The sequence below is a fragment of the Scyliorhinus canicula genome, chromosome 13, assembly GCF_902713615.1.
Source record: "Scyliorhinus canicula chromosome 13, sScyCan1.1, whole genome shotgun sequence".
In the NCBI taxonomy this organism is placed as follows: Eukaryota; Metazoa; Chordata; class Chondrichthyes; order Carcharhiniformes; family Scyliorhinidae; genus Scyliorhinus; species Scyliorhinus canicula.
Window position 1 is genome coordinate 3,800,163 of NC_052158.1, and position 72,089 is coordinate 3,872,251.

The 72,089-nt window shown below is 50.7% G+C and overlaps 1 protein-coding gene and 1 pseudogene across 1 annotated transcript; both read left to right on the plus strand.

The window, feature by feature from the left end:
- Window positions 1-844: 844 nt before the first annotated feature.
- LOC119975843 (E3 ubiquitin-protein ligase TRIM39-like) lies at window positions 845-40,248 on the plus strand. The gene is made up of 4 exons (XM_038815723.1): window positions 845-917; window positions 22,154-22,176; window positions 38,497-38,612; window positions 39,679-40,248. The coding sequence occupies exons 1-4, from the start codon at window positions 879-881 to the stop codon at window positions 40,245-40,247; spliced, it is 747 nt and encodes a 248-aa protein (XP_038671651.1). The 5' UTR covers window positions 845-878; the 3' UTR covers window position 40,248.
- A 19,655-nt stretch (window positions 40,249-59,903) lies between these two features.
- LOC119975838 overlaps window positions 59,904-72,089 on the plus strand; it is a 21,300-nt pseudogene continuing 9,114 nt past the window's right edge.

The following is a 72,089-nucleotide window of genomic DNA, read 5'->3' on the forward strand; positions in this document are numbered from 1 at the left end:
CCAGAGAATGTACGGAAGAGGGGTACGAGACCTGCCTTCACAGACAAGGGCCTTGAGATGACTGAGACTCAGAGAATTGGACTCGTAGCTCAATCGAGTTCATCGGCACGGTAGTATTAGAATCTTGGGCAGTTTATAGTTGGGATAATTTGGGAGAATAACTGTTTTATTGTTTTTGTGAATAAATTTGGGTTGAATTGTGAACCTGTGTTTGTCCTTTGTTCATCTCACAAATAAGGGCATCTGAGTAAAATGTTTGGATAATAAATTTGTTGACATATCTGATAATTTACAAACAACTTCATGTAAACAGACCCTACAGGGTTTCCACTGCTCGTTCACCGCAGTTACAGCCAATTCTGGACACCTCACTTTGGGAAAGATGTCAAGGCTGAAGGGATGGTGCAAGGGGAGATTTCCCAGAATGGGACCAGGGATGAGGGACAGGTCAGGAGGTGCTGGACTATATGTTTCAGTTTGCGTTTCCACAAAGTGAAACACAGTTTGACCATCCATGCCTGGGGCTGCTTTGAGACAGAAGTATATGAAGGAGAGCAGCAGGCTGCCATTCACTCAGAGGACAAAATCCCCACCTCCTCCCATCCTCTCTCCACCCACCCCACCACCAACAGACCTTCACTCTCATCGCCTGGGTTCAATTATCCCCTATTGCTCCCTCTAACCCGGTTTATTCTGAATTCCGCTCCGGGTTTTATCTCCAACTCCCAAAGTAATGGGACCGAGAGCGGCAGATAACAATAATTCCTTGAGGATTGCAGTGAACGTCATGAGGGAGTTACTGAACTGAATGTGTTCAGCAGCAGAGCAAAAACATTGAAACTGAAAGTGGTTTGAATCAGGAAGTGCTGAGTGTGAACATGGCTTCCAGACAGCACAAGCAGAGTTTGTCCGAGAAGGTAATTTGTCCCATTTGTCTTGATTTCTTCACTGATCCGGTTTCACTGGAGTGTGAACACAACTTCTGCCGCTCCTGTATCACCCAGTGTTGGGAAAAGGAGAGAAACTCCTGTCCGGAATGTCGACAGCAGTTTCCAGAAAGAATCCTCAGAGCCAGTCGGGTCTTAGTGACAGTTGATTAGGATTCAGAAAAGTCACATTCCTGAGAGAACGAAGGATAAGTATGGGAAGTTTAGGGAGCCTTGGATAACGAGGGATATTGTGAACCTCGTCAAAAAGAAAAGGAGACTTTTGTATGGTCCAGAAGGGTGGGGACAGTTGAAACCCTTGAGGAGTATAAATAATGTAGGAAGGTAGTGAAGTGGGAAATTAGGAGGGCTAGGAGGGGTCATGAAAAGTCCTTGACAAGTAGGGTTAAGGTGAATCCCAAGGCTTTTTATTGACATGTAAAAAGCAAGAGGGTGGCCAGGGAAAGGATTGGACCACTTCAGGACCGTGGGGGGAATCTATGTGTTGAGCCAGAGGAACTGGGCGAGCTACTAAATGAGTAGCTTGCATCGATGTTCACCAAAGAAAAGGGGTTGGATTCTCCATTATTGAGACTATGTCCCCACGCCGGTGTAGAAACGGTGGAGCTTTACTCCTGAAATTGCTGCAAAACGTTAAACGAATTCATAGCCCTGCAGGGGGCTAGCAAGGATCCGGAGTGACTCTCGCAACTTTTGCTGCAGATATGCGTTCATGCACTTCCGGGTCAGAGGCCGCGTATGCGCACGGCGGTGACCTCCAGCGGCCGCGCCATGCTCCATGGTGGACTCGGACTGTGGAGCCATCCCGATGATGCGCCCGAGCCTCAACCCCCGTACATTAAATCCCCAGCCACCTATAAGGCCCCCCTGGTCTCCGATCTGCCCGTCCCCCGACCAGGTCGACCGCGGACTGAGTCCACATCTGCCACGCGAGCATCCCGACCGGCAATAGGTGGTTAGTTCCACACCGACCAGAACTCAGTTGGTCGTGAGCGGAGGATTTCTGAGCGGGCCTTTGACAATGGCCCCACGGCGGCGTGGTGTACTCCACGATAGTTTTCGGTACCTGGGTATTCAGGTGGCAAGGAGATGGGAGTAGCTACACAAATTAAATCTGGGCCGGATAGTGGAACAAATGAAGGAGGACTTCCAGAGATGGTACATGCTCCGGTTGTCACTGGCAGGGAGGGTAGAGACTGTAAAGTTGACGGTTCTCCCAAGATTTTTGTTTGTTTTTCAGTGTCTCCCTATTTTTATTCCAAAGGCCTTTTTTAAGCGGGTGAACTTGGTTTGTGTGGGCAGGTAAAACCCAGCGAGTAAAGGGGTAAAGGATGCTGGAGCGGAGCCGAGTGGAGGGAGGGCTGGCACTGCTCAACTTTAGGAACTACTACTGGGCGGTGAATTTAGCCATGATTGGGAAGTTGGTAGTTGGTGAGGGGTTGGTGTGGGAGCGGGTAGAGGCGGCATCATGTTGATGGGTTGGGTACTCTGTATCTGTGGAGACTGCGTTTACCTTGGCAGTAACATAGACAGGCTACCAACACTTGTAATAATACAACACTATTTTATTTAACTATGAGCTGTTAAACATACTTGCACTGTGGGTCGACACTATGTTAGATTGACTGAAGACCTATGCCTAATCTGACCAGCCTATACTGCTAGCACATAGTAGATGTTTGTGCTAATGACTGCGGGCTCTGTCTGTCTCAGAGGCTGCATCCCGAATAAGCGGGAAAACTAGTGCCCTCTGGCTTTTTAGTGACTGTGCTGGTGATTGGCTGTGGTGTTGTGAGTGTTGATTGGTCTTGCAGTGTGTCAGTCAGTGTGTGTCTGCACCATTATATACTGATGTGTATATTATGACATCCTCCTTTTAAAAAAAAAAAAATGTGTGTGTACGTGGCAATAAATAATGTCGTGTGTGAATGTTCCTGGCTATGTGGGACATATGAGAGCATATTTACAGGACTATATACATAAACTCTAATATATTTACATAGGAAGGTGTGTAGTGCAGATAGACAGTATGTAACACAAAGCATAACTGGAATAACAGTATGTACAAACCAGTGAGGTAATAAACAGGGTAATGAAACAAGCAGTTCATGAGTTCAAAGAGTCCATGAATTTAGGCAGTTCATAAATTCAGTCTCTGAGGTGGGCGCGAATTCTGGTTGACCGCCTCAAGGGTGGGTCAGGGGCCACCTGCTCTGGGATGGGCGAGACTGTGTCAGTCTCAGAGGGTGGCAGAACAAAAGGGAGATCTGAAACCTCCGTGACGGGCTCGTCCTGAGGGCGAGACAGGACATGATGATCTGGCGGCGAGCGAGAAAGGAGTCATAGTGCCCGCCTATTTTGGCGAAGAAGAGAGCTGTCTTGTAGATGAACCAAAAATGACCTAGGGGCCACTTGTCTGAGTACCACAGCAGTGGCGGACCAACCCCCTGTGGGAATTTGGACACGGACCTTGTCATCAGAAGCCAGAGCATGGGGGATCCGTGGCACGAGCATTGTACGCCGATTTGTGTTGGGCCTGAGACAACTGCATTCGACGAAGGACCGGAAGGTTGTCCAAGTCCGGGACATGAATGGCCAGCACCTTTGTCTGCAACGTGCGGTTCATCAACAGTTGAGCAGGTGACAGGCCAGTGGACAAGGGAGCTGATCTGTAAGCAAGCAGTGCGAGGTAAAAGTCGGATCCCGCATCAGCTGCCTTCCACAGGAGTCGTTTGACAATGTGCTCCCCCTTTTCAGCTTTGCCATTGGACTGGGGGTAATGGGGACTGGATGTGACATGCGTGAAGTTATATCGCTTGGCAAAATTGTACCATTCCTGACTGGCAAAACACGGGCCATTGTCGGACATGACCGTGAACGGGATGCCATGGTGAGCAAAGGTTTCCTTGCTCGCACGGATGACCACTGTCGATGTGAGGTCGTGTAGCCTAACTAGCTCCGGGTAGTTAGAGAAGTAGTCCACTATGAGTACGTAGTCCTGGCCTAGTGCATGGAACAGGTCAATGCTCACCTTGGTCCAGGGGGACGACAGCAGCTCATGGGGCTGCAAGGTCTCCTTTGGCTGAGCAGGCTGGAATCGCTGGCATGTTGGGCAGTTGAGAATGGCGTTGGCAATGTCCTGGTTGATACCAGACCAGTACACTGCCTCATGGGCCCGCTGGCGGCACTACTCCACACCCAGGTCACCCTCATGGAGCTGCTCAAGGACGAGGTCCCGCATGCTGTGCGGAATGATGTTCCTGTCCAACTTTAGTAAAATTCCATCTACCACCGCCCCGTCATCTTTGATGTTGTAGAATTGAGGACATTGGCCCTTGAGCCATCCGTCTGTCAGATGGCGCATGACACGTTGGAGCAGAGGATCGTTGGCTGTCTCACGAAGAATCTGGATGAGTCGATCGGCCATGGCGGGCAGATTAGATGCAGCGAATGCAACCTGAGCGTCAATTTGGCATACGAAGCCCAACGGATCGCAGGGTGTGGTAACAGATTGGGAGAGTGCATCGGCGACGATGAGCTCCTTACCCGCGGCGTAGACAAGTTCGAAGTCGTACCGCCTGAGTTTAAGGAGAATGCGTTGCAGGCGCGGTGTCATGTCATTAAGATCTTTTTGAATAATGTTGACCAGTGGCCTGTGATCTGTCTTGACTGTGAACTTGTGAACTTTGGGAGTCCATAGACATAGACATGGAATTTGATGACTCTGGTCAGAAGGCCCAGGCACTCTTTTTCAATCTGTGCATAGCGTTGTTCGATGGGCGTCATTCTATGCGACGCGTATATGACAGGAGCCCATTAGGAGGCATCGTCATGTTGAAGGAGCACTGCTCCAATGCCGGACTGACTGGCTCCGTGGAGATCTTTGTCTCTTTGGCCGGATCGAAAAATGCCAACACCGGGGCCTTGGTCAGCTTCACCCTGAGTTCTCGCCATTCCTGTTCGTGGGCAGGGGGCCATTGGAACTCGGTCGTCTTCTTAACCAGATTCCGGAGAGCCGTGGTGTGGGAGGCAAGGTTAGAGATTGACTTCCCCAGGAAGTTGACCATGCCCAGGAAGCGGAGGACCGCCTTCTTGTCCTCCCGTGTCTTCATGGCGTTGATCGCCGACACCTTGTCAGCATCCGGCTGCACGCCAAACTGTGAAATGTGGTCTCCGAGGAATTTAATTTCTGTTTGACCAAAGGAGCATTTGGCTCTGTTGAGGCGGAGGCAATGCTCATGGATTTTTCGGAAGACGTGTTGGAGGCAATCAATGTGCTCCTGTGGGGTGGTAGACCAGACGATGATGTTGTCTACATATACGTGAACCCCTTCGATGCCCACCATCACCTGCTCCATTATTCTGTGGAACACCTCCGATGCTGAGGTGATGTCAAACTGCATCCAGTTGTAACAATCCTGGCCAAATGGGGTGTTAAAGGTGCAGAGCTTCCGACTGGATGCGTCGAGTTGGATCTGCCAGAACCCCTTGGATGCGTCTAGCTTGGTGAAAAATTTGGCGCGAGCCATCTCGCAGGTGAGTTCTTTGCGCTTTGGTATGGGGTAGTGTTCCCTCATAATATTGTGGTTGAGGTTGTTGGGATCAATGCATATTCGTAGTTCGTCGGATGGTTTCTTAACACACACCATGGAGCTGACCCAGTCAGTTGATTCTGTCACTTTCAATATTATGCCCTGGTCCTGGAGGTCCTGCAGCTGCTGCTTGAGGCGTCCTTGAAGGGTGCCGGGACCCTGCGAGGTGCATGTACCACAGGCGTGACATTTGGTTTTAACAAGATTTTGTAAGTGTATGGGAGTGTGCCCATGCCCTCGAATACGCCGTGGTATCGGGTGATGATGTCCGGTGATGCTGAAACAACAGTGGGTGACAGGTAGTGAACCATTTGGACAAGGTTTAGGAGTTTCACGTCTGAGCACCAAGCAGGGAAGCTTTAGTGGATCCCACTATCTCGAAGGGCAGGGTGGCCTTTAATGAACGGTGCGACACCACAAGCTGGCATGAGCCACTGGCAGCAATGGCATTGCCATTGTAGTCAAGAAGCTGGCAGGCAGATGGCAGGGTGGTAAGCTTGTGTGGACGCCAGGTATTTCTAATACACCTAATATAGGTAAAAGATAGCTGTTTAAGTGTAAATATTAAGCCACAGTTTTTAAAAATCAAGGATTAAAAAAACACATATTCTGCAAACTCATTGACATAGTTTTAAAGTAACACAGAAGTCGGATAAAACAAACACTTTTCATTACATTTCTCCAAGGTCAAGGGCTGAATCCATGGCAACAAGGTGGCAGGAGTGAAGGTTCTACTGTTCTCACGCCACTCGAGATTAGGATGAATCACATCCCATAACTTATACAAGCTGAAACATTTTAGACTATGTTGCCTTGTTTTTAATAAATGGACAGTTAGAACATCGAATCAAATATACTTGATTCCAACATTCTCAAAACAACAATTTTATAAAAGCAGAATAATTCAATTTACTAGATTGAAATTTATATTTATATTTATATTTTTCAAGTCATTGTCCAGCATGGCATGACGAGATAGCATGAGGTCTCCATTGTTGTAGTAGTCAGGTCAGCATAAAACCAGTTTTTGCTGGCTTTGATAAAGCACAATATCACATTCTTTAACATGCACAAGTAGGCAGATAGGCAACAATTAGAAGTAATGTTACATATTGAAGATGGGCGGCTTACCGTCAGATCAAATGTGTTTGAGTCTAACCCAAACCAATTAGGATTATATTGGGGTGTGATCAGATGATTTAAGACAGATATGAAACAGTATAACTGAAGAGACTTGCCGCATTTTTGTAGAGAAAGAGAGAGAGAGAGAGAGAGAGAGAGGGAGAGAGGCTAGTTTTTTAGGTTTGGGTTTTAGTTTTTAGGTTAGTTTTCGGATAGTTTTTGGGGGAATTCGTTTTTAGTTTTTGAGGATAGTTTTTGGGATAGTGGGGTAGGTAGCTTCAGTTAGTTTTTGGTAGGTTTTGTTGGTAGGTTAGAAGCATCTACACTTTGATCTGAACTATTCACTGTCTCTCTGTATTCATATTTCATTTTAAGACTTTGACTTTTCAAAGTAATGTTTCGAGCTGTTTGCCTAAGAAGATAATTCCTGTGATTCTTTGAAAGCTTCAAATTGTCTACGAATTGCCTTTTAAATGACTTTCAAGTTGTAATCAATAGAAGACAAATAAAACAATTCTTATTTGCACCTGACAAGTTTTAACTGGAATTTCTACTGGGTTCCAGTAATCGCATGTGCAGCTGGTAACCTTGAATTGACGGTTTCAAAATCCCTCAACTGACACAGTCGAAATCCTACAGCTTTGAGGAATTGAACAAATGAATGTGATATAAAATAGGATTATTAGTTAAAATAGTATAGATAATAGGGCTGGTCCGATGGTAGTGAGCTCACAGACAAAGAACAAAGGAATTTAGCAAAGCCTGGCTAGACAAGGGGGAGGGTAGTCTCGTGGAGAGAATGGTGAAAAGGATGCTGGGTAACAAGGGGCCCAGGATTGAGAAATGCAAAGTGACCCAATCAGGATATATGGCCAGGTCAGGAGGTGTATAGAATGACCAATGGGAAGCTTATATGTGAATCTTACTGTGATTTTGAATATATCTGTAGAGACCCTTTGTCCTCGGTCTCTCTTGCTCGGGGCTCCCAGAAGACGGCTGTGTGTGTGTTCTGAGGTCCTACGAGTAAGCCAGCCTTGCAAGTTGCTTATTATTAAATGATACTATACCTACAAATCCATCTCTCATTTTATTGAGCCAGACTACCGGGTGAAGAATTTAACTATCAACAGCTTGACATGGAGGCTTTCGAGGTCAGACCGCACAATGAGGTTGGCGGAAGCACCGGTGTCCAGCCAGAATCGGAAGCGAGATCGGTTGACCGTGAGGCTGGCACACCACTCGTCGTCCGGATCAATGCTGAGTACTGGGAAAGACTTGGCTTTTGTTTTGTGAAGCACCTTGTGTTTGGTGATGATTCCCACCCGAAATGGTGCTTTGGGATCTTCAGTGTCAAGGTCCGGAATCATGTCGGTTTTGAAATCGGTGACCGGTGGCTGAATTGTTCGGATATCCCTGCGTGGCTGGTGGGAGCCACGAGAGGTAGTTGGTTGAGCAGACCTGCATAGGGCTGCATAATGGCCAAGCTTGCCACACTGGAGACAGCGTCGGGATTTTGAAGGACATTGCCGCTTTAAGTGGACGGAGCCACAGTTGTTGCAGGTCGTGACATCAGAATGTTCGGTGCGTCACCGCGCGTGCGCGGTGTGGTCATACGTGGTGCGTGCCTGCGCTGTGCGGTCTTCGGCCTCACCGTCCCCTTGGTCAGTGCGCGCATGCGCGGGAACACATGAAAAGCGCGCAAAATGGCCGCCCTCATCCAAGCTCAGGCCCTGGAGCTGTTTAATGGCTTGCACCCGCTCTGCCTCGTGGGGGCCTTGCCGCGCCGTTTCAGCCACTGGAATAGTGTTGGTTAGTGGCGTGTTCATGCATAACGCAGGTCTCGATGGCTATCGCAAGGGTGAGCTGTTTAACCTCGAGGAGCTGCTGGCGTAGAGGCTCCGATTGCACACCGAAAACGATCTGGTCATGGATCATTGAATCGAAGGTGGAGCCATAATTGTAGAACTGCGCGAGGATGCGAAGATGGGTGAGGAAAGATTGAAAAGGCTCATCCTTACCCTGCAGACGCTGTTGAAAGACATAGCGCTCAAAACTTTCATTTACCTCGATGTCACAGTGACTGTCGAATCTGAGCAGGACTGTCTTGAACTTGGCTTGACCTCACCTTCAGCAAATATGAGGGAGTTGAAGATATGTATGGCGTGGTCCCCGCCCGTGGAAAGGAAGAGAGCAATCTTCCTGGCGTCTGAAGCAGCTTCCAGGTCTGTGCCTTCAAGGTACAGTTGAAATATTTGTTTACAGCTTTTCCAGTTCGCACCGAGGTTGCCGTTGATGCGGAGCGGCGGGGGAGGGCGGACTGAGTCCAGGCTACCGGATGGCTAATCGCTGGTCGAAGGCAGATTACTTGAGGGTAGGTCCATCAAACTCTAACATCACGTACTGGTACCATGATGTGTTGGATACTCTGGATATGTGGAGACTGCGTTTACCTTAGCAGTAACATAGACAGACTACCAATACTTGTAGAAGTACAACTCTATTTTATTTAACTACGAGCTGTTAAACATACTTGCACTGTGGGTCAACACTATGTTAGATTGACTGAAGACCTATGCCTAACCTGACCAGCATATACTGCTAGCACATAGTAGATGTTTGTGCTCCTGACTGCGGGCTCTGTCTGTCTCAGAGGCTGCATCCCGAATGAGTGGGAAAACTAGTGCCCTCTGGCTTTATAGTGATCGTGCCCTAACTAGTGATTGGCTGCTGTGTTGTGTGTGTTGATTGGTCTTGCAGTGTGTCAGTCAGTGTGTGTCCCTGCACCATTATATACTGATGTGTATATTATGACACATGTAAAGGCACAAGTTTGGGGGCATTGTGTTCTCGACGGCACGGTACTCCACAAGCCCAGTAGTAGTTGCGGCCCTGAGTGTCTGGGGGCAATGGCGGAAGCATATGGGAGTAGAGGGAGCATCGGTGTGGGCTCTAATCTGTGGCAACCACCTGTTTGTGCCGGGGATGCTGGATGGGGGGTTTCAGAGGTGGCAGAGAGCGGGTATTGAGAGGCTGGGGGTTCTGTTTATTGATGGGAGTTTTCCCGGTCTGGAGAATCTGGAAGTGAAGTGTGAATTGCCGGAAGGGAATGGGTTCCGATATCTCCAGGTAAGGGATTTTGTGCGAAGGCAGGTTTTTACCTATCCGCTCCTACTGCCACAGGGGATACAGGACAAGATAGTTTCTAGAATGGGGGTGGGGGATGGGAAAGTATCGGAAATTTACAAGGAACCTATGGAGTGGGAGGAACCCTAGATAGGAGAGATGAAGCGTAAATAGGAAGATGAGGTGGGTAAGGAGTTAGAGGCGGGTCTGTGGGCGGATGCTCTGAGCAGAGTCAATACGTCCTCATCATGTGCCAGGCTCAGCCTGATACAATTCATGGTGGTTCACCGGGCACACATGACTGTGGCCCGGATGAGCAGGATTTTGGGGTAGAGGACATGTGTGGGCAATGTGCAGGAGGGCCCGCAAATCATGTCCAGATGTTTTTGGCATGCCCGAAGCTCAGGGGGTTCGGCCGGGATTTGCAGATGTTTTATTTTTTTAAATTGATGTCATGTCCAGGGCGTTAAAGGTGAGGGTGGCACCGAGTCCAGAGGTGGTGATTTTCGGAGCGTTGGAAGACACGGGAGTCCAGGGGGCGAGAGACGCTGAGGTTTTGGACTTTGCCTCCTTGGTAGCCCGGAGACGGATATTGCGAACGTGGAAGGACTCAAAGCCCCTGAAAACAGGGGTATGGGTTAGCGACATGGATGGGTTTCTCAGGCTTGAGAAAATCAAGTTCACCCTGAGAGGATCATCATTAGGATTTGTTCGGAGGTGGCAGCCGTTTGTCGACTTCTTTGGAGAAAATTGAACTGTCAGCAGATTTAATAAAAGGGGTGGGGTTAGGGAGCAAGGGTGGGGGGGTTAGGAGGAGGGAGTTAGACTATGTCGGTCTAGCTTAGGCGAGAACTGTGGGAGACGGAGGGGTGTGTTGGTGTGTTACGCGTTGAACTATATTTATATCTGCACTTGTCGGGAGGCATGTGGTGCAGTGGTTAGCACTGGGACTGCGGCACTGTGACCCGGGTTCGAATCCCGGCCCTGGGTCACTGTCCGTGTGGAGTTTGCACATTCTCCCCGTGTCTGCGTGGGTTTCACCCCCACAACCCAAAGATGTGTAGAGTGGGTGGATTGGACCCGCTAAATTGCCCCTTCATTGGAAAATAAAATAATTGGGTACTCTAAATTTAAAAAAAATATTTGCACTTGTGTCTTTTGTTATTATAAAACTATAAATGCCTCAATAAAATGTTTTATAAAAAACAAAAGGCATCTTGACAAACACATGGACAGGATGCGTATAAAGGGATACGGCACAAGGAAGTGTAAGGGTTTTGGCCAAGGGTGGTATCATGACAGGTACAGGCTTGGAGGGCCGAAGGGCCTGTTCCTGTCCTGTATTGTTCTTTGTTGAATTTGTCTGAGAAAGCTCGCAAATTAAAGCTGAATCAGGAAGAGAAGGAAAGTAAACTTCACTGTGAGGAACATCAGGAAGAACTGAAGCTGTTTTGAGAAACTGACAGTAAATTGATGCGAGATTTCCGGGAACACTTGATTCCTGTCTACATGTCATTCTGTTTCTTTTCCCCTCATGTTCCTATCTAGTTTCTCATTAAATATATCTTTACCCTTCACCCCAAACACACTGTGTGATCCTGAGGTCGACACTGTCATCACTCTCTCAGTAAAGAAGTTTCTCCTGAACTCCCTATTGGATATACTTGTAACTACATTGGGCTGAATTCTCTGTTCGTGAGGCTAAGTGTTGGCGCCGGCGTAGGATTCGTGGAGCTCCACAACAGCAAAGCTGGCGCCACACCTGGACCGATCCCACTACTGTTGAGGGGTTAGCACCGGCGCCACGTGGAACACAATCGATTCCAATGAGAAACGGTGCTGGATTGGCCAGGTCTGAGATTGACACTCAGGAGGCTGACAAGCTGCAGCTACACAGACACACTTCACTCCCCACACACACCATCCCAGCCAACAAGACGGCAGCGAGCGGAGCCGCTCCATGATTAATGGACCCTCCTGGCGCAGTTGGCAGAGCCGGTTAACGCCGTGAGCAACACCATCCAGACCGGCCAGCAGTGGCGAAAAAAATTGCACAACATCCTCAGGGCGGCCAGGGTGAGTAGGCAGCGCTGTGCCCCTGGCACCCAGCCCCCTCCCCCACTTCCCCGCCCCCTGTAAACCACCCCCCCCCTCCACAACCCGGAGGGCGATTGAACCCCAAACCTTTTTTTTTTAATTTTAGAGTACCCAATTAATGTTTTCCAATTAAGGGGCAATTTAGCGTTTTCAATCCACCTACCTTGCACATCTTTGGGTTGTGGGGGCGAAACCCACGCAAACACGGGGAGAATGTGCAAACTCCACACGGACAGTGACCCAGAGCCGCGATCGAACCTGGGACCTCAGCACCGTGAGACTGCAGTGCTAACCACTAGGCCACCGAGCTGCCCTTGAACCCCAAACCTGACTACATGCCGTCTCCCATACCTGTCACCATGGCCGGGTGACCTGGCCACTGAGTCCACCAGCTACCCAGCCCCTGGGCTGCTTGCGTCGTCGGACTGTCCAACACTGTCATTTTCTGTTAACTCCCCCACCAGGAGAAGGCCACCCATAGACGCCAGGAGTGGGAGATAACTGGAGGAGGACCGCCGGATCTGTGGATCCTCACTGTGGCAGAGCAGAGGACCCTGGATGTGGGTGGTGGCCCTTCGGAAAAGGAGGTTTCCGGGGTGGAGTTCGGCCGCGGGCGAGGAACTGAGACCCTGCTGAGTTACGTTTCCCCATGACATGTGTGTCAACAACTCCCCAACACCACCCCCACCCTCACCCCCACACCACCCCCACCACCACACCACCCTCACCCTCACCCCCACCCTCAACCTCACCCCCACCTTCACCCTCACCCCCACCCACCCACACCTCACCCCCACCCTCACCCCACCCCCACCACCCTCACCCTCATTACCACCCCCCAAACCATCTACACCCTCACCCCCATCCGCACCCCCTCACCCCCCAGACTCCCCCTCACCCTCACTCCCATCCACATCCCCTCACCCCCACCCTCACCCCCACCACCCCACTCCCCCTGGCCCGTGGGCTAATCAGGCATTTTGTCTTGTGTCTTGCAGGACCTGCTGGAGGTGGGGTGGGTTCACCACTGTCACCCAGTGTCCGCACCCCCCCCACCCCCCAGACAGTATCCCCACCCCCCACCTGCCCCCAGCGTGTCCCCAGTGTCCCCGCCCCCAGCCAGTGTCCCCAGTGTCCCCGCCCCCCAGCCAGTGTCTCTACCCCCAGCCAGTGTCCCCCCCAGAGTGCCCCCACCCCAACCAGTGTCCCCACCCCCAGCCAGTGTCCCCTTCCCCAGCCAGTGTCCCCGCCCCCAGCCAGTGTCCCCACCCCCAGCCAGTGCCCCCACCCCCAGCCAGTGTCCCCGCCCCCAGCCAGTGTCCCCAGTGTCCCCGCCCCCAGCCAGTGTCCCCGCCCCCAGCCAATGCCCCCACCCCCAGCCAGTGTCCCCGCCCCCAGCCAGTGTCCCCGCCCCCAGCCAGTGTCCCCACCCCCAGCCAGTGTCCCCCCCAGCCAGTATTCCCCCCAGCCAGTGTCCCCGCCCCCAGCCAGTGTCCCCTCCTCCAGCCAGTGTCTCCGCCCCCAGCCAGTGTCCCCTCCCCCAGCCAGTGTCCCCTCCCCCAGCCAGTGTCCCTGCCCCCAGCCAGTGCCCCCACCCCCAGCCAGTGTCCCCGCCCCAAGCCATTGTCCCCGCACCCAGCCAGTGTCCCCACCCCCAGCCAGTGTCCCCCCAGCCAGTATTCCCCCCAGCCAGTGTCCCCCCCAGCCAGTGCCCCCAGTGTCCCCGCCCCCAGCCAGTGTCCCCGCCCCAGCCAGTGTCCCCGCCCCCAGCCAGTGTCCCCGCCCCCAGCCAGTGCCCCCACCCCCAGCCAGTGTCCCCGCCCCCAGCCAGTGTCCCCACCCCCAGCCAGTGTCCCCGCCCCCAGCCAGTGTCCCCCCAGCCAGTGTCCCCACCCCAAGCCAGTGCCCCCAGTGTCCCCACCCCCAGCCAGTGTCCCCGCCCCCCGCACCCAGCCAGAGTCCCCACCCCCAGCCAGTGTCCCCGCCCCCAGCTAGTGTCCCCGCCCCCTCGCCCCCAACCAGTGCCACAGCCAGAGCCCCCCCCCCCGCCATGAGCTAAACAGGGATGAGGAGAGAAGCCGAGGGGCCAGCCGTCCGCCCCAGACTCAGGAGACCCCAGAGCTCGTGTCGGAAGATGACAGTGATTTTCCGTCACAGCGTCTCCTTCACCCTTCACAATCCCAGAGACACTCAGCCCGGTTGGGCATGTTGGTGAAGGGACTCCTGGGACACTATCTGGTGCGCACCACACAGTCGACTCGGTACAGCAGGTGGAGGTAGGAGGTCCCGAGGGGCTGATGGTCGGAGGGCAGGCTGATCCCAGGGACTAGCTGCCCTCCAGATGGGTTTCGGGTCTCTGGAACGGACCATCCCATCGATTGAGGAGGTGCAGCCGCAGAGCCAGGGACTAGCAGGAGGTGGTGCCGTCCAGGCCAACACCACATGGGTAATGTCCGCGGTGGAGGCATTGGGGGCGACGGTTTCGGCCATGGATCAGCATGTCAAAGGCCTGGGGCATTCTGTGCAGGGTCTGGCCGAGGCCCAGGACAGGGCGGCCCTCTCACAGGCAACCGTGTGCCAGAGCCATCTGGTAATTACAGCGGCGCTCCTCAGCGTGGTCCAGTCACAGCAGGGTGATGTGACCCTCAATTCACAGGAGACACAATTGGAAATAAACTGTGGTTTTAATAGTCTTACAACTGAGCCAGCCTGCGACCAGAGGAACTGAGAGCAGGCTCACGGCTGCAGCACTTTATACTTCCGGTAGTGGGAGGGGCCATGGGCAGAGCCATGGGTGGAGCCCTGTACAAGCTCCTCATCTCCCCCTATGGGCAGAGCCGCGCAACGGCTCACATACAGAACCCACAAGGACATAATATAATGCAATGCCATACAGTGTGAATTACAATACAGTATAATTCACCACATTAACCCCCTGTAAAAAAATCAAGTCCGGCGGGGGTGACGGGTCTCCAAGTTGTGCCGGTCCGGTGGCCGAGTCGTCCTTTGGGATCGGCGGAGCACCGGGGTTGCAGCCTCTTCGAGTGGCTGGGTGGTGACAACCAGTGTGGGTATGGGGGCGGACTCCTGGGATGTTTTGATCCGAGCTTCATACTTGACCGGTGCGACGGGCGACGGATGGGACAGAAAACCTACAGGCGTGGTGGCGTCGAGCGTGGGCAGGGAACCTATAGGCGCGGGGGCGCAGGGCATGGGGGGTTGGGTGGGGTGTAGTGTGAGGGGCACTTCGGCGGTGGTGGTGGAGTTGGATCCTGCAGGCGCCAGGTCCCGGAGGGAAACTGTCCTGACGGACGTCAGGTTATTCAATGAAGGGTTATTGGGGGTTCGAATGAAGCAGTAGCACTCTCTCCACTAGCGGATCTGTTTTGTGTGTCCAGACGTGCTTCCGGAGGAGAACCGGGCCCGGTGCCCTCAACCAGGATGGGAGCGAAGCGCCCGTGTATTGCCCCTAGAGAAAACAAATAGTCGTTCATGAGGTTGGTGGCGGTGCATAGGAGGGACCTAATAGCATGGAGCGCGTCAGGGAGGGCCTCCTGCCAGTGGGAGGTCGGGAGATTCATGGACCGGAGAGTCAGTAGGACGGTCTTCCAGACCGTCGCGTTCTCCCTCTCCACTTGCCTGCTCCCCCTGGGGTTGTAGCTGGTAGTCCTGCTCGAGGCGATGCCCTTGTCGAGCAGGTACCGACGCAGCTCGTCGCTCATGAAGGACAAACCCCTGTCGCTGTGTACGTAGCTGGGGATACCGAACATGGTGAAGACACTGTGCAGGGCCCTAATGACTGTGTGGGAGGTCATATCAGGGCATGGAATGGCAAAAGGGAATCGGGAGAACTCATCGATGACGTTCAGAAAGTACACATTTCGATTGGTCGAGGGGAGTGGCCCTTTGAGTGGCTCAGGCGTTCAAAGGGCCAGGAAGCCTTTACCAGGTGGGCCTTGTCTGGTCTATAGAAGTGCGGTTTGCACTCCACACAGATCGTGCAGTCCCTGGCTTTGACCTCCTCGGTGGAGAAAGGCAGATTTCGGGCTTTAACGTAGTGGGCGAGCCGGGTGACCCCCGGGTGGCAGAGGTCATTGTGGATAGCCTTCAGGCGGTCGTATTGCATGCTGGCGCATGTGCCGTGGGACAGGGCATCTGGGGGCTCATTGAGCTTCCCCGGTCGATATATGATATCGTAATTATAGGTGGAGAGTTCGATCCTCCACCACAAGATTTTATCATTTTTTATTTTGCCCTTTTGCGAGTTGTCAAACGTGAAGGCAACCGATCTTTGGTCGGTGATGAGCGTAAACCTCCTGCCTGCGAGGTAGTGCCTCCAGTGCCGTACGGCTTCCACAATGGCTTGAGCTTCTTTTTCAACTGAGGAGTGTCGAAGTTCCGAAGCGGAGAGGGTTCGGGAGAAGAAGGCTACTGGTCTCCCTGCCTGATTCAGAGTGGCGGCGAGAGCGACCTCTGAGGCGTCGCTCTCCACCTGAAAGGGGACGGATTCATCCACCACCTACATGGCGGCTTTGGCGATGTCCTCCTTGATGCAGTTGAAGGCCTGGCGGGCCTCAGCTGACAGAGTGTGGTCTTAAATAGTGGGCGGGCTTTGTCCGCATACTGGGGGACCCACTGGGCGTAATGAGAGAAGTATCCCAGGCACCTCTTGAGGGCCCTGGGACAATGAGGGAGAGGGAGTTGTAAGAGTTGCATACGGTCCGGGTCGGGGCCCACGACATAGCTGAGGATGGCTAGTCTGGTTGTGCGGAAAAGGTATTTCTCCGTTTTGTAAGTGAGATTGAGTTTCTGGGCGGTTTGGAGAAATCGGTGGAGGTTGGCGTCGTGCTCCTGCTGATCATGGCCACAGATGGTGACATTGTCCAAGTACGGAAACGTGGCCCACAGCCCGCACTGGTCCACCTTTCGGTCCATTGCTCGTTGGAACACCGAGACCCCATTCGTGACACCAAAGGGGGCCCGGAGGAAATGGAAGAGGTGGCCATCTGCCTCGAACGCCGTGTAGTGGCAGTCCTCCGGGCGGATTGGGAGCTGGTGGTATGGAGACTTCAGATCCACCGTGGAGAATATGCGGTACTGGGCGATCTGATTAACCATGTCTGCAATTCTGGGGAGGGGGTACACATCGAGGTGCGTGAACCGGTTACTGGTTTGGCTATAATCAACCACCATTTGGAACTTCTCCCCGGTCTTGGCGACCAACACCTTAGCTCTCCAGGGGCTGTTACTGGCCTCCATGACTCCCTGACATAGGAGCCGCTGGACTTTGGCTCTGATGAATACTCTATCCTGCAGGCTATACCGCCTGCTGCGAGTGCCTACGGGTTTGCAGTTAGCAGTGAGATTAGCGAAGAGTGGAGGGGGGTTGATTTTTAGTGTCGCTAGACTGCAGATAGTGAGTGGAGGTAGGGGTCCACCGAAGCTAAGTGTGAGGCTCTTGAGGTTACATTGGAAATCGAGCCCGAGTAAGAGTGGGGCGCAGAGTTCGGGGAGTACGTACAGCTGGAAATTAGAGTAGCTGGTGACCTGAATCGTTAGGGTCGCGACGGTGCGCCCTTGTATTTGGACCGAGTGCGAACCCGAGGCGAGGGAGATAGTTTGCCGTGCAGGGAAGATAGGGAGCAAAAAGCGTCGTACCAGGTCAGGATGTACGAAGCTCTCGGTGCTCCCGGAGTCGAAGAGGCACGGTGTCCTGTACCCATTGATTTTAACGGACATCATCGAGCTCTGGAGGTACTTCGGATGCGACTGGTCCAACATGACTGCGTTGAGTTGCGGGTAGTCGGCGGCTCGATCAGCTGTGCTGGAGTGGTCCCATGATGACTGTCTGCTGAGGTCGTAGTCGTCCAGGTGAGGTTCAGTTGATGGCCAAGATGGCAGCCCCCGTTGATCGCACGTGGCGGGTGCTGAAGAAGATAGCGTCCAAGATGGCGGCCCCCATGACTCGCACGTGGCCGGCCGCGTGGGGGAGGATTGCCAAGATGGCGGCCCCCATGAGTCGCATGTGGCCGGCTGCGTGGGGGAGGATTGCCAAGATGGCGGCCCCCATGAGTCGCACATGTCAGGTGGGGGCGGAATCGGCAGACACGCTGCAGCATTACGGGGCCTGCGGGCCTGCGAGTTTGGGAGGCGAGTGCTCTGGACTGCGGGGGAGTTAGAAAGTTTTGATTTTGCCAGGAATACTCGGGCATCGTGTCCTTTGTGACCGCAGCTGCTGCAGGTCGTGTTGCGGGCCGGGCAGTGCTGCCGTGGGTGTTGGGGCTGGCCACAAAAATGGCCGCTGGCGCTCCACAGTGGGTGGGTGGCCGCGCAGCGCAGGCCTGGGGCAGTCGCTGGTCGGGGGCTCATGATGGGATCGCTTGGTCCACGGGGAATGAGTTCAAACTGCGGAACGCGACCTCCATAGTCGTTGCTAACACTACAGTGTCCTCCAAGTTCTGGGCCCCTTTTTCAAGCAATCGCTGGCGCACATAGTTGGACCTGAGCACTGCAAAGTAAACATCACGTACAGCGAGTTCCATATGCTGGGAGGCTGTTACAGCCTGAAAATTGCAGGCCCGAGCAAGGGCTTTTAAATTACGCAGAAAGTCTCGTAGCGACTCTGCGGTGCGCTGGCGGCGGGTAGTGAAAATGTGCGGCGCGTAGACCTCGTTAATCGGCCGCACGTACAATCGGTCGAGCATAGCTAGAGCCTCAGTATATGAGGTGGTACAATTGAGTTGCGTGGAGATACGATGGCTCACCCGTGTGTGCAGTAGGCTGAGTTTCTGCTCCTCTGTAGTCTTGGATGTGCTTGATTCAGCCAAGTCGGCCTTGAAACACCGAAGCCAGTGTAGGAAGATTTCCTTCGCCTCAGCAGCCTGCGGGTCGAGTTCTAGTCGGTCAGGTTTGTGGGCTGATTCCATAGTAGTTTTCTTCAAGTTTTCTAAGACTATTAAATTGATGTGACCATTAATTCACTAGAGACACGATTGGAAGTAAACTGTGGTTTTAATAGACTTACAACTGAGCCTGCCTGCGACCAGAGGAACTGAGGAACTTTATACTTCTGGTAGTGGGAGGGGCCATGGGCGGAGCCAAGGGTGGAACCCTGTACAAACTCCTCATCTCCCCCTATGGGCAGAGCCGCGCAACGGCTCACATACAGAGTCCACAAGGACATAATATAATGCAATGCCATACAGTGTGAATTACAATGCAGTATAATTCACCACAATGTGTTTATATAAATGTCAACTAAGTTCTTAGAATAAAGCTAGTTTTGATTAAAGTACCTGGGAAGATGGTTAAATCACACCTCAAGTGAAAGCTCTTGTGCTCATCCTAGCCAAATTCAACATAAAGGTTGTAGGTCAGGTGAATTCCATAATACACTTTGGATTTTTAAACTCTGGCCCATAACAGTATGTATGCGATAGAGTCTTTGGGCGGGATTCCCCGACCCCCGCCGGGTCGGGGAATCGCCGGGGGGACGGTGTGAATCCCACCCCCACTGGCCGCCAAATTCTCCAGCACCGGAGATTCGGCGGAGGCGGCAATCACGGCGCGCCAGTCGGCGGGCCCCCCGGCGATTCTCCGGCCCACGATGGGCCGAAGTCCCTCTGCTGTTATACCGGTCCCGTTGGCGTAGATTGAACCAGGTCCCTTACCAGCGAGACTTTTCGGCGCGGGCGGGCTCCGGGGTCCTGGGGGTGGGGGGGGGGGGGGGGGGCGCGGGGCGATCTGACCTTGAGGGTGCCCACACGGTGGCCTGGCCCGCGATCGGGGCCCACCGATCTGCGGGCGCGTCTGTGCCGTTGGGGCACTCTTTTCCTACGCATTGGCCATGTCAGCCTCTGCGATGGCCGACGCGAAGGTGAACCCCCCCCCCCCCCCCGCCAAATGCCTTCCACACCAGCCGGCGGGGTGCCAACCACTCCAGGGTGGGCCTAGCCCCTAAAGGTGCAGGCCTAGCCCCTACAGGTGCGGAGGAATCCGCACCTTTGGGGCGGCCCGACGCCGGAGTGGTTCACGCCACTCCATCCCGCCGGGACCCCCTGCCCCGCCGGGTAGGGGAGAATCCCAGTCCATGTCTGGGAGAGTGTTTTTGTGTATGGGTGAGATAGAAAGTATCTGTGTGTCTATGAGTGTGTGAGTCTGTGTGCACGGGTAACTGGGTGATTGAGTGTGTGTGAGTGTCTGTGGATGTGATTGTGTGTGTGTTAGTGAGAGTGTCTGTGTGCGGGTAACTGGGTGATTGAGTGTGTGTGAATGTCTGTGGATGTGATTGTGTGTGTGTTAGTGAGAGTGTCTGTGTGCGGGTAACTGGGTGATTGAGTGTGTGTGTGTCTGTGGATGTGATTGTGTGTGTGTTAGTGAGAGAGAGTCTGTGTGCGGGTAACTGGGTGATTGAGTGTGTGTAAGTGTCTGTAGATGTGATTGTGTGTGTGTTAGTGAGAGAGAGTCTGTGTGCGGGTAACTGGGTGATTGAGTGTGTGTGAGTGTCTGTGGATGTGATTGTGTGTGTGTTAGTGAGAGAGAGTCTGTGTGCGGGTAACTGGGTGATTGAGTGTGTGTGAGTGTCTGTGGATGTGATTGTGTGTGTGTTAGTGAGAGAGAGTCTGTGTGCGGGTAACTGGGTGATTGAGTGTGTGTGTGTCTGTGGATGTGATTGTGTGTGTGTTAGTGAGAGTGTCTGTGTGCGGGTAACTGGGTGATTGAGTGTGTGTGAGTGTCTGTGGATGTGATTGTGTGTGTGTTAGTGAGAGAGAGTCTGTGTGCGGGTAACTGGGTAATTGAGTGTGTGTTAATGTCTGTGGATGTGATTGTGTGTGTGTTAGTGAGAGTGTCTGTGTGCGGGTAACTGGGTGATTGAGTGTGTGTGAGTCTGTATGTATGTGAGAGTGTGTATGGATGTGAGTGTGTGTGTGTGTTAGTGAGAGAGTGTCTGTGTGTGTGGTGATTGAGTGTGTGAGAGCAGAAACTCTGAGACTGGGAGTGAACCGGACACACACTCTGACCGCGATTCTCCGCTCCCCACGGCGGGTGGGAGAATCGTGGGAGGGCCGGGCGACTCACGACACGCCGCCCTGGCACCCCCCCGCGATTCTCCCACCCCCCGCTCGGATGAATCAGCGCTCGCCGTTTTTCACGGCGACCGCCGATTCTCCGGCCCGGATGGGCCGAGCGGCCTGATGTTCCCGACCGGTTCACGACGGCGGCAACCGCACCTGGTCACTGCCGTCATGAACATGGCGCCAAAGTTTTGTTTGTGGCTTGTGGGGGGCGGAGACGGGAATGAGCACCACGGCCGTGCTCGGGAGGGGACTGGCCCGCGATCGGTACCCACCGATTGTCGGGCCGGCGTCTCCAAGAGACGCACTCTTTCCCCTCTGCCACACCGCAAGATCAAGTCGCCACGTATTGTGGGGCAGCGGAGGGAAAGACGGCAACCACGCATGCGCGGGTCGGAACCAGCAGCCGTCGTGACGTCAGCCGCGCATGCTCGGCTTGGAGCCGGCCAACCTGCGCCTGCGCGGCTGGGGTCACTTAGGCGGCGCCGTCGCATCATTCGCGTCCCGTCGGCCGAGATTTATGGAGCGCCGCTCCTAGCCCCCTGGGGGGGATGAATAGGGTGCGAGGAGCAGCCTCCGAGGCCGTCGTGAAACTCAGCCGAGTTCACGACGGCCTTCCCGATGCCGCGTGGGAGCGGGGAATTCTGCCCTCTGCCTACCTCAGCCTCCCTCCCCAGAAACCCATCCACAAAGCAGGTGGGGAGAAGAGGAAATCCCCAAGCTGAAAGAAAATCCACTTACAGCCCTTTACCCCCCACATTATTGAATTCCGCCAAGCCCACCACGGAATGTATGCCCCCAGAGGTAAGGTCAGTGTTAGTGAGAAACAAGTCCTTAGCTCAGGTCTGGTCTCCACCACTTGTGTGACAACCAGGATTTAGGGCCCAGTCTGTCTCTCTCCAACTCTGCTCCTTCGGTGAAAAGGTAAACTGAAGTTTTCGTGGTGAACTCTATTTCTTGAAATTTTTTAATGGACATTTTTAGTCATCCCTCTTTTTTTTTAATGAAATTTATTGCTGTGACATTGATATTTTTTATATTCATGTTTAATGTTGAGTGAAAACTTTTCTCACCCAAATTTGGTCATCGACCCTTGAGTGAGTAATGGAAATGTGGCTAATGCAGCTGGAAAGGTTGGACGGGCCTGATCGAGGCAGTTTGTCTCCGTCAACTCAGATTTGTGCTTTGTTTATTTCAGGAGGAAGCATCTTGGAAGAGGAGGTAAGACAGAAACTTTTTTTTCCAGAAAATATTTTATTGAGGCATTTATAATTTCAACTCTTTTCAACAATAACATCCAACAGAACCCACAACAAAATAACCATCATTCGCCCCAACCACAAACGGCAACAAACATGGCTTATAAAAACACATGGCCAGCCCTTCCCGGCCCTCCCCCCATAGGTTTTCCTACCCTTATTCGTCACTCCCATGCCTCCCCTTCACACACAGCCCCCCCCCCTCACCATTCCCCCATTCCCTCCCCCCACCATTCCCCCATTTCCTCCCCCCTCCCCCACTCCCCGCTGACAGTCTAATTTTTCTCGAAGAAATCGATGAACGGCTGCCACCTCCAGGCGAACCCCTGTTGAACACGGCCATGTTGCTAACCCAGACCCTCTGACTTCGGGGCTCCACGTCCCTCCATCCCAGTAAAATCCATCTCCGGGCCACCAGGGAAGCAAAACGTCGGCCTCTCTCCCCGCCTCGGCTCCCGGGTCTTCCGACATTCCAAAGATCGCCACCTCTGGACTCGGACCCACCCTCCCTTGCAGGACCTCTGACATGATTTCCGCAAATCCCTGCCAAAAGCCCCTCAGCCTCGGACACGCCCAGAACATGTGTACATGATTCACAGGACCCTCCCCCCCCCCCCCCCCCCCCCACACACACACACCGCCCACACCGATCCTCCACCTCCTCAAAGAACCTGCTCATCCAGGCCACAGTCATGTCAACCCTGTGGACAACCTTGAATTGGATCAGGCTGAGCCTGGCACACGATGAGGATGCATGAACTCTCCTCAGGGCCTCCTCCCATAACCCAGCCCTCAACACCCCCCCCCAACTCTTCTTCCCACTTTCTCTTCAACCGGCCGAATTCCTCCAGTAGCCCCATAATCCCTCCCAACCAGCCTGATATATAATAAGATCAAATCGTCCGCATAGAGTGAGATCCTATGCTCCACACCCCCCCCACACCCCCCGCCCCACCCTTGCACTATCCTCTGCCAGATGCTCGAAGCTTGCAGCGCCATTGTCAAAGGCTCGATGGCCAGGGCAAACAGCAGTGGGGTGAGTGGGCATCCCTGCCTCGCCCCCGGTACAGCCTAAAGTACTCCAACCTCACCTCGATTCGTCCGCACACTCGCAACACATGCCTGATAAAGCAACCGGACCCAGTCCACAAATCCCTGCCCAAACCCGAACCGTCCCAGGACCTCCCAAAAGTACCCCCACTCCACCCGATCAAAGGCCTTCTCTGCATCCACAGCCACCACCACCTCAACCTCGCGCCCCTCTGTAGGCATCATGATAACATTCAAGAGCCTCCAAATCTTGGTCGCCAGGTGCCGCCCCTTAACCAACCCTGTCTGATCTTCCCCTCTTACCCCTGGGATACAATCCTCAATCCGTGTGGCCATGATCTTTGCAAGCAGTTTGGCATCCACATTCAAAGAACAAAGAACAAAGAAAAGTACAGCACAGGAACAGGCCCTTCGGCCTCCAAACCTGTGCCGACCAGGCTGTCCGTCTAAACTAAAATCTTCTACACTTCCAGGGTCCATATCCCTCTATTCCCATCCTATTCATGTATTGATCAAGATGCCCCTTAAACATCACTATTGTCCCTGCTTCCACCACCTCCTCCGGCAGCGAGTTCCAGGCACCCACTACCCTTTGTGTAAAAAACTTGCCACGTACATCTCCTCTAAACCTTGCCCCTCGTATCTTAAACGTATGCCCCCTAGTAATTGACCCCTCTACCCTGGGAAAAAGCCTCTGACTATCCACTCTGTCAATGCCTCTCATAATTTTGTAGACTCCATCAGGTCTCTCATACCTCTATCGTTCCAGTGAGAACAAACCGAGTTTATTCAACCTCTCCTCATAGCTAATGCCCTCCATACTAGGCAACATCCTGGTAAATCTCTAATGCACCCTCTCTAATGCCTCCACACCCTTCTGGTAGTGTGGTGACCAGAATTGATACTATACTCCAAGTGTGGCCTAACTAAGGTTCTATACAGCTGCAACATGACTTGCCAATTTTTATAGTCAATGCCCTGGCCAATGAAGGCAAGCATGCCGTATGCCTCCTTGACTACCTTCTCCACCTGTGTTGCCCCTTTCAGTGACCTGTGGACCTGTACACCAAGATCTCTCTGACTGTCAATAGTCTTGAGGGTTCTACCATTCACTATATATTCCCTACCTGCATTGGACCTTCCAAAATTTCCAAAATGCATTACCTCTCATTTGTCCGGATTAAACTCCATCTGCCATCTCGCCGCCCAAGTCTCCAAACGATCTAAATCCTGCTGTATCCTCTGACAGTCCTCATCGCTATCCGCAATTCCACCAACCTTTGTGTCCTTCGCAAACTTACTAATCAGACCAGTTACATTTTCCTCCAAATCATTTATATATACTACGAACAGCAAAGGTCCCAGCCCTGATCACTGCGGAACACCACTCGTCACAGCCCTCCAATCAGAAAAGCACCCTTCAATTGCTACTCTCTGCCTTCTATGACCTAGCCAGTTCTGTATCCACCTTACCAGCTCACCCCTGATCCCATGTGACTTCATCTTTTGTACCAGTCCTGCTATGAGGGACCTTGTCAAAGGCCTTACTGAAGTCCATATAGATAACATCCACTGCCCTACCAGCATCAATCATCTTTTGACCTCTTCGAAAAACTCTATCAAGTTAGTGACACACGACCTTCCCTTCACAAAACCGTGTTGCCTCTCGCTAATACGTCCATTTGCTTCCAAATGGGAGTAGATCCTGTCTCGAAGAATTCTCTCCAGTAATTTTCCTACCACTGACGTAAGGCTCACCGGCCTGTAGTTCCCTGGATTATCCTTGGATTATCAATAGGGAGATTGGTCTATATGACCCGCAGCTTTCCGGGTCTTGGTCCTGCTTCAAAATGAGAGAGATCGATGCCTGCGACTATGTCGGGGTGAGCGCTCCCAGCTCCTTTGCGGTCCCCGCACCCCGAAAACTTCTTATAAAATTCCACCGGGTAACCGTCTGATCTCGGGGCCTTAACCGATTGCATCACCTCCAGCCCCTCTATTACCTTCCCAAGCCTGATTGGGGCCCCCAGGCCCTCTATCAGATCCCCGTCCACCTTCGGGAACTCCAGTCCTCCCAAAAATTGCCTCATCCCCTCTTCTCCGACTGAGGGTTCCGATTTATACACCTTGCTGTAGAAATCTCAAAACACTCCCATTCACCCCCGCCTCATCCAAGACCACCTCTCCCCCCCCCCCCCCCCCCCCACCCCTTGTATCTCTCACTTTCCCGATCTCTCTCGCCGCCTCCTGCTTCCACAATTGATGCACAGGCATCCTGCTCGCTAATTCCCTGTACTCATTAACCACCCCTCTTGTTAATTCCTGATACTTTGTGGCCAGTCTGGACGCAATAAAATCTGAGATGGATTAGCAGGTATCAATTATTGTTTTATTTCCACCAGCTTGCAAGGCTGACTCACTCGTGGGACATTAGAACACACACAGCTGTCTTCTAAAGTTCCCAAAAGTTAGTGAGAGCTAAGACAAAGAAATCACAGCACATATTGATTGAATCACATCAAGATTCGCATACAAGCTTCCCATAGGCCAATGTATACACCTTCTGACCTGGCCATATAGCCTGATTGGCTCACTTCGCATTTTCCCAATCCTGGCCTCTTGTTACCCAGCATCCTTTTCACTATTCTCTCCACGAGGCAAAGCTCCCCTCCCCCTTCCTAGCCATGCTGTGCTCATCCCTTTGTTCTCTGTCTGTGAACTCATTACCCTCAGGGTCCTACTGTCCATCATATTCGTTTGTTCACTTCCTCATTCCCTCCTTTTATCATTTCATGATAACCCATCGTGTCCAAGCTGTAGCTATGGCCCCTCAGCTAAGAAAACTCGTTGCTACATTTCTAAATCCTATTGCAGTATCCCATCGTCCGCTACACCCTCGTGGACCCTAACAGCCAAGACTCATGGGGCGGCTATCCGTTCCAGCGCACCCTACATTTTACCCATCACGCACTTAAGGATGGCCAGGCCCACAAAGATGCAGGCGAGATAGTCAAGAGCAGACCCGTTCTGCATGGCAAACAACCTGAGTTGAGATAATTCCTTGGTTATTGCCCCGAGGGCCCCCAAGGTTTCGTTGCCCAGGATGGTAAGGCCAGAAATTACTGAACCTGCCCAGCGTACCAACTGGTGGTGCAGTATCCACGCAGAGGGGCAAGGGACCGTAATAGGGACTAGAGTCCCGATAGCAATTTGGTGGGGAAATGGGGGTGACAAAACATTGGTCGCTGTGCCATTAAAAATAGCATCCTCGCTCCGTGTACAGGCTAGCATCACAATCAGTATATTGGTGAAGTAGGGATTCCCCAGTAGCCCAGTTCATCCAGCTTCGGAACGCCCATTCAGGCCTCCTAGCAATGCGGAAAGCCCTAGTTCCAACAGTGATATGAGAGACATTCGCCCAGCTACAAAGGAGCTGGATGCCTAGCGTCAACGGGACACAAGTGGCATTGTAACAGACGCAGTGACCTGATGTCAGGGTTATGCAACACTTTGGATCAGTACAAGTGGAGAACAGACATGTTATATTCATTTTCATCTCTACCAGCAAACAGCCGTACCCCTCACTGCTGAAACAATTCTCGCACGACCGGGAGTCTCTATTGGGAGTGAAGGGGCTAGGTACATACGCCCTCCACCGTTGCAGACTATCATACTGTGAGTGGGAATTATCCCAAGGGAGGGGAAGGCAAATAGCTGGTGGGGCCACACCCGGATCGTAAGGAAGAGTAACTTGCTCGGGCGATGGCTCGGAACTCTGACAATGAGCCATCGTTTCGGGGAGTTCCCCAAAGTGGTGAGACGGAAAATAACCTAGACACCAATGCGGGGTTTGGGTAGCAGACAACCGGCTCCTGGCCATACATGCAGTGGTAGATTTGGTAGAAGAGATTCATGCTGCCCAGGTTCCCTTTGTTCTGGGTCCTAAGTGAAGTAAGTATACCTCCTGATAACCTGCGTTCTGGTCGTGCCTCCCTTCTTACTCGTTCCGTCCTCTTGCTATTCCTCCTCTCTCCCCTACAACCTCCCCCCCCCCCCCCCCCCCCCCCCTTCCCCAACACGGTCTGATTTTAACTTTATGGCACCAGTCTTATCACATCCAAAAGCAAATGTACATTTACTCCAAAATAAGGCAATGTCCATGCAATGTTCCCGTCCCAACGCCGGGTCCGGTGCAATTGTTTCATGAGCCCTTCATTGTCCTTTAACTTGATAACCTTCCATGAGTCGATACTGTGCCTTCGTACATGGGGGCATCGGAGAATGTCACCTCTGCATAAGTGAAATGTCCTTGTAGTTTGGTCGGGATTACAGGTACTGATGGTGTTCCAAGTGAGGCAAAGCCGAAGACAGCACAATCCGTCATGCTCCACACCTGTAAAACAGCGCTGGGGAAAGGAGGCAGGTTAGTGACCGACCATTGTGCAGTGGTGGACATGGACGCAAGCACTCCGCTCCTCCACTTTAACTGCAGTGGGGGTGGTAAGGAGAACTTGGAAGGGCTCCGTTCACTGTGGCTCCAACCCCTTCCGAGTCCAGTTCCTAACCATGACATAACTACCAGGCTGCACTGAAAGCGAGCTATGTAATGGGGACAGTGACAGGTGAGCCGCTCGAACCTGGCTATGGAATTCCTCGAGGGCGTTAGTGAGGGCGAGAACATAGTTAGTCCTTTCTTTAGTCAGATGGTGAAACTGGACCAATCCGGAACAGGCAGGTTCCAAGGTATTCTAATGTCCTGCCGTAAAAGATCTCAGCAGGAGAGAGCCAAGCCGATCCTGCAGGTGTGACCCACAGCTGAATGAGGGCAACGGCGAGCAACTTAAGCCATGTCAGTCATGTGTCCGCTCTTAATTTAGCCAATTTAGTTTTGAGGGTCTGATTGTGTCTCTCAACCAACCCGGCCGCCTGCGGTCTGTACGCACAGTGTAACTGCTGGCGTATGCCCAACTGGGAGCAGAACTCCTTGTTAATCTGTCCAATAAAATGAGGCCCGTTATCAGAACTTCACTGAGCCGGTATTCCGTACATAAACACCTCATCACATTTTTACAGCTTCTGGCTCTCCGTCCTCTTCCATCTGGTGTGATGGTCACCAGTAACGAGATGTCATCTTTGGTGAATAATGATGGGCCAAGCCTATCGGCAGCATCCGAGCCATAGCCAGCGTACAACATATATTAAGGCATCCAATGATTATACAGTATACAATTATAATAACAAGTATTATCAATCCATGCATCAGGTAAAGCCCCATGGCCGAGCTATGAGAGATAACCCTGAGCTAAATCCGACTAGGTAGATAGCCATCCTCAATGCTACCGTGTTGCCCTTAGGATTTATATCCTTCTTATAGTTGTACTGACTAGCAACTATCCCTCAGCCTTGTCATTCGTATGTACATGTCATGATTTGTAAACTGTGCAGGGAAATCAATGGTAAATGTATCCATCTCACAGACCAGTGTCGATAGACTCTTTGTGATGTGCTTTCCTCAAGTCCAATCACCGTGAACCATAGCTGGCGCCGCTCAGGAAGGTAACACAATAGCTATTTCTGGTTGTTCCACTACTTCCAAGGCATCTGACTGCCTCGGGGTAGCAGCACCGTAAAAAGCTTCCTCATGTCCCTTAGAAGCAGCACACAACTCAGTCCATCAGCGACCAAAAGGTCCTTATCCCTCATTGGGGTTTTTTTTATGTAGGAAGTGCTTTCCGTTTCCCATCGGAATGGTAACTGATGATATCATGCACTGATTATCTTGCTTTATTAATTGCAGGAGCTTCAACCAATCCTGTTTCTATTCCTGACTTCCTTACACTAACGTCGAACATTGTACTGAACCATGTAGCTTGCCGGCCCTGGCTTACTTGAGACAATAGCTCAGTTTTCTTCAAACCCCTTTTGTCCATTATCATTTTCCTTACAGCATGGAGTGTATACTTGCCATTATTCGTTTTTTTGTTAAACACCACTCACACACTTAGTACAGTTAACTTTTTGTGGTTACAACCCAATTGAATTTATACATAACAGTCCCTAACAACTTACAGGACATTTCATCTGTAATAACTGTTATACTCTCCAATGCTATATTGGTTGCTGCATTGGTTACAATTCCCCTCGCGGCAGCAAGCTGCCAATATTCTTAGACTATTGTCATTTAAAATACGGGGATTCCTCGTCAGTCGCTGCTGTCTGCCGAGACCCTTAATAACTCCTCCGCATAATACGTCCCTCCTGGAGACCACAGATCAGCCATCAGCTAACGTCCCATTAGAGATGTCTGACCGGAGGTTTCAGTATTCAGTAATAATTTGATATTTTGATTTGTTGCTAACCCGTAAGGGTTTTCTTCCGGGCTCTATCATTTAATTCCCTCAAATATGTAGCCAATTGTATCATTAGTTTTTTCCCATACTGTCTGAAACATTCTTCACCAGAGTGTTGTTCAGGTTCTTCATCCGTATTATTGTTGCTTCATCTGAAACTGAAATGAACAGGTCAAAGGCGGAGAGGGCCCTATTTCTTGATTTGGATCTTCCTATCCTTGCTTGGATATCCCAGAAGTACCATCTCCAGGACTTCTGGATTTCCATTGCCACCATTCCTCTTTTTCTAACTCTGATTCAATCAGGTCGAAACTTTCCCTGATACATTTTGGATATTGCTACTGCATCTACTTCAATGTTTTAAATTCTGATTGTGACAGGATAAGTTCCGGACATAATATTTTCACTGTCTCATCTGTCCTATTGATGCTGCTAACAGGTTTCAGTTCACTGGCATCCTGACACCCACACCCAAACATTCATTTTTCCCTTGTCTGAGCGAGTTGGGGATATGATCTATCCTGTGGCACGGCATCATTGCAGTGATACAGTCTCTAACACTGTTAGGCTCATTTTACGTCCCCAGGTCATCCCAACAGCATAAGCTCCGTACTTCCTCACGAATCGATACAAGTCTGTCACTTGTCCACAAGCTTGCACAGCCTTTTCGAGTCACATTGTTGTCGGCCAAATTATCCTTGCAGTAATTGCACGATGTCATTAATCTACCATCCCACTGACACTGACACTTCTTGGATTCAAAATCCACCCTGTGATCACAAACCTCAATCATTAAAGTTGCCTGATATTTCACAAAACAATCATGGCAAAAATGAATGCCCCAAATCTCCCTGGGGGCTGCAGCATCGCCCCATCGCTGTCTTTGCAAATGCATTATCAATTCTCCTGAATACCCAGTATCTGACCGTCTCCTGGGTTTCATATGACTACTACCAGTCCAAACAATCGGGCTACAGTATGCCCCACAGCCCTGACATGCTGTTTCCTGATGCTCACTGTGAACCATTTTAAACTGAGGGCCATTAATCACCGCCCTTGATCTATCATTCCATACATTTAAATCTTTACTGATTACATTCCTACGCTCAATGCCCATAGGCTGCCGATGGAGTATCATAATTCCTGTTATTGTTCAATTTGACCAGATTTTTAAATTCTGACACAATTTCTTTTGCTCCAGACACCATGGTTCTCTAATTTCACTGTATGTTCACCCAAATTTTTTTTGATTTTGTCTTTACCTGTCACAGCCTCACCGATTACTTCTCCTGTGGTTTTATTCGGCAGTTTCACCCACACTTCCTCTCTGTCATCAATTGGTTTTAATATCCTAATTTTTTCCTGCATCCTCTTAATTTTATTAAATCTTTCCCTGACATCAGATTCTTATTTCCTGATACTGCAAGTAATTCTCCTAATCTAACTTCAGGTCTAACGTTTCTATTGCCTGATACCCCCTCTATAATGTAATCTCTAACTTCTGGTCTAATATCTTTATTCCTTAAAGCTCCTTTTACAATGTATTTAACCCTCTAAACTTAATTTCTTCTGCTAGTAACTTTCTTGTGATGCATCGGGCACTAGGACCCTGGTGGAGCTGTGCCGTGTCCATTTCAACCGGTTAGTTTCAAAGCAATTGCCTGCACAGAGCTCTGACTGCTTGGGAGTAAAACTTCTCTTTGTATTTATGCGAAGACCAATTTAGTGCTGAGCATACTAAGTTTCTACCTCATAATAACCTCGGAGGTAATAAACAAGTTTAGGGAGTTAGGCTGGAAGTTAAAGGCCAGGACAGACAGAGTTGTCATCTCTGGTTTGTTGCCGGTGCCACGTGATAGCGAGGCTAGGAATAGGGAGAGAGTGCAGTTGAACACGTGGCTGCAGGAATGGTGTAGGAGGGAGGGCTTCAGGTATTTGGATAATTGGAGCGCATTCTGGGGAAGGTGGGACCTGTACAAGCAGGACGGGTTGCATCTGAACCAGAGGGGCACCAATATCCTGGGGGGGAGGTTTTCTAGTACTCTTCGGGAGGGTTTAAACTATTTTGGCAGGGGAATGGGAACCTGATCTGTAGTCCAGCAACTAAGGTAGACGATAGTCAGGACGCCAAAGCACGTAGTGATGAAGTGGGGAAGGTAACAATGACAAAGGAGAGTACTTGCAGGCAAGGAGATGGGTTGAAGTGTGTATACTTTAATGCAAGAAGCATCAGGAATAAGGTGGGTGAACTTAAGGCATGGATCTGTACTTGGGACTACGATGTGGTGGCCATCACGGAAACTTGGATAGAAGAGGGGCAGAAATGGTTGTTGGAGGTCCCTGGTTATAGATAGAACATAGAACACAGAACAGTACAGCACAGAACAGGCCCTTCAGCCCTCAATGTTGTGCCGAGCCATGATCACCCTACTCAAACCCACATATCCACCCTATACCCGTAACCCAACAATCCCCCCCTTAACCTTACATGTATTAGGACACTACGGGCAATTTAGCATGGCCAATCCACCTAACCCGCACATCTTTGGATGTTTCAACAAGATTAGGGAGGATGGTAAAAGAGGTGGGGGGGTGGCATTGTTAATTAGAGATAGTATAACAGCTGCAGGAAGGCAGTTCGAGGGTGATCTGCCTACTGAGGTAATATGGGTTGAAGTTAGAAATAGGAAAGGAGCAGTCACCTTGTTGGGAGTTTTCTATAGGCCCCCCAATAGCAGCAGAGATGTGGAAGAACAGATTGGGAAACAGATTTTGGAAAGGTGCAGAAGTCACAGGGTAGTAGTCATGGGCGACTTCAACTTCCCAAACATTGAGTGGAAACTCTTTAGATCAAATAGTTTGGATGGGGTAGTGTTTGTGCAGTGTGTCCAGGAAGCTTTTCTAACACAGTATGTAGATTGTCCGACCAGAGGGGAGGCCATATTGGATTTAGTACTTGGTAGTGAACCACGGCAGGTGATAGATTTGTTAGTGGGGGAGCATTTTGGAGGTAGTGACCACAATTCTGTGACTTTCACTTTAGTAATGGAGAGGGATAGGTGCGAGCAACAGGGCAAGGTTTATAATTGGGGGAAGGGTAAATACAATGCTGTCAGACAAGAATTGAAGTGCAGAAGTTGGGAACATAGGCTGTCAGGGAAGGACACAAGTGAAATGTGGAACTTGTTCAAGGAACAGGTACTGCGTGTCTTTGATATGTATGTCCCTGTCAGGCAGGGAAGAGATGGTCGAGTGAGGGAACCATGGTTGACAAGAGAGGTTGAATGTCTTGTTAAGAGGAAGAAGGAGACTTATGTAAGGCTGAAGAAACAAGGTTCAGACAGGGCGCTGGAGGGATACAAGATAGCCAGGAGGGAACTGAAGAAAGGGATTAGGAGAGCTAAGAGAGGGCATGAAAATCTTTGGCGGGTAGGATCAAGGAAAACCCCAAGGCCTTTTACACATATGTGAGAAATATGAGAATGACTAGAGCGAGGGTAGGTCCGATTAAAGACAGTAGCGGGAGATTGTGTATTGAGTCTGAAGAGATAGGAGAGGTCTTGAACAAGTATTTTTCTTCAGTATTTACAAACGAGAGGGGCCATATTGTTGGAGAGGACAGGGTGAAGCAGACTGATAAGCTTGAGGAGATACTTTTCAGGAAGGAAGATGTGTTGCGCGTTTTGAAAAACTTGAGGATAGACAAGTCCCCCGGGCCTGACGGGATATATCCAAGGATTCTATGGGAAGCAAGAAATGAAATTGCAGAGCCGTTGGCAATGATCTTTTCGTCCTCGCTGTCAACAGGGGTGGTACCAGAGGATTGGAGAGTGGCGAATGTCGTGCCCCTGTTCAAAAAAGGGAATAGGGATAACCCTGGGAATTACAGGCCAGTTAGTCTTACTTCGGTCGTAGGCAAAGTAATGGAAAGGGTACTGAGGGATAGGATTTCTGAGCATCTGGAAAGGCATTGCTTGATTAGGGATAGTCAGCACGGATTTGTGAGGGGTAGGTCTTGCCTTACAAGTCTTATTGAATTCTTTGAGGAGGTGACCAAGCATGTGGATGAAGGTAAAGCAGTGGATGTAGTGTACATGGATTTTAGTAAGGCATTTGATAAGGTTCCCCATGGTAGGCTTATGCAGAAAGTAAGGAGGCATGGGATAGTGATAGTGGGAAATTTGGCCAGTTGGATAACAAACTGGCTAACCGATAGAAGACAGAGAGTGGTGGTGGATGGTAAATATTCAGCCTGGAGCCCAGTTATCAGTGGCGTACCGCAGGGATCAGTTCTGGGTCCTCTGCTGTTTGTGATTTTCATTAACGACTTGGATGAGGGAGTTGAAGGGTGGGTCAGTAAATTTGCAGATGATACGAAGATTGGTGGAGTTGTGGATAGTGAGGAGGGCTGTTGTCGGCTTCAAAGAGACATAGATAGAATGCAGAGCTGGGCTGAGAAGTGGCAGATGGAGTTTAACCCTGACAAGTGTGAGGTTGTCCATTTTGGAAGGACAAATCTGAATGCGGAATACAGGGTTAATGGTAGGGTTCTTGGCAATGTGGAGGGGCAGAGAGATCTTGGGGTCTATGTTCATAGTTCTTTGAAAGTTGCCACTCAAGTGGATAGAGCTGTGAAGAAGGCCTATGGTGTGCTAGCGTTCATTAGCAGAGGGATTGAATTTAAGAGCCGTGAGGTGATGATGCAGCTGTACAAAACCTTGGTCAGGCCACATTTGGAGTACTGTGTGCAGTTCTGGTCACCTCATTTTAGGAAGGATGTGGAAGCTTTGGAAAAGGTGCAAAGGAGATTTACCAGGATGTTGCCTGGAATGGAGAGTAGGTCATACGAGGAAAGGTTGAGGGTGCTAGGCCTTTTCTCATTAGAACGGAGAAGGATGAGGGGCGACTTGATAGAGGTTTATAAGATGATCAGGGGAATAGATAGAGTAGACAGTCAGAGACTTTTTCCCCGGGTGGAACACACCATTACAAGGGGACATAAATTTAAGATAAATGGTGGAAGATATAGAGGGGATGTCAGAGGTAGGTTCTTTACCCAGAGAGTAGTGGGGGCATGGAATGTACTGCCTGTGGTAGTAGTTGAGTCGGAAAAGTTAGGGACCTTCAAGCGGCTATTGGATAGGTACTTGGATTAGGGTAGAATAATGGAGTGTAGGTTAACTTCTTAAGGGCAGCACGGTATCATTGTGGATAGCACAATTGCTTCACAGCTCCAGGGTCCCAAGTTCGATTTCGACTTGGGTCACTGTCTGTGTGGAGTCTGCACATCCTCCCCATGACTGCGTGGGTTTCCTCCGGGTGCTCCGGGTTCCTCCCACAGTCCAAAGATGTGCAGGTTGGGTGGATTGGCCATGAAAAATTGTCCAAAATTCTATGATTAACCTAGGACAAAAGTTCGGCGCAACATCGTGGGCCGAAGGGCCTGTTCTGTGCTGTATTTCTCTATAATATTGATCAAATTTCTTGCCTGCCATTTATAACTTCTAATTGATGTGAAACTATTTTATTTATTTATTATTATTTTTTTTAGCAGCCAAGACTATGCCGAGTTGCAACTAATCATTTACAAATCCCAATTTATACATTTTGATTTCACTTTGTGTTTACTTCCTGAGAATTATGTTCTAATTAACTCCCACAATGTTAATCATTATTACTAAGTTTCTAAAGAACTTTCAAATACTTACCCCATTTTAAATCTCACTTTAATACCTCCTAAAACACAACATTTCACAAAACTAGGAACAGAGGATATCACATTCTTATTAAACAGATTCATTCATTCATTGGAGATCTCCATTCAAACAAAAGAATTCAAATCATTATACTTTCATTCATCAACACACAAGTTTGTCTCTGGTTCCCCCTAGTGGCCATTCATCTCCCAATTCTGTTTCATTCCAACAACCCATATCTTCCCATGATAAATGTTAGCGTAACCAATTATATTTGTACGGAATTGAACTGTCCGCAAACATTTCATCAGTGGTCGTTTCTGAACTGTTCCTGCGACATCACATCAACCCGATAAAGACCTTAACCAATTTTAGCCAATTCGAATTGTACGGAATTGAACTGTCCGCAAACATCTTATCAGCGGTCTTTTACTGAACTGTTTCTGCGACATTACCTCAACCTGTTAAAGACTTTAACCGAATTAAAGTGCAATTTAATAGAACCAATTTTTAATTTTCTACTCACATGCAACTGACTGACCAGGCAACATTCCACCAGTCACCAACTGAATTGTTACCTCATTCCAACCCTCAGCCGTACCTGCATTGACTGAAATCAATTCTTCCAATCCACCAGACTGACCTTTGATTTCGTCGAGACAATCTTACCTGATCAAATGCGAGTGATTAGACTGTTAGCAGAATACGAGAGAGTTCACTTCCTCACTCTCGCCCTCCTCAGCTGTCCCACTGCCTTGCCCGTGGATAAGAGACCAAATTCCAATTGTAGCCTCTGGCATTCCTTCAAAAACCCTTCCTCTGGGGTCTCTGCGAACCTTCTGTCTACCTGTCGGATTTCTTCCACCAGCCTCTCTAACTCCCCCCACTCCGCCTTCTCCTGGCTGTGCCCGAATAGAAATGAATTCCCCCCTGATAACTTCCTCCAGTGCCTCCCAGACCATACCTGCTGACACCTCACTCGTATCATTGATCTTTATATACCCCCGGATGGCCTTCCTCACCCGCTCACACACCTCCTCCTCCGCTAACAGCCCCACATCCAACCTCCATTGTGGGAGCTGGGCCCCCCCTTTGCTCATTTGCAGGTCCAGCCAATGTGGGGCGTGGTCCGACACCAATATTGCTGAATATTCAGCATCTACCACCTCTGCCAGCAGTGTTTTATCCAGCACAAAGAAATCTATTCGGGAGTACACCTTGTGCACATGGGAGTAAAACGAAAACTCTTTCCCCCCTCAGCCTCCCAAATCTCTATGGATCGACCCCTCCCATGCTCTCCATGAACCCCCGGAACTCCTTAGCCATAACAGATACCTTCCCCGACCGGGGGCTGGACCGGTCCCGTCTTGGATCCAGGACCGTGTTGAAGTCTCCCCCCATAATCAGCCAATGAGAATCCAGGTCTGGAATCCTCCCCAGCACCCGCCTCATGAATTCCACATTGTCTCAGTTCAGAGCATGAATATTCACCGGCACTACCGGCATTCCCTCCAGTTTCCCACTAACCATGACATATCCCCCCCCCCCCCCCCCCCCCCGGATTCACCTCTATATTCCCCACCTCGAACACCACCCACTTATTGACCAAAATCGGCACCCCCTTCATTTTAAAGTCCAACCCCGAGTGGAATACTTGCCCAACCCATCCCTTCCTCAACCTGATCTGGTCCGCTGACTCCCCTCCCCACTGCCCCCCTTCCCCCTGCTCAAACATCAGTGCAAACAATCAATAGGAACAGAAAGAAGAAACCAGCCCCTCCCCATCCCTTGACAAAGAACAAAAAAGAAAAAAACAGAACTGAAGCCAAAAAGCAAGGGAAAACAGAAATGGTCCCTGAACAAAAGTCCTTCCACCAGAGTTCAAGGTCTACCTTCTCCTGCCAGTCCATTGTCTGTCATAAACACCGCTGCCTCCTCCAAAGATCCAAAATATAGTTCCCGGCCCCATACGTCACCCTATAGGAGTGTCGGGTACAATAGTCCAAACTTCACCCCCTTCTTGTAGAGGGACGCCTTGACCTTATTGAAACTTGCCCTCTTAGCACACTGGGCTAAATCGCTGGCTTTGAAAGCAGACCAAGCAGGCCAGCAGCACGGTTCGATTCCCGTAGCAGCCTCCCCGAACAGGCGCCGGAATGTGGCGACTAGGGGCTTTTCACAGTAACTTCATTTGAAGCCTACTCATGACAATAAGCAAGTTTCATTTCATTTCATTCATTTCTTCGCCAGCTCTGCATTCAGGTCCTGGTACATACGAATCTCACTGCCCTCCCAGGCGCAGTGCCTCGTCTGCCTGGTCCACCTCATGATTCACTCCTTACTAAGGAACCGGTGCAGCCGCACCACCATCGCCCTCGGCGGCTCATTCCCCCGGAGCCTCCTCATCAACGCCCTGTGAGCTCGGTCCACCTCCAACGGCCGATCAAACGCACCTTCACCAAGCAGCTTCTCAAGCATCTTCCCTGCGGACGTGCCAGCATCGGCCCCTTCGCACGCCTCCGGCAGACCCATGATCCGAATATTCTGCCTGTGTGACCGGTTCTCCAAGTCCTCCACCTTCTCCTCCAACTGCTTCTGGTGGTCCCGCATCAGCCCCATCTCCACTGCCATCGAGGTGAACTGCTCATCATGCTCCCCCACCAACTCCTCCAACGTCTGGATTGCCCGACCCTGGGCTGCCAGTCTCGTCTCCATGCGGTCAACCACCGCCTTGATCGAGTCCACCGCCTGGACCAGGTCTTTCAGACTCTCCTTTCGTTGCTGGGTGAACTCATTCAAGAAGCTCACCAGCTGCTCCGTCGACCACTGAGCCGGCAAGGCTGCTTCCTGCCCCTTTGCCATCTCCACGTGCGTTTCCAGCTTCACACCCACTTCGACCAACTTGTTCCTTCTTTATCGGGCACTTCTGGTCCTCAGCTCCATAAACTAGAGGGTCAGTCTCCTCTACTCACACTCCTAAACCTTTTTCCACCTCATTTCCACTTGAAAACCAGGGGAAAAGCCCAAAAAAGATCGCCACGAGCAGGAGCTACCAAATGTGCAACCACTCACTCCATGGCCGTCACCGGAAGACCGGTAGGACATGAACTTTACTGAAACTCAGTGCAAGTTGGCAAAATTACTCAGCAAAGTGTTTATACTCAATTTATAATCAACTATTTACAGAATTCACAATCGGGGTAAAAAGCTGTCAGGAGCAGATGGTGTCCTGTCCATCAGAAAATTCAACAGCCCTTTGCCGTTCCCAGTGTGGAGAGGAATGCTGGATGTCATTAACCATGGTAAAGCTCAGATAAGTTCCTCTGTCCTGATTTATTTCTTGGGCTGGATTCTCCGCCCTCAGGATTCTCCATTTTGCTGGCAGCCCAGTGGTTTCCCGATGGTGTGGGGCTGCCCCACAATGGGAACCCCATTGACCAGCCGTTGAAACGGAGAATCCTGCCGGTGCAGTGAACCTGGAATTTGGTGCAGCGGGACGGAGAATCCCGCCAGTGCAGTGAACCTGGAATCTGGTGCGGCGGGACGGAGAATCCCGCTGGCGGGGTGAACCTGGAATCTGGTGCGGCGGGACGGAGAATCCCGCCGGTGCAGTGAACCTGGAATCTGGTGCGGCGGGACGGAGAATCCCGCCGGTGCAGTGAACCTGGAATCTGGTGCGGAGGGACGGAGAATCCCGCCGGTGCAGTGAACCTGGAATCTGGTGCGGCGGGACGGAGAATCCCGCCGGTGCAGTGAACCTGGAATCTGGTGCGGCGGGACGGAGAATCCCGCTGGTGCAGTGAACCTGGAATCTGGTGCGGCGGGACGGAGAATCCCGCCCTTATATTTGAATCATTATACATATAAATATCAAAGAGAGTTTATGTTTAAGTGTTTTGTTATAAAGAAATGTGGATAAAAATGGTCCTGATTGGAATTAAAGTCTTATTCATGCACCTCATCCACTTTCTAAAAATCATTCTCAGCTTGGTCAGCTGAAACTGTCAGCTCCCTAAACATCACCAATACAGGAACTCTCAGATGGAGCTCTGTCTCCAGAACCCATCGATACTTTACAAACTTCAGCAAGTGGAAACTCCGCCATTCCCAGCTGAACCTTTCCTCCTCTACAATCCTCATCCTCCTGATACATCGCCACCTTCTGGACCAGACTCATGTCCATGACCAAGGTTAGGACAGGAAGCCTGGGAATGAGGTTTTGTGTGCCTGTTGAGGGAGGAGGATATTGCATCTCATTCGTCTGATCCCAAGCGAGACTCTGCCCTCTGATCCTCAGTGAGACTTCCCCTTTGATCCTCGACAAACACCCTGATCGCTGTATCTCTAATTTTCTGTTTTTCCTCCCAGTCTCTGTGACCCTGGATGTTGAAACAGCGAATCCCTGGCTCGAGGTGTCTGAGGATCTGAAGAGTTTGAAATGGATTGGTCCCGGAAGGAGTCCTCCTGACACCAGGAAGAGGTTTACACACTGGCCCTGTGTGCTGGGATCAGAGGGATTCACATCGGGGAGACATTACTGGGAGGTGGAGGTGACAGGGAATCGGGGCTGGAGTCTGGGAGTAGCCGCAGAGTCTGTGGAGAGGAAGTACCCAGTCAGTCTGATCCCAAGGACTGGGTTCTGGAGCATTGCACGGTTTGATAAACACTTTAATATAATGTCCTCTTCTCGATCCCCTCTCCGTGCCGGTCAGATCCCCGGGAAGGTGGGAGTTTATCTCAGTTATGAGTCTGGGACAGTTTCATTTTATAACGTGGACACCAAGTCCCATCTCCACACCTTCACTGGGAATAAATTCACTGAGAAACTTTATCCTTTCTTTGAAACTTGTGATGGGAACCAGTTACTGAGAATCTGCTCCAGTTCTGATCTGGATCTGGAAGAGGGGCGGGTCCTTGGAATGGGAACGTCACAATGACGACCCCGTGATGAGCGTTGGGGCGGCATGGTGGCACAGTGGTTAGCACTATTGCCTCACAGCACCAGGGACCCAGGTGCCTGTCTGTGTTGAGTTTGCACAATCATTGTCAGAGCTCAACTTTCACATTGAGAATAATTGCTTCACTTGAGGGATTTTCTTCACAATGAGATTCTTGATCATAAAGAAGGAATTAAAAAGTGAGGCCTGGTAAAAAGCTGATCAATTCGTCCAATGTTAGCAGCAGTCAGCAGCCCCACAAACAAGTGGCAGCTTCCAAATGCATCAGGTCAGCTGCTGCCTCCAGAGGCTGTTCACAGAGACACTGAAACATCCTCCAATCACAGCCTCTGTCTCTCCGGACCTTTCACTGATCCTCCAATCACAGCCTCTATTTCGCCGGACCGCCGACTGGTCCTCCAATCACAGCCTCTGTCTCTCCCACTCTCTCCAGCCGCTCGCTCGCGCTGTGACCGTTGGGCTTTGAGCGCTCAGCTGGCGCACGCGCGCTCGCTGGCGGCCGCTCTCCAGCCGCCTTCACTCAGTCTGCAGCGGGGCCGCGCGCGCGCTCCTCTGCTCGGCAGTTAAACACCGTTTAAAATCAGAGCCACCTGATCAGAAAAGGGCAGCAGGGAAATGGAGAAGCGGGGGGGGGGGGGGGGGCTGCACAGGGACAGCTGCAGCTTCACCCTCAGTGAAAGGAGTCAAACAACAATATGACAAAAGACGGCTGAGAAAAAAGATGAGAATCTGGGATAGTGAAGGGGATTGGGATGAGGCGGTGAGGATGGATATTCCTCAAATCCAGTGATCACTGACACCGAGAGATCAAATCCAGTGATCACTGACATCGAGGGACCAAATCCAGTGATCACTGACACCGAGAGATCAAATCCAGTGATCACTGACACCGAGGGATCAAATCCAGTGATCACTGACACCGAGGGATCAAATCCAGTGACCACTGACACCGTGAGATGAAATCCAGTGATCACTGACACCGAGAGATTAAATCCAAGGATCACTGACACGGAGGGATCAAATCCAGTGATCACTGACACCGAGAGATCAAATCCAGGGATCACTGACACCGAGAGATCAAATCCAGTGATCACTGACACCGAGAGATCAAATCCAAGGATCACTGACACCGTGAGATCAAATCCAGTGATCACTGACACCGAGAGATCAAATCCAAGGATCACTGACACGGAGGGATCAAATCCAGTGATCACTGACACCGAGGGAGCAAATCCAGTGATCACTGTCACCGAGAGATCAAATCCAGTGATCATTGACACGGAGGGATCAAATCCAGTGATCATTGACACCGAGGGATCAAATCCATTTATCACTGTCACCGAGAGATCAAATCCAGTGATCACTGACACCAAGGGATGAAATCTAGGGATCACTGTCACCGAGAGATCAAATCCAGGGATCACTGACACCGAGGGATCAAATCCAGTGTTCACTTGTAGAGACCGAATTCAGGGATTACTAACACCAGGAGACTGAATCCAGGGATCGCTAACACCGAGAGATGAAATCCAGAGATTCCTGAGCGACTAATCCTGGATTCAAATACAATGAGAAATAAAGTCCAAGAATCACTTAAATCAAGAGACCAATTCCAGGGATCATAGAATTTACAGTGCAGAAGGAGGCCATTCGGCCCATCGAGTCTGCACCGGCTCTTGGAGGTCAACACCTCCATCCTAGCCCCATAACCCAGTAACCTCACACAACACTAAGGGCAATTTTGGATACTAAGGGGCAATTTAGCATGGCCAATCCACCTAACCTGCACATCTTTGGACTGTGGGCGGAAACCGGAGCACCCGGAGGAAACCCACGTACACGCGGGGAGGATGTGCACACTCCACACAGATAGTCACCCAAGCCAGGAATCGAACCTGGGACCCTGGAGCTGTGAAACAATTGTGCTAACCACTATGCTACCGTGCCGAGCGATGTCCGAGATAGGTTCTTTACTCAGAGAGTGGTTAGGGTGTGGAATGGACTGCCTGCTGTGATAGTGGAGTCGGACACTTTAGGAACTTTCAAGCGGCTATTGGATAGGCACATGGAGCACACCAGAATGACAGGGAGTGGGATAGCTTGATCTTTGTTACGCACAATGCTCGGCACAATATCGAAGGGCCTGTTCTTTGCTGTACTGTTCTATGTTCTATGTTAGGACTGCCCGACACCCATCAGTTCAGCTTGTTCTGTCTCCGCATAACTTATTTATTTCTATCTCAATTCCATTCTTTTTCTGTCCTTATTTAGCCTCTTCCCAATCCCCATCCACAACCCTCCGCCTCCACCTGGCTGAACTTGTTCTTACATCGAACAACTCCTTTAACTCCGCTCACATCTTCACAATAAAAGTTGTTGCTATGGAAATGGTATGGGCCCTGATGATATCTGTATTTTGTTTCATTCGTGAAATATTCTTCATTCCGGCTTAACTCCCTCCCTTATCTCATTTTTCCAGTAAGTTGAATCTTCACTTGTTCCATTTCACATCCTTTTACTTTGCACCATCATCCTTTTGTTATTCAATGGGTTCAACTAAAGCAGTGGAGCTTTCTATATAGCTTCACTGCTTTGATTGAGCTCCAGTTCATTCACCTTATTGATGCTCCTACCCTTGGAGAACCAAACAGCTGCTATGTTGCTGATGATAAAGGAGTGCTGCTATGGTTTGGAGGGGGGCCAAGACCTCGGCCTCTCTCACCCCTGGACTCCCAGATCTTCAGACACCCCGAATATCGCTACATCTGGGCTTGGGGCCACCTTCCTCCCCCCCCCCCAACACCTCGGACATTACATCCACAAAACCCCCGCCAGAACCCCCTTAGCTTTGGACATGTCCAGAACATGTGGGTGTGATTTGCAGCCTCTACCCCTCAAACAACCGACTCATCCGCGCTCCCGTCATATGTGCCCTCTGAACCACTTTGAACTGAATGAGGCTTAGCCTCGCACATGACGAGGACGCATTCACTCACCGCAGGGCCTCAGCCCACATCCCGGCCCCACCTTCCCACCCAGCTCCCCCTCCTACTCTATATCCCCCACCGGGGCCCCCTCCCAATCCAGGTGCTGCCACTCCTCAGTTCACTCATCAGAAGTTCAGCCCCACTGCAGGGGAAGCAGGGGAATAGCACAGCTCACCCCAAACAAAGGGCACATGCACCGTGGCCTTTGGCACTGTGGTAGTCACCACTAACTGTGTTACTTGTATATTAGATGTAGTACAGTAAGGCTCCTGGACTAGAGGTACATGGGTAAATCCCTGCCTGCTGGCTCCGCCCAGTAGGCAGCGTATAAATGTGTGTGTTCGCCGGAGCTGCTCCCATTCTGGTAGCAGCTACAGGAGGCCACACATCTTTGCTCAATAAAGCCTCGATTATTCACTATTCTCGTCTTTGTAGGAATTGATAGTGCATCAATTTATTGAGCAAAGATTTTAAAACGATGGAACTTCGCCTCAAGCCCAATTGCCCACAGCTGAGCCCTCAAAAACCCAACGCTACGTCGGCCTTTGACCACTGGCTAGCCTGCTTCGAAAGCTACCTCTGAACATCGGCTGAACAACCCTTGGACTCGCAGAAGCTGAACTTTAAAATTCGGCGGACCCCTACACCCTCACCGTCTGCAGTCTCACGACCCTTAAGGTTGATCCACCTTCCTTGTTTGCAAACCTCACCCCAGATTGCAATCCTGTCACCACCAGGAGCAGAAGGTACAGTGCCCAGGACAGGATCTTCATCAGGTCGGAGGTCCAGTGGCTTCTGTGGGAAGGCATCATTGAGGTCAGTAACAGTCCTTGGAGGGCCCAAGTGGTAGTAGTAAAGACTGGGGAGAAACACAGGATGGTCATTGACTACAGACAGACCATTAATCGGTACACGCAGCTCGACGCGTACCCTCTCCCACGCATATCTGTTATGGTCAATCAGATTGCACAGTATGGGTCTTTTCCACAGTGGACCTGAAATCTGCCTACCACCAGCTCCCCATCCACAAGGCGGACCGCCGATACACCGCGTTCGAAGCAGATGGCCGCCTCTATCACTTCCTTAGGGTTCTCTTCGGCGTCACTAACGGGGTCTCGGTCTTTCAACGTGACATGGACCGAATGGTTGACCAGTACGGACGGCGGGGCACCTTCCCGTACCCAGACAACGTCACCATCTGTGGCCACGATCAGCAGGACCATGACGCAAACTTTCCAAAATTTCTCCTCACTGCCAAACTCCTTAATCTCACGTACAATGAGGATAAGTGCGTGTTCCGCACCAAGCGCTTAGACATCCTTGGCTATGTCGTGGAAAATGGAGTTCTATGGCCTGACCCTGACCGCATGCGCCCCCTCCTGTAACTCCTCCTGCCCTAAGGCCCTGAAACGATGCCTGGGGTTCTTCTCCTATTATGCCCAGTGGGTTCCTAACTATGCGGACAAGGCCCGCCCACTCATTCAGTCCACAGTCTTTCCCCTGACGGCTGAGGCCCGCCAGGCCTTTAACCGCATCAAGGCAGATATCGCCAAGGCCACGATGCTCGCAGTCGACGAGTCCCTCCCCTTTCAGGTCGAGAGCGATGCATCGGACGTCGCTCTGGCTGCCACCCTCAACCAAGCGGGCAGGCCCGTAGCATTCTTTTCCCGCACCCTCCATGCCTCCGAAATTCGGCACTCCTCTGTTGAAAAAGAGGCCCAAGCCATCGTAGAAGCTGTGCGGCATTGGAGGCATTACCTGGCCGGCAGGAGATTCACTCTCCTCACTGACCGGTCGGTTGCCTTCATGTTCAATAATACACAACGGGGCATGGTTCATCAGAGACCTCAAAAAGCGCCAGCTGGAGCCCCACATATTTTGGGCAAAGGACAAAAATAAATGTGGCCTATGAAACATGAAACCAACATCAGCAGTTTTGGAAACACCTAATCTTTACTTCCACTGTGCAAACACAGTAAATCCATCAGCTTTGCTCCTTGGGAAAGAGCAAAAGGGGGGAGAAGATGAAAAACATGATTATGTGGAAGTAACAGAAGCAACTTCAGCCAGGAAGGCGACAGCCACCCAACACAATAGTTTCCTGCCAGGAACTATTGACTTATGAAAGCCAGACAGTGATGCTTTACTTAGATATTGTCAAAAATTAAGAATTGTTGTCAGTTCTGCTTATCAGTTATCAGTTCCTGTCGTCAAAATAAGATCTTGAGGTGGAGGATCGAGCTCTCCACCGATAATTACAAGATTTTGTATCAACCCGGGAAGCTCAACGAGCCCCGATGCCCTATCCCGAGGTACATGTGCCAGCGCACAGGTGGACCAACTGCGGGCTTGACACGATGGCCTCTGTCACCCGGGGGTCACCCGGTTCTTCCACTTCGTCAAGGTCCACAATCTGCCCTACTCCATTTTTACAGATTCTGATTCTAGTACGCGCGCTTCACATAAGGACCTTCCCACTTCGTCCCTACTGGCTTGTGCTGTAGTTCTTTTATGTAGATGGTTTCGCCGGGCCCCAAGTCGTGACCCCTCTCGAGAGGATGTTGCCATGCCGAAACCTGTTGAGAAGCAAAAGAACAAAGAACAAAGAAAAGTACAGCACAGGAACAGGCCCTTCAGCCCTCCAAGCCTGTGCCGACCATGCTGCCCGTCTAAACTAAAATCTTCTACACTTCCTGGGTCCGTATCCCTCTATTCCCATCCGATTCATGTATTTGTCAAGATGCCCCTTAAATGTCACTATCGTCCCTGCTTCCATCACCTCCTCCGGCAGCAAGTTCCAGGCACCCACTACCCTCTGTGTAAAACACTTGCCTCATTCATCTCCTCTAAACCTTGCCCCTCGCACCTTAAACCTATGCCTTCTAGTAATTGACCCCTCTACTCTGGGAAAAAGTCTCTGACTATCCACCTTGTCTATGCCCCTCATAATTTTGTAGACCTCTATCAGGTCGCCCCTCTACCTCCGTCGTTCCAGTGAGAACAAACCGAGTTTATTCAGTCTCTCCTCATAGCTAATGCCCTCCATACCAGGCAACATCCTGGTAAATCTCTTCTGCACCCTCTCCAAAGTCTCCACATCCTTCTGGTCGTGTGGCGACCAGAATTGAACACTATACTCCAAGTATGGCCTAACTAAGGTTCTATACAGCTGTAACATGACTTGCCAATTTTTATACTCAATGCCCCGGCCAATGAAGTCAAACAAAGAAATAACTGATGCATGTAGAAATGGTACAGCAGTTATCATGGGGGATTTTAATCTACATATCGATTGGTTTAACCAGGTCGGTCAAAGCATCCTTGAGGAGGAGTTTATAGAATGCATCCGCGATAGTTTCCTAGAACAGTATGTAATGGAACCTACAAGGGAACAAGCGGTCCTCGATCTTGTCCTGTGTAATGAGACAGGATTGATTCATGATCTCATAGTTAGGGATCCTCTCGGAAGGAGCGATCACAATATGGTGGAATTTAAAATACAGATGGAGGGTGAGAAAGTAAAATCAAATACCAGTGTTTTGTGTTTAAACAAAGGAGATTACAATGGGATGAGAGAAGAACTAGATAAGGTAGACTGGGAGCAAAGACTTTTTGGTGGAATAGTTGAGGAACAGTGGAGAACCTTCCAAGCGATTTTTCACAGTGCTCAGCAAAGGTTTATACCAACAAAAAGGAAGGACGGTAGAAAGAGGGAAAATCGACCGTGGATATCTAAGGAAATTTGGATTGGATTGGATTTGTTTATTGTCACGTGTACCGAGGTACAGTGAAAAGTATTTTTCTGCAAGCAGCTCAACAGATCATTCAGTACATGGGGAGAAAAGGGAATTAAACAGAATTCAAGAAAATACATGAGAATACATAATAGGGCAACACAAGATATACAATGTAACTACATAAGCATTGGCATCGGTTGAAACATACAGGGTGTAGTGTTAATGAGGTCAGTCCATAAGAGGGTCATTTAGGAGTCTGGTGACAGTGGGGAAGAAGCTGTTTTTGAGTCTGTTCGTGCGTGTTCTCAGACTTCCGAATCCCCTGCCCGATGGAAGAAGTTGGAAAAGTGAGTAAGCCGGGTGGGAGGGATCCTTGATTATGCTGCCCACTTTCCCCCGGCAGCGGGAGGTGTAGATGGAATCAATGGATGGGAGGCGGACTGGGCGGTATTCACGACTCTCTGAAGTTCCTTACGGTCCTGGGCCGAGCAGTTGCCATACCAGGCTGTGATGCAGCCAGATAGGATGCTTTCTATGGTGCATCTGTAAAAGTTGGTAAGGGTTAATGTGGACATGCCAAATTTCCTTAGTTTCCTGAGGAAGTATAGGCGCTGTTGTGCTTTCTTGGTGATAGCGTCGACGTGAGTGGACCAGGATAGATTTTTGGTGATGTGCACCCCTAGGAATTTGAAACTGCTCACCATCTCCACCTCGGCTCCATTGATGCTGACAGGGGTGTGTACAGTACTTTGCTTCCTGAAGTTGATGACCAGCTCTTTAGTTTTGCTGGCATTGAGGGAGAGATTGCTGTCGTTACACCACTCCACTAGGTTCTCTATCTCCCTCCTGTATTCGGACTCGTCGTTATTCGAGATCCGGCCCACTATGGTCGTATCGTCAGCAAACTTGTAGATGGAGTTGGAACCGAGTTTTGCCATGCAGTCGTGTGTGTACAGGGAGTAGAGTAGGGGGCTAAGTACGCAGCCTTGCGGGGCACCGGTATTGAGGACTATTGTGGAGGAGGTGTTGGTGTTCATTCTTACTGACTGTGGTCTGTTGGTCAGAAAGTCAAGGATCCAGTTGCAGAGTGGAGAGCCAAGTCCTAGGTTTTGGAGCTTTGATATGAGCTTGGCTGGGATTATGATGTTGGAGGCGGAGCTGTCGTCAATAAATAAGAGTCTGATGTAGGAGTCCTTGTTTTCGAGATGCTCTAGGGATCAGTGTAGGACCAGGGAAATGGCGTCTGATGTGGACCGGTTGCGACGGTATGCGAATTGAAGTGGGTCAAGGCGTTCCGGGAGTATGGAGGTGATGCGCTTCATGATCAGCCTCTTGAAGCACTTCATTACAACTGACGCCAGGGCCATCGGGTGGTAGTCATTGAGGCATGTTGCCTGGTTCTTCTTTGGTACCGGTATGATGGTGGTCTTCATGAAGCAGGTAGGGACCTCGGAGTGGAGTAGGGATAGGTTAAAGATGTCTGTGAATACCTCTGCCAGCTGGTATGCGCAGGCTCTGAGTGCATGACCAGGGATCCCGTCCGGGCCCATCGCCTTCCGTGGGTTCACTTTCAGGAAGGCCGATCTGACTTCGGAAACTGTGATGGTGGGTATGGGTGAGTTATGGGTTGCTGGGGCACTCGACAGCGGATTGTTGGTTACCTGCTCAAACCGAGCATAGAATGCATTAAGTTCATCGGGGAGGGGTGTGCTGCTGCCAGAGATACTGCTCGGCTTCGCTTTGTAGCCCGTTATGTTGTTTAGTCCTTGCCACAACCGCCGAGAGTCTGTCTGTGACTCTAGATTAGTTTGATATTCTCTCTTGGCATCTCGGATGGCTTTGCGGAGGTCGTACCTGGATTTCTTGTATAGGACAGGGTCGTCTGCCTTGAACGCCTCAGATCTGTCCTTCAGTAGGGAGTCAATCTTGCGGTTGAGCCATGGTTTCCGGTTGGGGAACGTACGTACTGCTTTCTTTGGCACACAGTCGTCCACACATTTGCTGATGAAGTCTGTGACGGTGGTGGCATACTCATTCAATAAGGGAGAGTATCAAATTGAAGGAAAAAGCATATAAAGTGGCAAAGATTGCTGGGAGATTAGAGGACTGGGAAATCTTTAGGGGGTAACAGAAATCTACTAAAAAAGCTATAAAGAAGAGTAAGATAGAGTATGAGAGTAAACTTGCTCAGAATATAAAAACAGACAGTAAAAGTTTTTACAAATATATAAAACAAAAAAGTGATGGCTAAGGTAAATATGGGTCCTTTAGAGGATGAGAAGGGAGTTTTAATAATGGGAAATGAGGAAATGGTTGAGGAACTGAACAGATTTTTTGGGTCGGTCTTCACAGTGGAAGACACAAATAACATGCCAGCGACTGATAGAAATGAGGCTATGACAGGTGAGGACCTTGAGAGGATTGTTATCACTAAGGAGGTAGTGATGGGCAAGCTAATGGGGCTAAAGGTAGACAAGTCTCCTGGCCCTGATGGAATGCATCCCAGAGTGCTAAAAGAGATGGCTCGGGAAATTGCAGATGCACTAGTGATAATTTACCGAAATTCACTAGACTCTGGGGTGGTCCTGGTGGATTGGAAATTAGCAAACGTGACACCACTGTTTAAAAAAGGAGGTAGGCAGAAAGCAGGAAATTATAGGCCAGTGAGCTTAACTTCGGTAGTAGGGAAGATGCTGGAATCTATCATCAAGGAAGAAATAGCGAGGCATCTGGATAGAAATTGTCCCATTGGGCAGACGCAGCATGGGTTCATAAAGGGCAGGTCGTGCCTAACTAGTTTAGTGGAATTTTTTGAGGACATTACCAGTGCAGTAGATAATGGGGAGCCAATGGATGTGGTATATCTGGATTTCCAGAAAGCCTTTGACAAGGTGCCACACAAAAGGTTGCTGCATAAGATAAAGATGCATGGCATTAAGGGTAAAGTAGTAGCATGGATAGAGGATTGGTTAATTAATAGAAAGCAAAGAGTGGGGATTAATGGGTGTTTCTCTGGTTGGCAATCAGTAGCTAGTGGTGTCCCTCAGGGATCCGTGTTGGGCCCACAATTGTTCACAATTTACATAGATGATTTGGAGTTGGGGACCAAGGACAATGTGTCCAAGTTTGCAGATGACACTAAGATGAGTGGTAAAGCGAAAAGTGCAGAGGATACTGGAAGTCTGCAGAGGGATTTGGATAGGTTAAGTGAATGGGCTAGGGTCTGGCAGATGGAATACAATATTGACAAATGTGAGGTTATCCATTTTGGTAGGAATAACAGCAAACAGGATTATTATTTAAACGATAACATATTAAAGCATGCTGCTGTGCAGAGAGACTTGGGTGTGCTAGTGCATGAGTCACAGAAGGTTGGTTTACAAGTGCAACAGGTGATTAAGAAGGCAAATGGAATTTTGTCCTTCATTGCTAGAGGGATGGAGTTTAAGACTAGGGAGGTTATGTTGCAATTGTATAAGGTGTTAGTGCGGCCACACCTGGAGTATTGTGTTCAGTTTTGGTCTCCTTACTTGAGAAAGGACGTACTGGCACTGGAGGGTGTGCAGAGGAGATTCACTAGGTTAATCCCAGAGCTGAAGGGGTTGGATTATGAGGAGAGGTTGAGTAGACTGGGACTGTACTCGTTGGAATTTAGAAGGATGAGGGGCAGCGCCGGCCCGAGGGTTGGCAAGCTGAACTTCGGCGCCCTTCGGGGGGGGGGGGGGGGGGGGGGCGAGAGGGGGGGGCGGGGCCGAGGGGGGGGGCGGGCCCGGGGGGGGCGGGGGGAGGGGGGGACAGGGCCCGAGGGGGTTGGGGCCGGGGGGCGGACGGAGGGGGGGCGGCCGGAGGGGGAGGGGGGGCGGCCGGAGGGGGGGGGAATGGAGGGGGGGCCCGAGGGGGGGGGGCAGAGGGGGCCGCCCTGGGGGGGAGGAGCCACCGCGGATGCACTGGTTGGCACCGGCCCAACTGCGCATGCGCGGGACCCGAGTCTCTGGCGCCCCCTAGCACATGGCGCCCCGGGCGACTGCCCAAGTTGCCGGTACCTTGAGCCGGCCCTGATGAGGGGTGATCTTATCGAAACATTAAAAATTATGAAGGGAATAGATAGGATAGATGCGCGCAGGTTGTTTCCACTGGCGGGTGAAAGCAGAACTAGGGGGCATAGCCTTAAAAGAAGGGGAAGTAGATTTAGGACTGATTTAGGAGGAACTTCTTCACCCAAAGGGTTGTGAATCTATGGAATTCCTTGCCCAGTGAAGCAGTTGAGGTTCCTTCATTAAATGTTTTTAAGGTAAAGATAGATAGTTTTTTGAAGAAAAAAGGGATTAAGGGTTATGGTGTTCGGGCCGGAAAGTGGAGCTGAGTCCACAAAAGATCAGCCATGATCTCATTGAATGGCGGAGCAGGCTCGAGGGGCCAGATGGCCTACTCCTGCTCCTAGTTCTTCATGTTCTTATGGTCTTAAACTTTCCCCTCTCACCTTGAAATCGTGTCCCCTTGTAATTGACACCCCCACTCTTGGAAAAAGCGTGTTGCTATCCACCCTGTCCATACCTCTCATAATTTTGTAGACCTCAATCAGGTCTCTCCTCAACCTCCGTCTTTTCAATGAAAACAATCCTAATCTACTCAACCTTTCTTCATAGCTAGCACCCTCCATACCAGGCAACATTCTGGTGAACCTCCTCTGCACCCTCTCCAAAGCATCCACATCCTTCTGGTAATGTGGCGACCAGAACTGCACGCAGTATTCCAAATGTGGCCTAACCAAAGTCCGATACAACTGTAACATGACCTGCCGACTCTTGTACTCAATACCCCGTCCGGTGAAGGCAAGCATGCTGTATGCCTTCTTGACAACTCTATCGACCTGCGTTGCCACCTTCAGGGTAAAATGGACCTGAACTCCCAGATCTCTCTGGACATCAATTTTCCCCAGGACTCTTCCATTGACCATATAGTCCTGCTCTTGAGTTAGATCTTCCAAAATGCATCACCTCGCATTTGCCTGGATTGAACTCCATCTGCCATTTCTCTGCCCAACTCTCCAATCTATCTATATTTTGCTGTATTCTCTGACAGTCCTCCTCGCTATCTGCAACTGCACCAATCTTAGTATCAACACCTAGAAAGTGACCTCCACACAACACCTAGAAAGTGACCCCTACACAACACCTAGAAAGTGACCACAGCGCAACACCTAGAAAGTGACCTCACACAACACCTAGAAAGTGACCACAACACAACACCTAGAAAGTGACCACAACACAACACCTAGAAAGTGACCCCTACACAACACCTAGAAAGTGACCACAACACAACACCTAGAAAGTGACCACAACACAACACCTAGAAAGTGACCATAACACAACACCTAGAAAGTGACCACAACACAACACCTAGAAAGTGACCTCCACACAACACCTAGAAAGTGACCCCACAGAACACCTAGAAAGTGACCACAACACAACACCTAGAAAGTGACCACAACACAACACCTAGAAAGTGACCCCTACACAACACCTAAAAAGTGACCACAACACACCTAGAAAGTGACCACAACACAACACCGAGAAAGTGACCCCCACACAACACCTAGAAAGTGACCTCACACAACACCTAGAAAGTGACCACAACACAACACCTAGAAAGTGACCCCTACACAACACCTAGAAAGTGACCACAACACAACACCGAGAAAGTGACCCCCACACAACACCTAGAAAGTGACCTCACACAACACCTAGAAAGTGACCACAACACAACACCTAGAAAGTGACCCCTACACAACACCTAGAAAGTGACCACAACACAACACCTAGAAAGTGACCACAACACAACACCTAGAAAGTGACCCCACACAACACCTAGAAAGTGACCACAACACAACACCTAGAAAGTGACCCCACAGAACACCTAGAAAGTGACCCCACACAACACCTAGAAAGTGACCACAACACAACACCTAGAAAGTCACCACAACACAACACCTAGAAAGTGACCACAACACAATACCGAGAAAGTAACCACAACACCTCGATAGTGACCACCACATAGCACCTATGGAGTGACCTCTACACACCTAGAAAGTGACCCCTACACAACACCTAGAAAGTGACCCCTACACAACACCTAGAAAGTGACCCCACACAACACCTAGAAAGTGACCACACAACACAACTAGGACAAGTGGACAAACCTTACGTAGGGCCACCAGAATTCCATACAAAGGGCCCTTACACATACCACCGGAAGTCCTCGACCAACACTAGAACAGGAACTACCACCAGAAGGACCTACCCTAGACTAAGTGACCGCCAAACAACACCAGAACGTGACCCCATCAGAACACCAAAAGTGACCCCCACACATACCCTATAGTGACACCACAATAATCACCTTGGAGGACCTCAACACTCCTAGAAGTGGACCCCCCACCTAGAATTGACCCCCCCCAACCTAGAAAGTGACCCCTACACAACATCGGGAAAGTGACCACTTCACTTCCCAATCCAATACCCATTATCTTTGTTTTAAATCTTTTGAATTTTTTTATAGTGAAAGGAATCTGTTGTCTTGTTTTAAAAAAAATAATTTTTATTCAAGTTTTCACATTTTCACAAAAAAGAAAACAATAACAGAAAATTCTAAGAACAAAAATAACAGAACCCCCCCCCCCCCCCACCCACCGTATATACAAAAGAGAAACAATAAATTAACGCCCGTCGTTGGCAAAAAACAGATATTCAAACCAAAACAAAAACAAAGAGACAACCCCCCCCCCCCCCCCCCCCCCCCCCCCCCCCCCCCTCCCCCGGGTTGCTGCTGCTGACCTTTTGTTTTTGCCGTTCTGCCAGGAGATCGAGGAATGGTTGCCATCTCCTGAAAAACCCCTGCACTGACCCCCTTAGGGCAAATTTCACCCTCTCCAATTTAATAAACCCCGCCATATCGTTGACCCAGGCCTCCACGCCTGGGGGCCTCGCATCCTTCCACTGAAGAAGAATCTTCCACCGGGCTACTAGGGACGCAAAGGCCAGAACATTGGCCTCTTTCGCCTCCTGCACTCTCGGTTCCACTGCAACTCCAAATATTGCGAGTCTCCAGCCTGGATTGACCCTGGATCCTACCACCCTCGATACCGTCCTTGCCACCCCCTTCCAAAAGTCCCTCAGCTCCGGGCCTGTTAATTCCTGATTCTTTGTGGCCGGTCTGGACTCAATAAAATCTGAGATGGATGAGCAGGTATCAATTATTGTTTTATTTCCACCAGCTTGCAAGGCTGACTCACTCGTGGGACATTAGAACACACACAGCTGGCTTCTAAAGTTCCCGAAAGTTAGTGAGAGCTAAGACAAAAAAAATCACAGCACATATTGATTGAATCACATCATGATTCGCATACAAGCTTCCCACAGGCCAATGTATACACCTTCTGACCTGGCCATATATCCTGATTGGCTCACTTCGCATTTTCCCAATCCTGGCCCCTTGTTTCCCAGCATCCTTTTCACTATTCCCTCCATGAGGGGAAGCTCCCCTCCCCCTTCCTAGCCATGCTGTGCTCATCCCTTTGTTCTCTGTCTGTGAACTCATTACCCTCAGGGTCCTACTGTCCATCATATTCATTTGTTCACTTCCTCAGGCGTGCCCAGAACATGTGGACATGGTTTGCTGGGCTCCCTGAGCACCTAATACACCTGTCCTCGCTCCCAAAAAACCGGCTCATCCTCGTCCCGGTCATATGAGCCCTATGAAGCACCTTAAACTGTATGAGGCTAAGCCTCACACAAGAAGAGGAGGAGTTCACCCTTTCTAGGGCATCCGCCCACGTCCCCTCCTCAATCTCCTCACCCAGCTCCTCCTCCCATTTATCTTTCAGCTCCTCCACCGAGGCCTCGTCTACCTCCTGCATCACCTGCTACGCTTCCGAGATCCTCCCCTCTCCAACCCATACCCCCAAGAGCACCCTGTCCTGAACCCCACGCGGCGGCAGCAGAGGGAACCCCACCACCTGCCGCCTGACAAACGTCCTTACTTGCATGTACCTAAAGGTGTTCCCCGGGGGGAGCCCGAATTTCCCTTCCAGCTCACCCAAGCTTGCAAACTTCCCGTCAACAAACAGGTCCCTCAGCCTCCTGACACCTGCCCTGTGCCAACTCAGGAACCCGCCATCAATTCTCCCCCCAGAACAAACCGGTGGTTCCCCCGTATCGGGGATCCCCATCGAGGCCCCCACCTCCCCCCTGTGCCGCCTCCATTGCCCCCAAATCTTGAGGGTAGCTGCCACCACCGGGCTCGTGGTATACCTCGTTGGAGGGAGCGGCAGCGGCGCCGTTACCAGCGCTTCCAGGCTCGTGCCCACACAGGATGCCATCTCCATCCTCTTCCATGCTGCCCCCTCCCCGTCCATTACCCACTTACGCACCATCGCTGTGTTGGCAGCCCAATAATACCCACAAAGGTTGGGCAACGCCAGCCCCCCCACATCCCTGCCCCGCTCCAAGAACACCTGTCTCACCCTTGGAGTCCCGTGTGCCCACACAAACCCCGTAATGCTCCTGTTAACCCGCCTGAAAAAGGCCTTCGGGATAAGGATGGGGAGGCACTGGAACAGGAACAGAAACCTCGGGAGCACCGTCATCTTGACTGACTGCACCCTACCCGCCAAAGACAGCGGCAGCATGTCCCACCTCTTAAACTCCTCCTCCATTTGCTCCACCAGCCTTGTGAGGTTTAGCTTATGCAAGGCCCCCAGCTCCTGGCCACCTGGACCCCCAAGTACCTGAAGCTCCTCTCCGCCCTTTTCAGTGGGAGCCTCCCAATCCCCCCCTCCTGGTCCCCTGGGTGTACCACAAACAGCTCGCTTTTCCCAAAGTTAAGCTTATACCCTGAGAAATCCCCAAATTCCCGGAGAATCCCCATCACCACCGGCATTCCCCCCACCGGGTCCGCCACATACAACAATAGGTCGTCCGCATAGAGCGACACTCAGTGCTCCTCCCCACCCCGGATCAGCCCCCTCCAATCCCCCGACTCCCTCAACGCCATAGCCAGGGGTTCAATTGCCAGCGCAAAAAGTAGGGGGGACAGGGGACACCCCTGCCTCGTCCCTCGGTATAGTCGAAAATACTCCGACCTCCTCTTATTCGTGGCCACACTCGCCATCGGGGCCTCATACAACAGCCTCACCCAACTGACAAACCCCTCCCCAAACCCGAACCTTTCCAGCACCTCCCACAAGTACCCCCACTCGACCCTATCAAAGGCCTTCTCCGCATCTAGCGCCACCACTATCTCCGCCTCCCCTTCTACCGTCGGCATCATGATAACGTTCAAGAGCCTCCGTATATTAGTGTTCAGCTGCCTCCCCTTCACAAACCCTGTTTGATCCTCGTGGATAACCTGCGGCACACAGTCCTCTATCCTCGTGGCTAAGATCTTTGCCAACAACTTGGCGTCCACATTCAGGAGTGAGATCGGCCTGTATGACCCACACTGCAGGGGATCCTTGTCTCGCTTAAGAATCAAGGAGATCAGCGCCCGAGACATCGTCAGGGGCAAAGACCCCCCTCCCTCACCTCGTTGAAGGTCCTAACCAACAGGGGGCCCAGCAGGTCTGCATACGCCTTGTAAAATTCAACCGGGAACCCATCCGGCCCCGGCGCCTTCCCCGACTGCACGTTCCCTATCCCTTTAACCAGCTCCTCAAGCTCAACTGGCGCCCCCAGACCCTCCACCCGTCCCTCCTCCACCCTCGGGAATCTCAGTCGGTCCAAAAAGCGCCCCATCCCCCCCTTCTGCGCCGGAGGTTCGGACCGATATAGTCTCTCATAAAAGTCCCTGAAGACCCCATTAATGTCTACCCCCCTCTGCACCATATTTCCTCCCCGATCCTTAACTCCACCAATCTCCCTAGCCGCATCCCGCTTACGGAGCTGGTGTGCCAGCATCCTACTCGCCTTCTCCCCATACTCGTACACCGCTCCCTGAGCCTTTCTCCATTGAGCCTCCGCCTTTCTAGTTGTCAACAAGTCGAACTCAGCCCGAAGGCTGCGCTGCTCCCTCAGCAATCCCTCCTCCGGAGCCTCCGCGTACCTCCTGTCCACCCTCACCATCTCCCCCACCAATCTCTCCCTTTCTCTCTGCTCCCCTCTCTCCCTGTGGGCCCGAATGGAGATCAACTCCCCCTGAACCACCGCCTTCAGCGCATCCCAGACCGTCCCCACTCGGACCTCCCCATTATCGTTGGCCTCCAGGTACCTCTCGATGCATCCTCGAACCCGCCCCTCACATCCTCGTCTGCCAGCAGCCCCACCTCCAAGCGCCACAATGGGCGCTGGTCCCTCTCCTCCCCCAGCTCGAGGTCCACCCAATGCGGGGCATGGTCCGAAATGGCTGTCGCTGAGTACTCAGCGTCTACTACCCTCGCAATCAGCGCCCTACTCAAAACAAAGAAATCGATCCGGGAGTAGGCCTTATGCACATGGGAGAAGTAGGAAAATTCCCTGGCCCTCGGCCTCGCGAACCTCCAAGGATCCACCCCTCCCATCTGGTCCATAAACCCCCTCAGCACCTTAGCCGCCGCAGGCCTCCTACCCGTCCTGGAACTGGATCGATCCAGTGGCGGATCCAGCACCGTGTTGAAATCCTCCCCCCATTATCAGGCCCCCCACCTCCAAATCTGGAATCCGGCCCAACATGCGCCGCATGAAACCCGCATCATCCCAATTCGGGGCATATACATTGACCAGCACCACCCGCTCCCCTTGCAGCTTGCCGCTCACCATCACGTACCTCCCGCTGCTGTCTGCCACCACACTCGACGCCTCAAACGACACCCTCTTCCCCGCCAGGATCGCCACCCCCCGGTTTTTGTATCCAGCCCCGAATGAAACACTTGGCCCACCCACCCCTTCCTCAACCTTACCTGATCCGCCACCTTCAGGTGCGTCTCCTGAAGCATAGCCACGTCCGCCTTCAGCCCCCTCAGGTACGCGAACACGCGGGACTGTTTGACCGGCCCATTCAGTCCCCTCACATTCCAGGGGACCAGCCGAATCGGAGCGCCACCTGCCACCCTCCCCCGTCGACTAGCCATCACCCTTCCGTAATCCGCCACGTGCCCGCGCCCCCCGCTCAGCCCGTTCCCCACAGTGACAGACCCCCTCTGCACGCTCCAGCTCCTTCTTCGCCATTCCAGCAGCAACCCGGTATCCCCCCTCTTCCCCCCCCCCAACCCTCCCCACACCCCTCCCCCCCCCAAGCTAGGGCCCCCCAAGCCGCGTAACTCCGGTCATTGTACTTCCGTAAGTCAGCCGACTCCTGCTGACCCCAGCTGCTCCCGCCACCCCAATTACCCTCCCCAGTGTCACACAACCATTCCCCCAATGCAGCGCCGCCCCCTGCTTCTCCAGCGCGGGGGAGAAGCCCGCGCCCCCCATCCCAAGCCCCGCCCCCCCGATCCAAAACGCGGGAAGACAGGCACATGACCCAACAGGGCCACAAACCCCACCCAAACCCGCAACCAGTGAAATAATAAAAATCCCAACATGATATGATAAAACACCCAAGTAAACAGATAACAGTCCCGAAAAGCAGAAAAGAGAAGGCAAGACAGCAAAAAAAAAACATTGTCCAATAGAACCAAAAAGAGCGAAAGGATATCAAGGAGGACAAAGCCTCCGGGCTGCATACAACGTTCCCCAGCCCCCAGTCCTCAGTTCAAGTCCAGCTTCTCTGCCTGGACAAAAGTCCAGGCCTCCTCCGGGGAGTCAAAATAAAGTTGGCGGTCTTTATAAGTGACCCACAGGTGTGCCGGCTGTAACAGGCCAAACTTGACCCCCTTCTTGTGGAGCATTGCCTTCGCCCGGTTAAACCCAGCCCTTCTCTTCGCCACCTCCGCACTCCAGTCCTGGTAGATCCTGATCTCCGTATTCTCCCACTTACTACTCCTCTCCCTCTTCGCCCAACGAAGCACACACTCACGGTCGACCAAGCGTTGAATGCGGACCAGCACCGCCCTGGGCGGCTCGTTCGGCCCGGGCTTCCGCAGCAGCACCCGATGGGCACTCTCCAGCTCCAGGGGTGCCCGGAACGACCCCGCGCCCATCAGTGAGTTCAGCATCAGGACCACGTAGGCCCCCAAATCCGAACCTTCCAGCCCCTTCGGGAGGCCCAAAATCCGCAGATTCTTCCAGCGGGAGCGGTTTTCCATCTCCTCCATCCTTGCCAACCATTTCTTGTGAAGCGCCTCGTGCGACTCCACCTTCACCGCCAGGCCGAGGAGTTCGTCCTCGTTCTCCGAAGCCTTCTGCTGCAGCTCCCTAATCTCCGCAGCCTGAGCCGTCTGAGTCGCCCCGAGCCTGTCCAGCGATGCCCTCAACGGCTCCAGGATCTCAGCTTTTAGTTCCTGGAAGGAGCGCAGCAGCAGCTCCTGCTGCTCCCTCGCCCACTGCTGCCACGCTGCCAGTTCCCTGCCCGCCGCCATCTTGTCCTTTTTGCTTCGCACCTTCTTCTGCTGCAAAGTTGATTTTCTGGTCGCTCCACTTCTAGTCCAGCCTATCCACCGGCCGCCAAGCACAGAGGCTGCACCCACCCGGGGAAAAATCAAATCAGCGCCGTTGCGGGCCCTTAAAAGAGCCCTTGGTGAGATCTTTTCACAGTTGTTCCCTCTGCTACTAGAATTCAGCTTTCATAAAGGCCCTCAGGTCAGCTTGAGGCCTTTAAACTCGCCCTTCCCCCGCCTGCATGCTGGAAGAGGCTTTTGTCTCTGCTGTAGCTCCAGCCAAATCTTTCACTGTTTCTGCGGGTCTGGTAACCAAGAAACATACCATTCCTGGGGGAAAGTACTCCTCCAACATTCACCTATGCATTTTCATCAAAATTCCACCCCATATTGCTTAAAAAGGAGCTCTTTTCTGTAACCTTGGGCAGGAGCTGCCTTTTGTGTGACCACTTACTCCATGGTGCACACCAGAAGTCGTATCTGTTGTCTTGTTGACTATGCAATAATTACCACTCACTCCTGCCTGTGAGAACAGTCGAAATTAATCCTGTCCAGATTCGCTGTTCTGTCTTTGTTCTGTATTCAAATAATGTAAAATCACATCTACCTTTTTACAGGATCAGAGACAGAGTCAGGCCTGTCAGGGTGGTGATTCCCTGAACAATATCAATGAACAAATTTGTTTATCAGTAATCTATTTATATTACTCATTTGCTCCGCCCCTTTCAGGGCTGTGGTTTATAAAGTTGCTGCTGGAATCAGGAAATGAAACTGAAAGATTTTCACTGAACTCTGATCACCATTTTAGTTGGAGCGCAGAACAAGGTGATCAGCCCTTCGAGATGGAAGATGATCTTTCCTGTGCTGTTTGCCATGATCTGTATAAAGATCCTGTCTTACTCGGCTGTGATCACAGCTTCTGTCGATCCTGTATAACCCAGTACTGGGAGAAAGCTGTCACCACCTCCTGTCCTGTCTGTAGAAAGGAGACTTCATCCAGGGACCTGAGACCCAACCGCACCCTCTCCAACATCGTGGAGGCATTTTTAAAAAGTGATAAAGGTGATAAAATTCAGCAGGAATGCAGCCGTCACAAGGAGAAGCTGAAATTATTTTGTAAAACTGACAATCAGCCCATCTGTCTGGTTTGTCAGAGTTCAAAAAATCATCAAAACCACGAGTTGCTGCCAGTGGACGAAGCTGCTGAAGAGTTTAAGGTGAGGAAATATTGTTTAAAACAAAATACAGAAACAGATACCGGAATCCTGAACAGGGAACATTCACAGATTTGGGTTTGAGTGTCTCTCAATGTTTATTATTTAATTACTCAGTCTTTAGATGAACTGTTATTTGTGTCACTGCTTCAGAAACCAGGAACAGAAAGGGAAAGAGTTTCACTTTAGTCCAAACACCATTTTAATAGAAGCTAATCAACAACTTATATTTATCAGGGCTGCGGAGGCTTCTTGTATAACCAAAAGGGGTTTATTGATAACAAGGTGAAGGTTAACTATACTCAGGCACACAGGTCTCTGAAACAGGTCTTTACTCTATGACGCCTGGGTTCACACTGCCCAAGCCCCCGTTCCCAGGGCCTCGCGCTTTTCCACCATTGGGCAGGGTTCACTCGCTTTTGTGCGATAGGCCCTGAGCTGGTCACGTGGATTGTGAGGATGGTCCCTTAAAGAGGCCGTACTACCACATCCCTCCCTCCTTAGGTCCCTCAGCAACATCATTACAACATGGGCCATTTACAGTTAAATATGTACAAGAAAAGGCTGAGACAAAAAAGGAGGGAGTCCATGACAGTCTTTCTTAGAGTTAATCTGTTAGGGTACTTCTTCGGCCTAATGGACGGCGTCAGCCCCCCAACAGGCTCCTCCATCAATGAGGTAGTTTTGTTGTCAACAGCAGGAGGTCGCCATGACGATTGGACCATTACTTTGGCCCCCCCCCCCCCCCCCCCCTCTCCAGCACCTCCAGGGGTATTTAGCAGGGCCTTTACGGAACTCCCCAGTTCCCTCAGTTCTGGTTCCACTGTGGGGGCACTGGTGATGCTGCTGGTTCCACCTGCTCAGCCACTGGGGTTGTGGCCTCTCTGCTCCTTACTCGGTCTATCTGCTTCCACACCCGTCTGCCCTGTAAGACTTTACCACAATCCCGCTGGGTAAACACAGTGAACCTGAAGCAAAGTTTCTGACAAAGACCAGGTCGCCAACTTTAAATGACCCGTCTCCTTTTACATAACGGTGCTGCTTCTTTCGGGAAGCCGGCCCAGCATCCACCCCCCCTGACAAATTGGGCAAAACAAAATCTAATGGAGTCTGGAGGCGACGACCGACCAGTCGCTCCGCCGGTGTGACTCCAGTGCTGGCATCGGGGGTGGTGTTATACAAGAGAAGGAAGTTGGCCAACTTGAGGTGTCCTGGTCTGTGGGATTGTTTCTTCATTGCTGACTTGAACATCTGAACTGCTCTCTCTGCTATTCCGTTTGAGGCCTCGGGGTAAGGGGCTGTTGGAGTTTTTTTTTAAATATTTTCATTCAAGGCTTTTCAACAAAATATAAACACACAAAATATCAAAAGGACAACCAAAAAGCAACAAACGACCATCACAACAACCCAGCCAACAACCCCAACCCTCCAGCCACTCCGACACCAACCCCCCCACCATGTCCCGCCTTCCCCCCTTTTAACCCCCTCACCCCTCCCCCGAAAGCCCTCCCCACCCCCCCTCGCTGACCCCTCAATCCTCCTTGAAGAAATCGATGAACCGTTTCCATCTCTGAGTGAACCCTTCTCCCGACCCCCGCAGAGTGAACCTGACCTTCTCCAGCCGCAGGAATTCTGTCAGGTCGCTCACCCACACCCCTGCCTTCGGCGGCTCCGGGTCCCTCCAACAGAACAAAATCCATCTCCGGGCTATCAGGGAGGCAAAGGCCAACAGACCGGCCTCTCTCCCCCCCCCCCCCCCCCCCCCCCCCCTGCACTCCCGGATCTCCCGACAGCCCAAATATTGCCACCTCCGGACTCGGGGCCACCCTCACCCCCAGAACCTCAGACATCCCGTTCGAGAACCCCTGTCAGAGCCCCCTCAATCTTGGACACACCCAGAATGTGGATATGGTTCACGGCCTCCCCCTCCCCCCTTGCACCCACCGCCCACACCCATCCTCCACCCCCTCTAAAAACCTGCTCATCCTCGCCACCAGCATGTGGGCCCTATGCAGCACTTTAAACAGGGTGAGACTTAACCTCGCACACGACGAGGACGCATTCACCCTCCGCAAAACTCAGCCCATGTCCCAGCCCCCAGCTTCTCTCCCAACTCCTCCTCTCACTTGCATTTACCATCCTCCACCCGGGCTCCCTCCCACTCCATCAGTTCCTTGTAAATACCCGAAACCTTCCCCTCCCCTATTTGGGCCTCCGACAGAGGTTTATCTTGCAGCACCGGAGGCAGCAGCCCCGGGAAAGACGGCACCTCTCTCCTCACAAAATCCCCAACCTGCAGGAACCTAAGCCTGAGGCAACTCAAACAATTCCTCCAACTCCTCCAGCCCTGCAAATTTTCCCCAAATAAACAGGTTCCTGAAATACTCAATCCCCGCCTGCCGCCACCCCCTGGAACCTCACATCCAGTCTCGCCGGCACAAACCTATGGTTATCACAAATAGGCGCCCACAATGACATGCCCTCCAACCCCGAGTGCTGCCGACATTGCCCCCACACCCTCAGAGCCGACACCACCACTGGACTAACGGAATACCTCACTGGCGAGAACGGCAGAGGCGCCAACAACAAAACTGTCAAACACGTCGCCCTACACGATGCCGTCTCCACCTGTCCCCTAACCGACCTCTCCTCCACGGCCCATTTCGTCACCATCGTAATGTTCGCAGCCCAAAAATAATTAATTAAATTGGTCAATAGCAGACACCCCTCCCCCTCGCCCCGATCCAGAAAATCCCACTGCACCCGCGGGGCCTTCCCCGCCCACACAAACTCTGAGATCACCCCATTAACCTTTCTGAAAAACGACTTAGGGACAAAGATGGGGAGTTTCTGAAACATGAACAGACCCCTCGGCAGCACAGTCATTTTTACTATCTGCACCCGTCCTGCCAACGACAATGGCAAAACATTCCACCTCCTAAAATCCGCCTTCGACTATCCAACTATCAATCGAGCCAAATTCAGTCTATGGAGCTGGGCCCAGCTCGTACCACCTGGATACTGAGGTATCTAAAGCTCGTCCCCACCACCCTAAACAGCAGCTCCCCTAACCTCGTTTCCTGCCCTCTGGTATTGATCGGGAACACCTCAGTCTTTCCCATATTCAATTTATATCCAAAAACTGTCCAAATTCCCCCCAAATCCCCATGATACCCCCAATAGAGCCCAACGGGGTTGAAATATATAACAGCAGATCATCTGCGTACAACAAAACCTTCTGCTCGACCAGCACCTTACCCCACCCCCCCTCCTCCCCTGCTCAATCCCTCTCTAATCCCTCAATGCCCTAAGTGCCATTGCCAGTGGCTCTATTGCCAAGGCAAAAAGCAGCGGGGAGAGCGGGCACCCCTGCCTTGTCCCAAGGTGTAACCCAAAGTACCCGAAACTCATTCAGTTCATCCGCACACTCACCACCGCCGCCATATTCAGCAACCGCACCCAATCCACAAACCCCTGCCCGAAGAATAGTACTCTCTAAGTAACTCTTAATCTTTCCTTTCAACATCCATAAAACAAAAATAACCCTTTTTACAGAAAGACATCAGGTTTAACTTCACTACTGAGAACAGTTGCCACTTTGAAATCACCAAATCAACATTCATAAGCTTGCAGAGATTCATACACATCTTGCTGTGACTACAGCTTCTCCAAATCTAAAACAAAACTAAACACACCCTGTAGCTGCGAGCCCAAAGTGAAAGTAAAAGCAGACAGACAGCCCAGCTCCACCCACACTCTGACATCACTGATAAACACCCATTTCTTAAAGGTACATCCGCTGCAGCTATTTTATAAACCCCCATTTCTAAAAGGTACTCTCACATGACACCTCCCCCAAAGAAAAAAATATATACCATCAACTCCAAGACGGTTTCATTTTTCACCTTTACACTTTCCTTGAAGAAATGTGGACAATGAATATACGTATTTTTTTACAAAACAAAACATTTATAACAACAGTCCATTTTTGTTCTTCTTCCTCCAACTGGAATCCTTCTCGATTGACAGTCTCTTTGGCAAGAAGGTCTCTGCATGATCCATCCATTTCTCTACACCTCGGCATGTCGCTTTAAAGTCAGATACTTTAGTTCAACCTGATCACAGAGTCCCTTGTAATTCTCCAACACAGGAGGATTGGTTATCGCAGCATTCAGGCTGTCAAATGCCTGTGGACACTCCTTTGTCCACTGAAATTTTTGACGCTTCTTCAGCAAGTCCAACAGTGGAGCAACCACGCAACAAAAATCCACTCATGCCCAGAAAACGCATTATTTCCCTTCGTCTTGAGGGTATTGGAAACTCCTCAATAACTTTTGTTTTCACATCCTGTGGGACCATTCGGCCCTGTCCATTTGTATGGCCAAGGAAAGTGACTTGGGCTTTTCCAAATTCACTTTTGGCTAGGTTTATCACCAAACCCGCCTCCTGAAGTCGATCGAATAATTCATCAAATGTTTTAAATGTTCTTTCCATGTCTGGCTGAAAATTACCAGATCGTCGATGTATAACGCACAATAGGGTAATCCTGAAACAACATGGTTAGTTAACTGTTGAAATGTGGCTGGGGCATTTTTCATGCCAAATGGCATAACTTTGAATTGGTATATCCCATCTGGAGTCACAAAAGCTGAAATCTCCTTCACCCTTTCGGATAAAGGTAACCTTTAAGTAAATCCAGTTTAGAAATAAAAGCTGATTGTCCCACTTTCTCAATGCAATCCTCCAAACGTGGGATGGGATAAGAGTCCGTTCTTGTAACTGCATTAACCTTTCTATAGTCCACACACAACCGTTGGGTACCGTCCGGTTTTGATACCATCACTATGGGTGAGCTCCATTGGCTGCAACCCACTTCAATTATGCCATTTTTAAGCATACTTTCAATCTCTTTGTTAACCTGTGCCAATTTTAAAGGGTTAAGTCTATATGGATGTTGTTTGATTGGAACAGCATTTCCCACATCTACATCATGTATAGCCATTTTAGTGCTTCCCAACTTATCTCCACAAACGTGCCCATGTGATATCAATAACTCTTTCCAGTCAGTCCGTTTTTCTTCTGGAAGGTAACTCAACAATTTATCCCAATTTTTAAGAACATCCTGATTTTCCAATTTAATTTGAGGTATGTCAAATTCAAAGTCATCTGGATTTGGTTTGTCTCTTTGAGTTAGACTCATTAAAACCTCCTCCTTTTGCTTACCTTCCCTTTCAAAGTACCTTTTAAGCATATTCACATGACACATTCGGTGAGTTTTCCTTCTATCTGGCGTTCTTACCACATAAGCTGGTTTAGCACACTGGGCTAAATCGCTGGCTGTTAAAGCAGACCAAGGCAGGCCAGCAGCATGGTTCAATTCCCGTACCAGCCTCCCCAAGCAGGCGCCGGAATGTGGCGACTAGGGGCTTTTCACAGTAACTTCATTGAAGCCTACTTGTGACAATAAGCGATTTTCATTTCATTTCATAATTCACCGCACTTAATTTCCTTTCAATCTGATAAGGTCCACAAAACCTTGCTTTTAAAGGTCCACCTACCACTGGTAACAATACTAAAACTTTATCTCCACTGGCAAAACTTCGAACATTGGATTTCTTGTCCGCTACCCATTTCATCACATTTTGTGCAACTTTTAAATGCTGTCTAGCCAATTCACCTGCTCTATTTAATCATTCATTAAAATTTGACACGTATCCAATAATGTAATTTCCGATTTCTCACTCACCAATTTTTCCTTAATCAATTTATGTGGTCCTCTTCCCTCATGACCAAAAATTAGTTCAAAAGGACTGAATTTGGTTGACTCATTAGGTGCATCACTAATTGCAAACAGTATGAATGGAATTCCATTATCCCAATCCTCTGGATAATCGTGACAATAAGCCCTCAACATTGTCTTTAGTGTCTGATGCCACCTTTCTAACGCTCCCTGCGATTCTGGATGGTACGCAGTTGATTTAAATTGTTTTATTCTTAAGCTATCCGTAACTTCGTTGAATAACCTTGAGGTAAATTTTGATCCTTGATCCGATTGTATTTCTGTGAATAGTCCATGTCTGGTAAAGAATTTATGTAACTCCTCCACAATCTTTTTAGCTATAATATTACGTACTGGAATGGCCTCTGGAAACCTAATAGACACATTCATTATAGTCAAAAGATATTGATTCCCACTTTTCGTTTTAGGAAGCTGTCGAATGCAATCAATTAAAGGTTCCTCAAATGCTGGAATGGGTATTAAGGGCACTGGATTTATCACTGCTTGAGGTTTCCCTATCACTTGACATGTGTGACATGATCGACAAAATTTAACTGCATCTTACTGTAGTCCAGGCCAATAAAAATGTTTTGGGATTTTAGCTTGAGTTTTCCTTACTCCCAAATGACCTCCCACTGGTACCTCATGTACAACTTGCAACACCTCCTTTCTATACCCTACCGGCAATACCACTTGATGAACTTCTGCCCATTTTTTATCCGCCTGCATTTTATCATCAAGACATCACTTTTACGGTAATAACACTCTGGTGTCCTCTCAGATTCCTCTTCCCTATGTGCTTTCAGACACATCCGTTTTATTCCTCTACCTTTCTGTTGTAACTCCGCCAATTTTCCTGAACTAAAAATATCTGCCTCATCCTCCACCTGTTCTTGTTCTTTTTTAACCTTCTGATGAAAAATCGTTTCTGATAATTAAACTTCAACTTTATCTTCACTCTTTGATTTCTCCTCTTGTCTTAACCTGTGACTTTTCGACCTTGTTACTACACAATCCGGAAAAATACCAGCATATTCATCCTTCAACACTTCAGTTGTCTAATTTTCCACTGGCTTATCAGCCACAGTAGGCATCACTCCCACCTGCGATCCAGCTGTATCATTACCCAAATAAACTGTATTCCTGGACAAGATAGTTTCTCTATTACTCCTACTACCACTTCACCACCCTTCACTGGACTTTCCAACATAACCTTATGTAATCACGCAGACGGCTCCGACCCGCGCATGCGCGGATGATGTCATCACGCAGACGGCTCCGACCCGCGCATGCGCGGAGCCGTCTTTTCCCTCAGCCGCCCCGCAAGACGTGGCGGCTTGATCTTGCGGAGCAGGGGAGGGAAAATAGTGTGTCCGTTTTGGACGCAGGACCGATGATCGGTGGGCACCGATCGTGGGCCTTTGCCCTCCGGAGCATGGCCGTGTTGCTCCCGCGCCAATTGGGCCCCAAACGGGCTTCTGGCGCCTGTTTCACGACGGTGGCGACCAGGTGTGGTTGCCGCCGTCGTGAAAAGGTTGTAAGCAGCCGGCCACTCTGCCCATCGGCCTCGGGGAATCGCCGTTCACCGTTAAAAACGGCGAGTAGGCAATTCGGCGTGCAGGGGGGGGTGAGAATAGCGGGAGGCACCAGGGGGCGCGAAAAATGGCGTGAGGCCCTCCCGCTATTCTCCCAGGCCGCGTGGGGAGTGGAGAATTCCGCCCACTGTCTTTAAGTTCACTAAGCCAATCCAATAGATAAACTTTTATCCCGGACAAGCCCCCAATTTGTTATGAGCCAGGGTTTAGAAAACCCCAAAGTGTGTTATGGAGTTCACCTGAGCCACAACTTTCAATAGATTGTAGTTATGGGGAACACACAGGCTTACTCTGCAGGTGTGATGAAACAGAAATCTACAGCACATTTAAATTAAAACACTATTTATGAAACCAGTTAACACTTTATAAACCCACAGTAAACATCTTAACTATCAACACCAATAAATCCCCCAAAGAGTACTCTCTAAGTAACTCTTAATCTTTCCTTTCAACATCCATAAGACAAAAAGAACCCTTTTTACAGACAGACATCAGGTTTAACTTTACTGCTGAGAACAGTTCCCACTTTAAAATCACCAAATGAACATTAATGAGCTTGCAGAGATTCATACACATCTTGCTGTGACTACAGCTTCTCCAAATCTAAAACTAAACACATCCTGTAGCTGCGAGCCCAAAGTGAAAGTAAAAGCAGACAGACAGCCCAGCTCCACCCACACTCTGACATCACTGATAAACCCCCATTTCTTAAAGGTACATCTACTACAGTTAGTTTATAAACCCCATTTCTTAAAGGTACTATCACATGACACTGTGAATAATAGAATGAGATTTAATTTGGGGTTTTCTATTTCAGAAAGATGTACAAATTATGTTTTTGTTCAGGAGGAACTGCGAACCTCACTCAAGCCAGTCCAGGACAAGAAGGAGGAATGTAACACTGTAAAACGGGATTATGAGAAAACATTAACTCACATTCAGGTATTTCTGAGCTTATTTTGTTCTACATTCTGTAAACATTGGCAGAATTGTACTGTGCAGAATTCTGGGGCTGGATTCTCCAATTTGAAGACTACAGGCTGACTCCAGCGTGAGAACAGTGGCTTTTTACGTCTGAAACAATAGTGCAAAAGCTGCACTGATCCTCCGTCTGGTGGGGGGCCTAGCAGGAACACAACGTAAAGCCCTCGGCTTTGATGCGGATACAGCTGGAGAATTGCCGGGTCTCTGGCAGCGGATGGGCACGGTGGCGGCCTGCAGCGACTGCGCCATGCAACATGGCGCCGGCCACACGCGGACCCAGCCTGCCAAAAACTGTCCCCCTGTAATCAGCCTCGCCACCCCAGGAACACCACCCACCAGTGCCCCTAGCCCCCGCCAAAGCCCCCACCCCCCCAGCCTGCCAAAAACTGTCCCCCTGTAATCAGCCTCGCCACCCCAGGAACACCACCCACCAGTGCCCCTAGTCCCCGCCAAAGCCCCCCCCCCCCCCCCCCCAGCCTGCCAAAAACTGTTCCCCTGTAATCAGCCTCGCCACCCCAGGAACACCACCCACCAGTGCCCCAGCCCCCGCCAAAGCCCCCCCCCCCCCCCCCAGCCTGCCAAAAACTATCCCCCTGTAATCAGCCTCACCACCCTTGGTCTCTATTAAAAGAATTACAAAGTGACAGTGGAGTAGGTGTAAAAAAAAATCACAAAGATAGTTCCAGAACTTGTCTTAATGCACAAAGTATTCGGAATAATGCAGATGAACTGATGGCGCAAATCAAGGTAAATTGATCTGATCCCATAGCCATTACGGAAAGGTGGTTACAAGGAGATCAAAACTGGCAACTTAATATTCTGGGGTACTTGACCTTTCAGAAGGACAGGAGGGAAGGAAACGGTGGTGGGGCAGCTCTGTCAATAAGAGATTCAACAAGCACAGTTGTGAGAGACAATCTCGACTCGGATGATGTCGAGTCCATTTGGGTGGAAGTAAAAAGCAGCGAGGGAAAGAAGACACTGGTAGGAGTGGTGTCTCGACCCCCAAACTGCAGCCACACTGTAAGAAAGGGTATAAATTTTAAAAATAGGAGCATATAAAAGAATAGAGAAATAATTATGGTTGACTTTAATCTTCATGTTGATTGGGTTAGTCAAGTTGGAAAGAGTAGCTATGACAACAGATTCATAGTGTATTAGGGATAGTTTCCCAGAGCAATATGCCATGGAGCTAACCAGGGAACAGGCTATCTTGGATCTGGTAATGAGGCAGATTTAATAAATGACCTCAGAGTAACTGATCCCCTCAGAAATAGTGATCATAACATGATGGAATTTAAGGATGGTATTTACTGGCTGTTCAAACTAATGGGCAGTCACATTCCCTCGCGGGTGCACTGGTTTCCCAGCGATGGGGGGTGCCATCAGTGGGAAATCTCATTTATAACGGCGAGACCGGTAGACCCCACTGACCGGTCACCTCCCCCGGCAAAAATGCACAGCGGGATGGTCGGTAAATCCCACCCTAATATTCAGATTGAGAGTGAGAAACGCGGGTCTGAAACAATTGCGTTTAACTTCAATAAAGGGAATTACAATGAAACGAGGATAGAATCAGCTAAAATGGACTGGGCAGATAGATCAGCAGGAAAGACAGTGAACAAGCAGTGGCAGACATTTAAGGAGGGAATTCATGACTCACAGCAAAAATGTATCTCAGTAAGGAGGAAAGATTCTAAAAGGGGATAAAGCAACCCTGGCTCACCAAGGAAGTTAAGGAGCGCATTAAGTTGAATGTGAGTCATCGGGCTCTGCCAGTCCTGGTCGCTCTCCATTATTTGTACCATGATGTTGATGCCCTCAGCGATGGCCCTCAATGACTGGGCCATGCTCTGGAGTGTCACCTGCGTCTGGAACATGTCCCTCAGCAACTGGGACATGATGTTGAGGCCCTCAGCCATGGACGTCATGGACTGACCCACACCCTGGGCACCACCACTCAAGGTGCAGATGTCGTGCTCCAAGCATTCTACTGCAGTCGCCACCCTAGCAGTGTTGGCCGGGTGCCACATATTTTTAGCACCTTCAACAGCAGCCAAAGCCTTTGGGATTCCTCCAGTCGGCTACCCAGTTGCTGTAATGTCGCCTCCATCCTCCACTGAATGTTGTGGCTCTGGCCTATCATCTGCATCAGCTCTGGGACAATCTTGTCCAAAGGCAATTTGGCATTGTCCATCTGGCTGGGGCCCAGCTGAGGCCTGGGATCAGCAGACCTCTGACTGCTGCCTCCCTTGAATGTTCCTCCCTCCACCTGATGTGTATCAGCAACTGTGAGGTGCTCACCAGATTGTGCCCCAGAGGCCTGTCCACTAATGTCGCCACCGAGGTGTGTATCTCTGCGCTAGTGGAAGATGGAGGTGATATCTGTGATGCCTCAATGGTGTTCTGCTCGGAGCTCTCCTCCAAGGTGGTCTCTTGGGTGACGGGGGGGCGGGGGGGGGGGAGTCCCATCAGATGGAGATCCTGTGAGACAGTGGACATGTGGTCGGTGAGAGGGAACGATTACTTTGTCTCACTTGAGAAGGTCACCTGGGTGAAGGGGCCATAGATCCTCACCCCTGTGGCACAGGCCAACCTCGCTGTCAGTGACTGCTCTCTCCTCAGTCAAACCTGCGATCTCCAGGGCCTGTTCCTAATCGGGGGTAGGACTCGCATCTCTCCCATCCGTCTTGGCCCTTCCCACTTATTATGGGCTATCTTCTCCTGTGGAGGCAAAGAGAGAGCATTGTGAGCCGCACGTTGGCATTGCTGACCCTGCTGCTGGTCCTCTGACCCCCTCGGGGGAACAGGGAGCGGGATTCTCCGACCCCCTGGGGGTCGGCGGGGGCGGGAATGGCGACGCGCCGGTTGGTGGTCCCCCCGCAGCAATTCTCCGGCCCGCGATGGGCCGAAGTCCCACCGCTGACAGGCCTCTCCCGCTGGCGTGGATTAAACCACCTACCTGACCGGCGGGATTGGCAGGCGCGGGCGGGCTCCGGAGTCCTGGGAGGGCGCGA

Bases quoted from the DNA above. Each gene is read 5' to 3' on its own strand.
- LOC119975843 (XM_038815723.1), top strand. From the start codon at position 879: ATGGCTTCCAGACAGCACAAGCAGAGTTTGTCCGAGAAG. The intron at 22,177-38,496 runs GTAAGACAGAAA...AACTATTTACAG, and splicing joins GAAGCATCTTGGAAGAGGAG to AATTCACAATCGGGGTAAAA. The intron at 38,613-39,678 runs GTAAAGCTCAGA...TTTTCCTCCCAG, and splicing joins GCTGGATGTCATTAACCATG to TCTCTGTGACCCTGGATGTT.